The following is a 72,089-nucleotide window of genomic DNA, read 5'->3' on the forward strand; positions in this document are numbered from 1 at the left end:
CCATCACTCAAAACGCCAATATGCGCTACGCAAAAGTAATTGTAGTTATTTTGAAGCCAATATTTTCACTGAAATCGAGCAAAATATTTGTTAGAAAGGTTTTGTGAAACCAAAGTTTTATCTAAATTTGCTGTAAGGCTATTATTCTCAGCACACAATACGTGCTTGGTACACAAAAACCTCGTTCTTACCACTGCAATGTCCCTATCTTGTGTGACAAATTTCGTCCATCATTAAAGTTTCTCAATTAAAAACCACGTGGGCGCAGAAGACAGTTCATTGAAGTGACTGGCCAAAATAATCAGTTTCATCACGGACATTACCCTGTATTTCTCTATCCATCGGATACTATACTCTGTCATACTAAAGTAATACAATTCTACGTTCTAGTTTTTGTAAAAGTTGTCAAACATCATAGATTTCTATGCTCTTCTCGGAGAATCAGAATAGGTGTTGGGACTGTTCTGATGTTACTGCAGTGTTTATATATACAGTCGACACAGAAGCACCACAACGTTTTGTCATTTTATGAACTGCATTATCCTTACTACGAAACAGCCACTTAATCCTTCTATGAAAAAAAGGAGTTAAATTTCGAATGTACAAGTAAACTGAATGCAGTGAGATTATATCCGAACGTAAACACATTCGATGCAGGTTTTTAGGAAAAACTGTTGTTAATTAATGCAGAATTGACAATCTCATTTTAATTGACAGTTAAAGTCGAGTAAACTAATAGCCACCACATGTGATAAATTTATCAGACGTCTACTGTAAGAGCGTAACATTCGCAGTACGTCCTCTACAACTGAACTGAATAAACAAACACTTAAATCAAGTCAGCTTTTTACATAGACGGCACTTACCTAAACTGAAGGATCATCTGGCTCCGTGTCTTCAGATTCACTGTCGCTTGTTTCGACCAGATGTATCATCACAGATTTCACTATGGTGTCTCTTAAATCCTGGCTCAAGAAATGAGTTTCTTGCAATGCTTCTGCGTGTTTTACACACCTCTCCTAGTCCTGCTGAGTAACATTGTCAAGAGCTTCGTGTGTTAGCTTCTCGACATCAGCAAGTTTGAAAGTAGTATTTCTGTTCGCTACTTCTCGCTTTAGTTGGGCCCATATCAATTCAGTGGGATTATACCGGCAGTGATACGGTGGTAGACGTTCCACTTGGTGTCCCATTTCGTTTGCCAGTTGATCTAATTCGTAAGTCTTTTGTGGCACCTATGATCTCTTCCTTAGACAGGAGTTCAGCCTTCGTTTCATCGACTGAAAACGAAATATGCTTTCTCTTTAACCACTCCATAATATCTGCCTTGTGCCAATTTGAACGTGGCAGCTTTTTTTTATCTGGATGGAGTGGTAGTGGTGGCGTTATCCATCACGATAATTGACCCTTCTTCCAGAGCAGACAACAGTCGAATAAACTATTCTTAAAAACTTATCCATTCATTTATGAATGCTAATCCGATTGGCAAGAACTTTTCCCACCAAGAAAAACAAATTTGGCCTCTGGTATGAAGTCTGTGGTTAATGAACCAGCGTGGGCGACGATTAATCAGCCACACCTACCAGTAGGCACATTCAAACCGCCGTTTCCTTTGGAGTCGTGCCATATATACTTGTTGGTTTGGTTCTGTAAAACCCCAGTTTCATCCAAGTACATTACAGGCCTGGTGTCTTCAGCACGCAAGAAGTGCATTGTACGCAAAAACTTTGCTCTTGCTGCTGCAATTTCTCTGCGTTCCATCAAGAATTTCCGTCCATCATTACACTTCTTGAATCGGAAACCAAAGGAGCGGAGAAGACGAAGAACGGAGGTCTCTGAGCCTGAGTAATTAATTTTTTCACGGAGGTCAGCTTGTATTTTTTTAGCCGTTGGATATTCTACTCTGTCATAATGTCCAAGTACAGTTCTACGCACGAGCTCTTGGTTAAAATCGTCAAAGTCGGTTGATTTCCGTTCACGTTCGTATCCCTTTCTTGGAGAATCGAAACACTCATTCATGTCTGGAGATTCTGCCAATGACACAGATTTGCTAATACGGCCTACAGTTGACTTGGAGACACTGCACGCTTTAGCAGTAAGTTTATGAATTTGCATGAAATTTAAGTTATTTCTCGCTTCTTCATTGTCGACCAGATCAGTAAAAAACTTGAGTTCATTCGATATGATAATTTTCGATTGTTTACGAATGTCTTTTCGCCGTTTACGCACAACGACCGGAGGAGTACTACAAGTAGGCCATTGCTCCTGCATGTTGCTCACCACCGAACACACGTCAAAGCACCTTTCTAAAGATAGTAAGACACAGAGGTCAGATGTGAACATTCAATACAGCACGGTAACATTGAGCTTTCAGCTGCTCTGACGCACCGCACTGCTAACGGTACCTACATGGGCAACAAATCTGAGAGGAGGGTGAATCACAGTCTGCAGCCCCTGCTAGCGGCAGGCAGTGGCCGTGACCTTGAGGACTCTGCTTTCGTGCCAGCCACTCTAGCAAACTCCATCCGTAACCCATCAAAATACTAACCCCCAAGACGTTTCCAACACCTCGAATACATTGCTCAGTTCTCGATGGAGGTACATCACGTTAAGAGTGCAGACAACGTCGTCGCCGATTATTTATCACACATTAACGCCATCTCCACACAAATTAATTAGGAGGAGCCCACAGAAGCACAAAAAATCAAAGAACTACTCAATGACACAGAAATGAAATTCAAGATATAAAAATCACTTCATTCCAGGCACAACAACGCACATGTGATGCAATGGCTCACAGTAACTTCCGAAACGTATTTTCGACCAAATGCACAACTTAGCGCACCATGGCAGCCAACCAATGACAAAACTAGTTATCGACTGTTTCATGTGGACACATGTCGAAAAAGACTGCAGAAAATGGAAACAAGCATGCATACTCTGTCAGAGACACAAAGTAGGATGACATTTACAATCACCTCTTGGACAATTTACCGTACCGAAAGTGCAGTTTCAACACATCCACAATGACCTAGTGAGACTCCTCCCAAAATCCGAGGGTTACCAATATATACTATCCATCACAGACTGTATCATGCATAGGACTGAAGCTATTTCTCTTTGCGACATGGCGGCAGAGTCTACAGTCAGGATCTTCATCAACATCCAGATCTCTTGCTATGGATGCCCTGTATCCATTACCAACGACCAGGGTCAACAGTTCGGGTCCACTTTGTTTTCTGCACCACCTCTGTGACACCCACTTTTACCGAACTGCAGTGTACCACCCACAAAACAATGGCATAAAAGAATGGTAGCACCTGTGAGGGTACAAGATTTTCCAGATATTTTTTAGCCAAGGTTCGGAAATAAATAATTTCATTGATTGAAAGTGAAATCTCATACTAATTTTAAATATAAATGAACAAGCCTTATTAGTAGAATTATATGCATTTTGTCATCTAGAATACTTGTTCATAATGTAAATTTTTGATTGTTGTGTAAGGAAATTTATTACAGGACAAGTCCTGTTTTGTGTATTTTATTTTTTACATGAGGTATTGCACCTGGTATCCGTGCTGTTCAAAGAGAGTTGAAGGTGTACTTAGAGTCTTGATGGGCAAAGTAGTCAAAGGCGGCAAAGAGTCTACTGCACCAGTGACGCTGCAATGGATTACCAAAGATCAGAAGTTTATATCAATATCTATGTATGTATGTATTGAAAAAACGCTTGTTATTCGTTCCCCAGGAGGTCTCTTGTTTAAGATACTTACCATCTTATGTGTGTTGTATTTAAAGGCGCAATGAAAGCCTTAGAAGACTGGAGTTTCAAAGTCTTGGTTTTTAGTAAAAATTAAGTTATTCTACAGAAAAGAAAAATATATAAGAATATGGGGGTTCGTAGACTACTCCAAGCTGAAGATCACTAAGAGTTAATTTAAAATATAAACGAAATCTTGCACAACAAACACTAAACACTCCTTTAATGTGGCACAGAGGTTTGTGGACAGAAGTACTGCTATACATGCTTCTAAGGACATGCAGTGCTCACAAGAAAGAACTAAACACATCCATCATCAAGTTCTTATAATGCGAATTACTTGCCATTCCCGCCGATTCCATATTCTAGGTACTGCCAACAGATATCACTGAAGTTCCTGCCCTCGTCATTAGAGTTAAAGAACACACTGCTAGTCTCAAAATCCTGCCTCCATAACCTAGCAGTACTCCCAAGATTTTCGTCCATAAAGTACTCACAGACTGCATCTGCATTACACTCCGTGATGCTACAATTTGACCCAGTCTGCAGCCCTCTTACACCGGCTCACACAAAGTGTTAAAACAGCAGTGCACACATCTTCAACATCCTGCTCAATGGCAAACTCACCACAGTATCAGTAAATCGCTGGAAACCAGCGTGGATGCTTCCACATGATCCATCCAGCGCTGACAGTTCAACCCCTGTTGCTCCCATTGACTATGCGACCATGTGCACAGTGCCCATCGCCGACTTCATAGTCACAATGGCCACCAACGATTTTCAACATGACGACCTGAGTGTCAAACTAATAGACAACTTTCTCATTGTAGAAGGAAACTGTCCCAAACATCACACTGAGAATAGGTCCATCAGCCATCACTTCACCCATTCTTATGTACTACCTGCTGACACAACCATCTCATCAAGCTTATTCTCCAATGACTTCCTCATCGTTATCATCCCTTGAACTGCATTATCCACCACATCAGCAATGACCTCGAATGGACATTATTCATTGCAAGCTGGCCTCAACACAACACTCATCCCACTGATCGCTCCACAACAATCTCCCTCTGGCCACTCGCTGTGCCCACCTGCATATCTGCAGGACATTAAACTCCATGTAGTGTACTGAGAACCTCGTCTCCATCCTTCCAGTGCTCCACACTATGGGAGGGGTGGGCGGGGGCGGGGGGGGGGGGGGGAGGGGCTCTGTGGAACTACATGTAAAGTAACACTGACAAGTAATTTTTCTTCACAGAGCACAATCCTTGACTCTGTTGTGTGGGGAGGCAGTATGGCCTATATTTTCTTGTAACAAACAAGCGTCTTGCTACTTTGTAATAATTGTGAAAATAAGGTGTCATTATTTCACTACACAATGTCATATCTCTATTCTTTTGTACCCTCTGCCTTATGGAACCACACCTATTATTTAGATTTAAACTCAGTCGTTTTAATTTTTTGATTTATTCACTTGCAAAGTAAAATCCACAACCTAGATCTGAGGATGTAAATAATGGCATAAAACGAAGTGTTCTGTACCATAATTGTGCAGAAAATGTGTCTAAGATACAAACTGAAATTATTTCACCCTATACTATATTCCATATTTTGCAGCCTTTATTTACATCACAGATTTTAATTTCAAATTGGTATTGGCACATATTTATCTTCTTATTTACTTTCAATTCTCGGTACTGTGGGTTCACACAAACAACGAAAGTTTGACCACAGCAAGTGGCATACTGCCGCTGCATGTGTTAATTCCCAGTTTTCAGTGGCATAAATTAAGAAACGCAACTTTTGTCACGCTACAAAAAGTCCAATTTGGTTGTACTTTGTTACGCCACATTCCTTCCTCCACTGCTTCTTGGTGGCTGTGTTTCGAAAAATAAGCATTCTGTTATAGTTAATATGGTGGAATTGCTGCTAACTCCATTAGATTTCAGTGTGTTTTCATTTTAGTACCGAAAAAAGTAAAAACTATGGTCGGCAGGTACACTTTTGCAGCTTCTCAAATGACAAGAATAACAATATATGTCTAATATTCTGTAGTAGTAGTAGTAGTAGTAGCGAGTGTGGGTGGGTGTGGGTGCAATATTTGCAAAGCAGTGATGTAGGCCTATCCCACAATCTTGAAAGATTTTTGGATGAATAAATAATTAAACTTAATATCTAACAAAAGAAAGCGAGTCGTCTAACTTTGTATGAAGTGCAGTGCTGGTAGATGCGTGTACACAATAATATATACCAGTACTGAGTAGATAATTCCACACTTTATTAGCGGAGTAGACAGTACACTCTGACACTCAAGTCAGAGGTACAAAGTGAACTGAAATCAGAGTCAAGGACGTTACGCACCCGAAATTGATGCTGGAGACCTCGTAGTCTTGGAGATTGGCATGGGGCCATAAAGCATGATCATGTCAGGTTTGGTGGAGTGTCAGGTGATATGGTGCCATAGTCTGCTGTTGCCGGAATAGACGTGGCGTAGGCGGGAGTGGTGATTATGAGGGAGCCCTCAATAGTTAGATAGGACTTCAACTCCGCTGCATCCACTTTGGAGGGAACGGGAGACACGTGGAGGTAACGATTTGAAATCGCGCTGGCTCCAGATTTTTCGTCCTCACAATGCGCAGATACAATTACATTGTCATCAGCGAGCATCACTAATGTGTCCTCACTCAGGAGGACTGAAAGGTTTATCCACAATGTGAAGGGGGCAGAAGATGGCAGAGCAAGTGTAGAGCCAGAGGGTGGCCAATGAGATGGGCCTGCAATTGTCTGAGCAGTCTTCAGTCTATCGACAGAAAATGTCGATATTTCGCACCCAATCATAAATATCAAATGTGTTTGTGCCACATGCTATCACTTCATAAGGGTCAGTCTATGGCAGATGTAGCACGTGTTTCACTGCATCAACATGTAGCACTATGTGTGAGAGGGACCGATGACCTCATAGTTTGGTCTCTTTCCCCCTCTTTTAAACCAACCAACCAACCTATGTGTGAGCAAGTGGAAAGATTTTTACAGGGCGACAATTATTGAACTATGTGAACAAACCGTAAATTAGTTACAAACTACATTGTGCACACACTTTTTTCAACATGTAAATGTCATTACAGATAATCGGGTTTAGGCGGTGACATGTTCGATATGCCTGCCATCACTGGCGGTGATGTGGTGCAGACAAATAGCGAAATTCTGCATGACTCGCTGAAGTGTCAGAACATCGATGCTGTCGATGACCTCCTGAATGGCTGTTTTCAGCTCAGCATTCGTTTTGGGGTTATTGCAGTACACCTTTTTTTAATATAGCCCCACAAAAAGAGATTGAATGTGTTCTGATCTGGAGAATATGGCAGCCAATCGAGACTCATGCCAGTGGCCTTTGGGTGCCCCAGAGTCAGAATGCGATCCCCAAAGTGCTCCTCCAAGACATCAAACACTCTAATTCTTCGATGGGATCGAGTTCCATGTTGAATGAATCGCATCTTGTCGAAATCAGGGTCACTTTGGATAATGGGGATGAAATCATCTTCCAAAACCTTCACATACTGTTCGGTAATCACTGTGCTATGAAGGAATATCGCACCGATTATTCCGTGACTGGACGTTACACACCACACAGTCATCCGTTGACGGTGAATAGACTTCTCAATCGCCAAATGCAGATTCTTAGTCCCCCAAATGCGCCAATTTTGCTTATTGATGAACCCATCCAAATGAAAGTGTGCTTCATCGCTAAACCAAACCATAATAATTCTCATCATACCCCATGGCCAACCACGCAGTTTGAATGTCCTAACGGAAACTGTTCAGAAGTTACGGCGATTTTATTTCATATGGTTCAATAATTGTCACATTGTATGTATGTAGACCTGCAGTGTTGAATGGTGGGATGGAAGGAGTATGTGCAAGTTTTGTTTGTATTGTCTAACACAGGCGATGAAATCTGGCAAGTCATGATCAGCAGTAGATGTGGCCTGCATAATGGCCAGAAGTGACAGTGTCTCTCCGTAGAGGATTTCTGCTAAGGAGACGTCAAGATCTTCCCTATGGGCAGTGCATACGTCAAGCATAAACCAGGGAAGGGCCTCTGTCCATGATTCCTAATGGCACATTAGTGCTGCTTTTAATGTTTGGTGCCGTTTCTCCACTAGTCCATTCGACTGCAGATGATACCTGGTGATAAGGAAATGGTGGCACCCACAAAGACGGCTCAGCCTGTTGAATAATGAGGATTCAAATGGTCTGCCCCTGTCAGAGGTGAGCAATGCAGGGCACCTGAACGTTAAAACCAGGTATTAACAAAGACTTTGGCAATAGTCTTGGCAGAGACGTAGGCAGTAGGTGTTGCCTCAGCCCACTGCATGACTTGATCAGTCATTCAGTTAATGATATGGGAAGGAGTCCAATTGTGTCGGTATGCACATGCTGGAACACCCCCCCCCCCTCCCCCCCTCTCTTTGAGAATCATAAATTTGCCAAGAGGGGCTGTGCGTTTTGGCCTGCTTTACTCTGTTGGCAGTGGACACGTGCTTTGGCCCATGTGATGCAGTCTTTCCACATGTGGGACCACACAAAGCACCCCATGACTAAACGTACAGATGGTCACACACCAGGGTCTTCAAGATTGTGGAGCCAATCAAAAATCAGTTTGTGGAAAGGTTCCGGTACGACAGGTTGGATCCAGTCATGGGACATGTCACACCAAACTGGTTTGGTGAAAACGGAAAAGGTACGCTGTTCTAGTTTAAGGCCTGTATCCCAGTTATGAAGCAAGTTTTGTAAGACCTGGTCCGAATCTTGGGCGTTGGAGATTTGGTCGTAATTGAGCAGGGCAGGAATAGAGGCGATGCGCGTCAGAGAATCCGCGACAACATTATTTGCACCCTTGCTGTAGTACACATTAGTTTTGAACTACAAAATGAAGTCAAGGTGTCGGAACTGCCTGGGGACAGGGTCCGCAGATGGGTTGTGTACCGTTGTAGCCACAGGTTAGTGGTCCATGTAAACTGCAATAGGTCTGCCTTTTATATCATCTTGGAAGTAATGGAAAGACTCGTAGACACTGAGGAGTTACCAGCTGAAGTTTGACCACTTACGCTGTGTGTCTGAGAGTTCACATGAGAAAAACTGCAGAGGCTACAATACAGCACTGGTGATTGTTAGCATCCTATGTTATGGTAAGGTGTGCATCAGGGGACGGTTGAGTCAGTGTAGTCATGTTCAGAAAATCGTCCTTGATCTTACCGAAGGCAGTGTGAATGGCTTGTGTCCACTCAAAGTGATGTTTATCTCATGTATTCTTCCCACAAATGACTTGTGTCAAAGGAAAGAGGGCCTCAGTTTTGTACAAGATGTGTCTTCTGTAGAAGTTAATTATACCTAAAAACCTGCGTAATTCCTGATAATCTGTGGACGGTGGCAAGAGTCATACCTGACCAGTCTTTTCAGGTGTCAGACGGGTTGCCTGGAGTGTCTACATGGTGGCCGACGAATCTCATGTGAGTTTGTTGCAATGACACTTGTCCACATTAATGACAAACCAATGGGCGGCTAATCTGTCAAGAACTTGTCGTAGATGCGAGTCATGGTCTCCTGCTGAAGGTGGGAATATCGTCTAAATAGGCATAACAAAATGGTAAACTGAACTATCGACTGTCGATAAAAAATTGCCATGTTTGTATGGCGTTTTTTAATCCATAATGCAGGTACTATAACTGAAAGAGTACAAAAGCAGTAATGATCGCTGTCTGTGGTATGTCTTCTTCCACCATGGGAATCTGGAAACAGGCTTTTTTATGGTGTACTATGCTGAAAATTGTATTACCTGCTAGTACGTGTGAGGTTTCCTGTGTTTTGGGAATGGGATAAATGTCTATGATAGGTCGAACATTGAGCGCTTGGTAGTCGCCACAAAGGCGCCACAATCCGTCTTTTTTTAAAACTAGTTTTATAGGTTATGTTCAAGTGCTGCTCAATGTATGAATGAGCTCCGCTTCTAATAATCTGCCCACAGTGGCCTCTGTTGGTGGGTGGGAGTGGGGGTGGGAGGCGTCAAGGGCTGCATCGGATGGGCGGGGCCACTGCAGTAGTGATGTGATGGGCAGTACCACCACTAACGGCATAAAGTGTGTGTTGTCTATCATGGGGAGCACATCAGGGGCTGAGAGCACAGCGCTTTGTAGGGGAATCACTGGGTGGGGCAATTGGTACACTTTCAAAATCACGCACTACAGTAGGGCACAATACTTAATTAACCTCTTCAGAGTCCATGTGGACGGGATCCGGTAGTGTTGACGTCTTCAGAGGTGGCAGACGAACGACAGAGCTGTTGCGGACGGCGGCTGGAGTGGCTGAGCGGTTCTAGGCGCTACAGTCTGGAACCGCGCGACCGCTACGGTCGCAGGTTCGAATCCTGCATCGGGCATGGATGTGTGTGATGTCCTTAGGTTAGTTAGGTTTAAGTAGTTCTAAGTTCTAGGGGACTGATGACCACAGATGTTAAGTCCCATAGTGCTCAGAGCCATTTGAACCATTTGTTGCGGACGTTGTAGAACATCAAGATGTTACTTGGCTGCATGTAGTGTATTGGCAGTGTCTGCGATGCACTGTCGAAGTTCTATGTTGGCCCGTCTCATTTTGGCATTTGCTGTGTGTAGCAAAGAGTAGTCTGACATTTCATTGAAGAGTGCAGAGCACTTAAGGAGAGCGTCTGGTGGTGCATCTCCCAGTGATGACTTGGTGGTTGGCAGTAGAACTTGCTCAGGAACAGCACCACCGATAAATCCACCAATGGGCTGCCAACTGCCTGACATAATAACAGACGACGGTCGAGATCAGGAAGATACTGATAATATCATAGAAAATCCGCTTTCAGGCTTGGCTCGACACTCCCGGCGACGAAGAAGGCCCTAGGCATGTATTTTTCTGCTCCCAAGTGTAAGGTAATGAACGAGGTGCCAGCAACAGCTATGATGGTGTCATTAGCAGCACTTAATCGAAAGGACGATGGCTAGAGAGTAGGTGGTGCTCAAGGTGACGGGAGAGAGCTGACGTCAACTCCTGTATCAATGAAGAAATAGGTTTGTGTGAGACAGTCATAAACAAATAAGTGGGAGCCATTGGAGGACCGACAGGAGGTGGCAATGTTGTGCCAGTGATATTGTTTAAGGCATCTTGTGGTTATAGAGGGACTTGGTGAGCCTACCTCAGGTCACTGTAAGTGTTTGGATAAGCACAAGGCCTCCTGACCAAATTTGCTATGGAACCAACAGTATTGCTCGGCTGGCGAATGAGCAGGGGCCAACGACGCCGTTTTCTGTCATGGCGTTTGTTTGTAAACAGTGACCTACGTTTGGCAGACTAGGGAGGGAACGGGGGGCAAGCGTATTCACCCTAGTATTCAGCGTTTGTTGACTGTCCACACTGCGAAGGTCACACAGGGAGGCAGCAGGTTGGAGCACGGTCCAGTTCAGAAGGCGTTGGCTGTCCTCGGTCGTTTTGCAACTCAACGTAGCAAAGACAGTGATAACTTCCAGTGACGAAGTTTGGAGCTTGGACCAGATCGACAAGAGTCGGTTGTCATTGGTCACAATGTAGCTGAGAGGGGTGATGGCCTTGGTGATGTCATGTTACCTATTAATGAGATGATGATGCTGCACTAGTATGTGGATTTGTGTCATGAGGCAGAGTCTGGTGTCGGTGGGGGTCTCCATTGTGAGCCAGTATGATAGTCTGGATGTATGTGGGAAATTTCAGAAGCCACAGTGTCCAGAGTGTGCAATCAGGCATCAGCAAAGCATCGATCTCCATCCAGAGGCGGCGCCAACGTGAAGAAGGTGAGCTGTCTCTAAGAGTTTCTTCGTATTTAACCAGGTGTAGCTGTTGCTCCAGAGAATGCAAGAGGCGCTGGAGCAATAGCATCTTGGTCATCTTGTACTTATTGTGGGTGGGTGCTGCCAGGAAGAGATCACTGATTATGTCTCCGTCGTCACTGAGATGGCTGAGTAAAAGTACAAATCTCACGTCGTCATCGACAATGCTGTGGACAGATTTCGAGCACTCACATAAAGTAAACCATTCTGCCAGGAAATCGGTATGGGCTAGGGCAGTTTAAAACGAGGCAAGGTGGCGTTATAGCTGTTCGTGGACTGTGCACACGGTACCAGCCAGAGTGCAGTTGGGGCAGGAGCAGTGGAGGATGCAGTATGCAGTTGCTGCATCTTGTGGAAGTGTGTGTCAGTGGGAACACAAAGGCACGAGACGTCGTATGGAGTAGAGACCTCGAGCGATGAACATGCTATTGAGATAGTCACAAAAGTGCAGTGGAGTGTGGCTCAAAAAGCGATGTGGCAGCCACGGAAGGGATGGTGCACAGTTGTTCCGATGTGTGTGTCCCAGTTGCATAGGCAGCGTATTAGGGGTCAAAAACCTCTGGGGTAGCTGTTGTGTATGTGACATCAGACATGGGTTGGCCCTGCGGAGGCGAATGCTGTGAGCATGGCGGTAGTGAGGTTGCAATTAGTGTGTGGCGTGGGAGACGCAGCTGGAAAGGGGGTTCATTGCATCAGAAACACTTTTGAGCGGAATAGATGATGCAAAAATAGGTGTAACATGAGACACATGGAGGGATGAAACATCGGAATTTACTGCCCATAAACTGAAGAGATAGATGAGAGAATGGCAGGATTGTTTGACACAGTCCAGTGTTGTGTTTGGAGCGTCCGTACAGCGCTGTGGTTGGAGATTTTCCGTCGAAAAGTCAGTGGAATGTTCCAAAGTCCATGAACAGGTATGGGAGTCGATCCAGTGAAAAATCTTGGTGCACACGTGGTAGCATTTGCTGGATAAACAGGGTACCATTGTTCGTGATTCCCCTTAGCATTGTTCCTGTCCAAATCGCTGCACTGATTTCACTTGGTCCAGGTCGGAGGTTGTTTTGCAAAATGTCACATGGAATGTTCATAACACATCGTGACGCCATATGTAAAATATCCCTGACGCCTTCGTGGGAACAAAACGGCAGACAATGGCAATATTGTTGTGTATGCAACCAGCGTGGTAATTTTGCACCAAATCACAATGCAGCACAGTAGATTGGGTTACCAATGTAGGAAGTGCAATACTGGAATGTGGATGTATGAAATAACATACGTCGGTACTGAGTAGATAATTCCATACTTTATTAGAGGAGTGGGCAAGACACTGTGACACTCAAGTCAGAGGCACAGAGCGATATCGATATTTACAGCGAGACGATATACTCACCACAATTTCATGGTTTGTTAGACCAAGCATTGTATAAATTGTGAATTACATGCAGGAAAAAGTGGCCGAGTGTGATGTGGCAGCAGTTAAATTAAAAATTATTCGTAATGCCTACATCAAGGAATACAACAAGATTCTAAAATCCTGGAAGAGTGGCATGTCTGCCATAAAGTATTTTGTGTAATGCTCAACAAAGACTTAACGTAACTGGGACTGACAAACCAGGGGCGCCTTTACCTGACATTATAAAAAAAATCTTGTGAAAGCTCCTTACAATCTGAAAGCAAGTCTGATGTGTTAGGAGGTGCAAACGCACCTTTATGTGTTCACACCACTTTAATTGAGAATCAATATTCATTCCCAGAAATTTTTCATTTGTTACACAGTCTATAGATGAGCCATCTACATTTAATTTAACATTGTCATTTTTCCTCCTCAAACTGAAATTCATGGCATTACTTTTCTTTATGTTCAATGTCACTTTATTGCTTATTGACCAATCATAAGCTTCCTTGCGAGTTTCATTTGCTTTCTCGGCAAGGAATTCTCTTGTTTTCTCGGTGACTATAATATTGCTGTCATCAGAAAAGAGGATTTTTTCACCATGACTAACGCTACTGGGAAAGTATTGGTCCCAATATGCCACCTTGCAGAACCCCTATATTAATGTATTTTGGTTCTGATAAGTGTTTTACTGAATGTTTAGATCTATTTGATGTATGTGTTATCTCTACTCTTTGTACCCTATCTGCTAGGTATGCTCGAAACCAGTCATTAATTACCCCTCTTATTCCTAATGCTTCTAATTTATTTAATAGAATCGTGTGGTCGACTGTATCAAACGCCTTAGAAAGATCCAAAAATATACCTGTGACACACTCATCTTTATCAACAGCATCAAGTAGAACTTCTGTGAATTCTACTATGGCTGACTCCATTTTTTTGCCTCTTTGGAAACCAAACTGTGATTCGCTTAAAAGATTGTATTTATTCAGGTAATTCATTAATCTCTCTTTCATAATTGCTTCTATTATTTTTGAGAATGCTGACGGCAGGGATATGGGCTGGTAATTTTCCATGTCTTCTGCATTACTTTTCTTAAGCAAAGGTACAACTTGTGCCTGTTTTAACTGCTCTGGGAATGTCCCTGATGTGAAGGATTCATTTATTATATTTGTTAAGGGGCCTTGTATGATCACTATGCATTGTTTCAGACATTAGTACTTCATCCAATCCTACTGACTTTTTATTTTTTAGTTTTTGAATTGCTTTACTGACTTCATTCTCTGTGGTTGGAAGTAACATCATTGTATTTAGTGCAACATTATTTACAGGTGTTACATTTGTTTTGGGGAATTTTTGCTGTACCTTCTCTGCAATACTTGAAAAACGCTCGTTTACATAGTTTGCTAAGTGTTATGGATCATTTATTACCTTATCCCCCTTCCTTCTTAATACCTGTTGTTATCCATCTGTTTTTGTGAGATGATACAGACATGCAATTTTTTGGAAATGCCTTTTCAAAGTTCAGTTTAAACATTGTGGAGAATTTAGAGAATTTCATATTCACATTGGTTTCCTTATACATTTCATACCAAGCTTTCTTTTTCTAATTCTTTTGAAAAATCTTTTATTTTGATTTCTGATAGATGTCGTTCGTAGACTTGTAGTTTGGGGAATGATTCGATGCTTGATTTTACTGTTCTTGTTTGACAGAGATGGTCTGATAGTCCAAGATCTTTTACAGCTACATCACATTTTTCCCTGTCCATATTTGTGGCCACATGGTGAATTACTGATGCAGTCGTTGTAGAAACCCTTGTTACGCTATTGACCAATAGGGACATGCCAAAACTTTGAACGATGTTTATGAATGGGCTGCTGGATTCATTTATGGTATTAGTGTTGATTTTAATGTCCCCACACAGAATTATTTTGACCTTTGTACTTGAGACTTTACTTACAAGGGAACCTCCCCATCGCACCCCCCTCAGATTTAGTTATAAGTTGGCACAGTGGATAGGCCTTGAAAAACTGAACACAGATCAATCAAGAAAACAGGAAGAAGTTGTGTGGAACTATGAAAAAAATAAGCAAAATATACAAACTGAGTAGTCTATGTGCAACATGTGCAACATCAAGGACAGTGTGAGATCAGGAGCGCTGTGGTCCCGTGGTTAGCGTGAGCAGCAGTGGAACGAGAGATCCTTAGTTCAAGTCCTCCCTTGAGTGAAGAATTTAATTTCTTTATTTTCGCAGTTATGATCTGTCTGTTCGTTCATTGACGTCTTTGTTCACTGTAATAAGTTTAGTGTCTGTGTTTTGCGACCGCACCGCAAAACCGTGCGATTAGTAGACGAAAGGACGTGCCTCTCCAATGGGAACCGAAAATATTTGATCGCAAGGTCATAAGTCAACCGATTCCTCCACAGGAAAACACGTCTGATATATTCTATACGACACTGGTGACGGCATGTGCGTCACATGACAGGAATATGTTGTCGACCCACCTAACTTGGACACTTGGCGAATAGGTAAAAAGATTCTTGTACCTTGCCCGATTTAGGTTTTCTTGTGGATGTGATAATTACTCCCAAAAAAATGATGAAAACATAAGAGTTTGACATATAAACTGCAACAAATGACTGCAACAGTCGCACAGTTTTCCCTGTGCTCTGTCAAAACATATGTTTTTAACGTTTTCAAATTTTTCCGTGTGTAGACCGTCAAATCCTGCATATGTCCAAGCAAATCTGAACATGTCCTGGAATTTTGGAGAACGAAGTTGATTGTGTGTGTGTGTATCTGAACTTTGATAATTGTCTGAAAATAAAAAATTAAAATTTTTTTCGGGGGAGGAAGATACGAACCCAGGACCTCTAACTCTGCAGCCGCTCAGGCTAACCACAGGACCACAGCGCTACAAAGGTCGTTCTACCCTTAATGTTATATATCTTAAACATGGACTACTCAGTTTGTACATTTTGCTTATTTTTTTCATAGTTCCACACAACTTCTTCCTGTTTTCTCGATTGATCTGTGTTCAGTTTTTCAAGGCCTATTCACTGTGGCAACTTATAACTAAATCTGAGGGGGGTGCGATGAGGAGGTTCCCTTGTTAGAACTTCTGTTAACTTATTGAAAAAAGTGACCACACCACCACTAGGAGATCTATACACACACAAAATGATTAATTTCTCGGTGCTGTCAAGCCCTGTTAATGCAATAGCTGATATTTCAAAGTGTTTGTCTTCACTTACTGTCGGCCGGTGTGGCCGTGCGGTTCTAGGCGCTACAGTCTGGAACCACGTGACTGCTACGGTCGCAGGTTCGAATCCTGCCTCGGGCATGGATGAGTGTGATGTCCTTAGGTTAGTTAGGTTTAAGTAGTTCTAAGTTCTAGAGGATTGATAACCACAGATGTTAAGTCCCATAGTGCTCAGAGCCATTTGAACCATCTTCACTTACTGTACTGAGGTCATGTTTGAACTGTATTCCTTTTCTGATATACGAGGGGAGACCCAAAAGTAACTGGAATCGTAATGCTGCACATCGTGTACTTGTAGTAGCAGGTTGCGCCGTCAGAGTGTTGTAGTTAGTAGAAGGAGCTCTGCTGAGTCATTCTGCCACGCGGCGTCACCCAACAGTGAGAAGTGTGGTTTCTTTGGTAGTTCCTTGAGTGTATGTACAGTGCAGGCGTGACACAAGGAAACGCCTAGATCTTACGAACAACGTGCGGCAGTGAAGTTTTGTTTCTTGCTCGGGAAGAACGCAGCGGAAGTTGCGATGATTCAGACAGCCTACAAAGACCATGCTCTTAGTAAAACGCAAGTGTACGAATGGTTTTCTCGGTTTAAAAAGGAAGGAATAGTGGTTGAAGATCAGTCCCATTCCGGTCAACCTTCCGCTGCTCAAAGCGAAGACAACATCGACAAAATCCGTGATCTCATCAGTGAAGATCGACGCAGGACAATCGACCAACTCGAGAACTTGTCTGGGTTGTCCTGGAGCTCATCTTGACCATCGATTTGGGGATGCAAAGAGTGGCAGAAAAATTCGTTCCGAAGCTTCTTACAAGAGATCAAAGAGATCGTTGCGTTCAAGCCTGCCTCGAAATAAAGGACGCGTTCAAAGCTGATCCACATTTTTTCAACAAAATCATTACAGATGATGAGCCATGGTGCCATGGATACGATCCAGAAAGTAAACAACAGTCATCACAATGGAAGTCACCTGGCTCACCTCGACCAAAAACAGCTCGACAAGTGAAATCGAATGTGAAAACGATGTTGATCTGTTTTTTTGACTTCAAAGAGATCGTGCACTCTGAATTTGTTCCTGAAAACCAGTCAGTAAACCAACAATTCTATTTGGAGGTTGTGAAATGGCTTCGCAGAAGTTTGTCGCGAAAATGTCCGGCTTTGTGGGATTCTGGCGCGTGGTTCCTGCATCACGACAAACACTCCCGCGCACACGGCTCTCAGTGTTTGCCAGTTTTTGGCCTCAACGAAGACGACTGCCTTGACCCACGCGCCCTATTCGCCGGATTTAGCACCCTCGGACTTCTTCCTGTTCCCGAGGATGAAAAGAGACTTGGGAGGGGAGCATTTTGCGCATGTGGAAGACGTAAAACGCAGTTCCATGAAAGTGCTAGCAGGTATCAAAGAGGACGAATTTAAAAGGTGCTTCGAACACTGGAATGAACGTTTGGACAAGTGTATCAATGTTAATGGAGAGTACTTCGAAGGAGATTAAGGTTGTATTTGAAAACAATAAAGTATATGCTTTCTAGAAAGAAATACCGGTTATTTTTGGTTGTTGTTGTTGTTCTTTTGGGGAAGGAGACCAGACAGCGAGGTCATCGGTCTCATTGGATTAGGGAAGGACGACGAAGGAAGTCAGCTGTGCCCTTTGAAAGGATCATCCCGGCATTTCCTTGGAGCGATTTAGGGAAATCACGGAAAACCTAAATCAGGATGGCTGGATGTGGGATTGAACCGTCATCCTCTCGAATGCAAGTCCAGTGTCTAACCACTGTGCCACCTCGCTCGGTGGTTATTTTTGGGTCCCCCCTCGTATGCATGATCCTCCATCCCTTGAAGCAGTTCTGCAGTAAGAGGTTGCCTTTTCATACAATGATAATACTACATGTTGGATTTCTGTGTCTCTGCACCAGTGCTCAGTAATACAAACTACTGTGCAATTCAAAGATTGGAGCTCAACTTCCAATAGTTGTATTTTATTTTTTATTGATTGCATGTTCTGATGGAGGATTGTTAAGTCTGTGAAATGCCCCATGTCACTCTTTCCAATGGTTTGTTTTTCTTTGTGACATCTGGTATATGTGATATTTGAAGAGTTAAAATCTGTTTTGTGAGTGATTGTTTTAGTATTTTTTGAACTGCTGGAGATACTCTTTAGGCAGAGGAACCTGTTGTCTGGATTTATCCTAAAAAAGACCTACTTTTCCTACCCATGACAATAGGTATTTGACCATGTGTGGCCCGAGATCCACCCCTTATACTTTCATGAATCAGCTGTACCAATCTTCCCTTCCCAGTCCTGTTTAGGTGTAGGCCATGTCTAGTGAAACCCCATCTGTTGATGGTCCTGACAGGCACCACAGAAACATGAACAAAGTTGGCTGTCCTCAGATCCATCCCTAACCCCACATTGATTCGCCTCACAGCTCCATCAAGGTGTGGTCGATCATGACGCCAGAGCAGCTGCCCCTAAACTTTCCTGTAACTGATGGGCTACACCTCACCCATGGCTACTACCTAGCAGCAGCATTTTCTTCTTCCTAAGAGTTTGTACATTCCTAGGCTTCTTGGCCTCATTTGAATTGTGCTGCACATTTCCTGCTCCCTGTTCTACCTGAGGCTCTTCTCCCAATTTCCTTGCCAACAGTGGCAAGTTTAGAAGACCCAACCATACCTGTGCAAACAGTGGAAGAACCAACAGGATCACTTTCACAAACTTCAGGTGCAGAAACAGTGATCTTGGAATCTCAAAATGTAGCAATAAAAACAACAGTTACTTTCCCCTGCTGTCATCAACAGCACTGGACCTCCAATCAATTGCTGCTTATTAAACTGCCCAGCCAAGTCAATATCAATCGCCTTCAAACTGCGATACGCAGGTACACTGCGCCTCCAGGGACGACGGTAACCACGTCGCAGAGGCATTGCTGTGGCACGTTAATATGTCTGGGTGTCTCGCTGGGCGTTGGCTTGCTACGTTTACTTGTGTTAACGTGCCACAGCAATGCCTCTGTGACGTGGTTACCGTTGTCGCTGGCGGTGCAGCGTACCTGTGTATCACAGTTTGAAGGCGATTGATATTGGCTTGGCTGGGCAGTTTAATAAGCAGCAGTTGATTGGAGGTCAAAATGTTTTTCGTGGACTCCATCCGAACTTCACCTGTGATGTACAAGCAGTGTTTGGGGGTAGTACCTGGTTGACACTTGTTGTTGTATGGAGCCATCAAGCAGGTTATGGTGGCCTTGAAGCATTTCCAGATGCTAACATTTTGGCTTGGAAGACATGGAGTATAGCCGAGACTACAGGACTCTTGGCTAAACAGGCAAACAATGTTTGTCGTTTGGAACAAACCAGAGACATCAGAACAAAGAGTTTAGAATATGACATACTTTGTTAAAGAGCCTAAGAAACAAACTGGACCAGTTGTCTGTTTGCGTTAATGAAAGCAAGACAATAAACACGGCCCATGTATTATATTTTACTTAATGTCATTTGAAGGAAGTGGAGAAAATGATACAACCATATAAGTACAAGTTAGCAGCTTATTACATTAGGAATGGATACAGCTGGAGTAATAATGTATGTTAAAAATAATGTAGTGTACAAGTCTATAAATGTAAGAAATTATTGTGTTGATCAACATTTTGAGGCTTGTTGAATTGAACTCCATGTTAATACTCTGCCTGTTTATGTGGTTACTGTTTACAGAGCTCCCTCAGGAAAGCTTCATATACTCCTCAAGCAAGAAGAATCAATTCTAACTAGCCTATTCTCAAAAATCAAAGACGTTATCATGCTTGATGACTTTAATGTAAATTTTCGACAGGTGATAATGATAGAAAAGGCTTTGAGAATGTAATGGGCTCTTTCAACCTGAGGGCATTTATTGACTTTCCCACAAGAATGACATAGGACTACACAAGTCTGATTGACAATATCTTTATATACAGTAACAGAACTGATAACATATGTGTAATACAAATCTTAAATCGCCTTTCTGACTATGATGGACAGCTATTAAAAATGCATGATGTAAACCCTGTTAACAAGAGCAGTTTTGTCAACAGATATTTTAGACTCATCAACAGTGAGAATCTGGAAACCTTCAGCTGAAATTTGTAGCAATTACAATTGAACACAATATATAAGGATAAAAATGTCACTGATAAATTTAACCCACTTGTGAAAGAAGTTGTTAGTCCTTTTGAAGAGTCAAAAGAGGCAAAAATTAAGGACAATGTCAAATATAGTATGAACTCATCCAATAAAACTAAGTCCATGTGGAAAGATGTGCAGGATCTTATGGGGAAGAAGACAACTCACAAAAATATTGTGAAATCACATGATGGCAAGAATGTCACTGACCCTAAGGCAGTTGCAAACAGTTTCAATTCTTATTATGCAACTGTTGCTGGAAAACTAGTGAAGGAAAAATTTGAAAATTCACCAAATACAACATGCAAAGAACTTTCATCTATTGAAATAAATAATATATCCATGTTCCTCAGTCCAGTAAACCCAACAGAGCTCCTAAATACCATTAATTCACTGAAGAGAAAGTATTCAACTGGTACTGATGATATTCCAGATTATATTATAAAAATAACAGCAAGACAAATACTTTCGCCTCTATTGGACATATCCTTGTCATGTGGTGTCTTCCCTCAGCAACTGACAATGGCAAAAGTAATACCCCTATATAAAAAAGGTGATCATCAATGTATGGGTAACTATAGGCCTGTGTCTCCATTGTCAGGGTTTTCGAAAATTATTGAAAAAGTGTTCCTTTCTAAACTAATTACATTCTTTGGCAAGAATAATATTATTTCTGGATGTCCACATAGCTTCAGACCACAGCGATCAATTGAAACTGCCACTTTCAATCTGATAAACCATGTCTGAAATATCTCAGGTTTATTTTTGGACCTAACAAAAGCTTTTGACGTGATTGATCATTCTATACTCCTGAGGAAGCTTGAATGGTATGGTGTAAGGGGTGTCCCAAACCAGTGGATTAAATCATATTTGGAATATCACTCTCAGGTAACTGAAATTAAATACATGGAAGGAAACGAACTCCAGGTACACCTTTCAAAACCATGTGGACTAAGTCAAGGTGTTCCACAGGGCTCCATTTTAGGTCCCTTTTTTTACCTACATTAATGATTTCCCAACACACATTAGGGATTCTGAACCAGTACTGTTTGCAGATGACACCAGTCTATTGATTGAAGGAAATAAAGAAGAAAACCTTACTGCATCTGCAAAAGGTATTACAATAGGAGTATCTGAATGGTTGACCAAAAACAGGCTAATTGTTAATCCCCAAAACACGGTACTCATGGATTTCCACACTGATCAAAATAAAAATCCGACACAACCTGTAACATGTATATATAACCAAAACATTAGTGCTGTCAATGAAACTAAATTTCATAGGCTTCATATCCAGGAAAATCTTAAATGGAGCACTCATATCACAGCCCTAAATTCAAAACTAGCAAAAATGAGCTACGTAGTAAGAATTCTCTGCAAAGTACTAGGGCAGAAACAGTTGGGGCTGTATACTTTGCTCGTGTACATTCATTACTGAAGTACAATATCATTTTCTGGGAAATGTACACCAGGCCATAACAGTTTTCGGGAAACAAAAGGCAATTATAAGAATAATGAAACAAGTGAACAGCAGAAAACCATGCAAATCTTTATTTGAAGATCTAAAGATCCTACCCCTTCCTGCATTTATATACTGGAAGTAGTCACACATGTCAAAAAAAAGCATACTGAGAAAATAAAACCTTTTTCCTCAAAACTAGTGTCCATGATTACAGTACCAGATCAGACAGTGACATACATTTTAACCATTGTAACAACTTATTATGCCAAAAAGGTGTGTATCATGCAGGATCAAAACTTTACAACAGATTACCAAGATATATAAAATCTCTTCCTGAACTACAAACCTTTAAAAAGTCTGTGACATCCTACCTTCTGAGAAACTGCTACTATTCAATCTCACAGTTCTTATGCAAGAAAAAATGTAATTTGTATCTTAAATTGTAGAAATAAGTTATAAATATACAGTATTTCAAAAAGTTGTAATTATTAACTGTATAGATCCAATTTGTCATAAAAATTTAAATAATGTATGTTTGACATTTGAAAAACTAATAGCTAAAACGGTTTTCTCTCCAATATCCTGCAAAATACTAACGCGAATTCTTTACAGATGAATGGAAAAACCAGTGGAAGCCGACATCTGGGAAGATCAGTTTGGATTCCGTAGAAATATTGGAACACATGAGGCAATACTGCCCCTATGACTTATCTTAGAAGCTAGTTTAAGGAAAGGCAAACCTATGTTTCTAGCATTTGTAGACTTAGAGAAAGCTTTTGACAATGTTGACTGGAATACTCACTTTCAAATTCTGAAGTTGGCAGGGGTAAAATACAGGGAGCGAAAGCCTATTTACAATTTGTACAGAAACCAGATGGCAGTTATAAGACTCGAGGGACACAAAAGGGAAGCAGTGGTTGGGAAGGGAGTGAGACAGGGTTGTAGCCTGTCCCCGATGTTATCCAATCTGTATATTGAGCAAGCAGTGAAGGAAACAAAAGAAAAATTCGGAGTAGGTATTAAAATCCATGGAGAAGAAATAAAGACGTTGAGGTTCGCCGATGACATTGTAATTCTGTCACAGACAGCAAAGGACTTGGAAGAGCAGTTGAATGGAATGGATAGTGTCTTGAAAGGAGGGTATAACATGAACATCAGCAAAAGCAAAACGGGGATAATGGAATGTAGTCGAATTAAATCGGGTGGTGCTGAGGGAATTAGATTAGGAAATGAGACACTTAAAGTAGTAAAGGAGTTTTGCTATTTGGGGAGCAAAATAACTGATGATGGTTGAAGTAGAGAGGATATACAATGTAGACTGGCGATGGCAAGGAAAGCGTTTCTGAAGAAGAGAAATTTGTTAACATCGAGTATAGATTTAAGTATCAGGCAGTCCTTTCTGAAAGTATTTGTATGGAGTGTAGCCGTGTATGGAAGTGAAACATGGACGATAAATAATTTGGACAAGAAGAGAATAGAAGCTTCGAAATGTGGTGCTACAGAAGAATGCTGAAGATTGGATGGGTAGATCACATAACTAATGAGGAGATATTGAATAGAATTGGGGAGAAGAGGAGTCTGTGGCACAACTTGACAAGAAGACGGGACCGGTTGGTAGGACATGTTCTGAGGCATCAAGGGATCACAAATTTAGCATTGGAGGGCAGCATGGAGGGTAAAAATCGTAGAGGGAGACCAAGAGATGAATACACTAAGCAGATTCAGAAGGATGTAGGTCGCAGTAAGTACTGGGAGATGAAGAAGCTTGCAAACGATAGGGTAGCATGGAGAACTGCATCAAACCAGTCTCAGGACTGAAGACCACAACAACAACATCCTGTGTACAACGTATGTACTGAAAAAGAGATTTATATGGACAAATAAATAAATAAATAATTTCAACAAGTACCAACCTGAGTAATCACAGGAAACAATGGCTCCCAAAGGTAATCAAAACATCCTGCAAAACAAAGTGAATGCCTTACGTTTCACTCAGAAATTCTAATAAACATTAAGATAGGGAGCACTACAAATTACACTGTAGCATACCAAAAGTGGCATGGCTACCATAGGGCTAAACTGGGCAGCACCCTAGGGCCCCCAGTCTCAAGGTTCCCCTCGGCGTCCATGAACGACGTTTGAGATAGTTATATAATATCTTATCTGAATTAGAGTTTTCGACTTTTAACTTTTTGGGCCCTGACCAACAGACCTCGAATGGCACGATCTGAAATCACGAAAATTTCTTTCACCTCCATAACATAAACATGACAGGGTGTATTGCTTGTCCGCTAAGACGTGGACCCTTCCGCTGTTCGAGTGTTGTCGGTTGAAGTAGGAGTTACCGTGGCTGCCAACTGCAGTGAACTAACAGTGAGTGGAACTGGATTACTAGCAGTATGTTTGACAATACAGTGTATGACCACATTCGAATGCGACAGAACGTTGTTGCTGCCACACGTCATTTCTAACAACGAAAACGATAGGTCTTGCGCGCGAAATTGCATGTCTTGGAAAACACCGATTTTTTTCTCCCCAAGTCTACCAAGGCTTTGCTCTGCATGGTCCCAGAATCCTCAACGGCAGCGAGGGGCCACATCGTAGAGGACAAGCAATAATACAGCAGTATGCATTTGTAACATCACGAGTCAAAGTAAATGTAACGGAACTTGAATAGCGTATTTGCCTCTATTGGTTACGGCAGAGGGGTCGATTTTTCGGTCCTGTCTGTATATTTATTGTATAATATTGCCTGAATAAAGGCTGGGCGAGTGTAAAGCTATCGTTGAAAACACACGCCGCGCGATTTGTTACGATTTGGTCGGCCATAATAATAATAACATGCTTTTGAATACAATTAAAATATAATGGCGATACCTGTTTAGTGTTATTGGAAATAATATGTAATAAATTAATGAGTAAGATAGCCGATCCTATGAGAAGAGGTAAAATTGGGCATATTAAGGTGTTTTGCTTTATATCGATGAAGCCGATGATATGGCGTCCTTTTTTTCCGTTTACTCTTAGAAATAAACAAGTAAAGAAGTGCTAATTGTGCGTTGTGAAAAAATATAGGGGCGAGTTTTAAATTCTGGGATAAGTCTATTCGCATCTCAGGAGGGACGCGGTATTGAGACCGGTTTTTTTTTTATTATATCGCGGAGAGTGGACTTCAATTTATGAAAAGGAGAAAAGCTGTATCATTATCATTGACTGTTGGTGTCAAGCAACCTAAACTGTTCATCAAAGGGTTTCGGTGAATGAGTGGTGAATGCGAAATAAAACTGTGAACGAAGTTATGTTAAATAAAACAGAAGAGACAAGACTGTTTGGTCGTATCTGTTATTATTCTATAAACTAACATTTCTTATCGTTGTACGAAGCCTTTATATACGATCGTTATGACAATTTGCTTCGAAGGGATCTCGTTACGAGTTAAGTTTTGGGAACCTGGCAAGAGGGGGTAGTTCGTATATCCTAACTACTGCAGCTGTTCTGGAATCAGGTGCTACCGTGACCGTTATGTGTTGTCAATGACTTAAGGTTACCACATCTCATGCTCTAAGATCGACGCGGCTTTCCACTTGGTATAACGGTGCCTCACGGCAACAACGACAACGCCGACGACGAAGGAAGATACGGTAGACATTGTAACTCAACTGCTTGAGTAGGGCTTCCGGCTTAAACATTTGTGTTGTCTGTCAGTCAGATAATGTGGTATCCATTGAGAAGCCTATTGAAGACGATAATTGCAGTTAAAAATGCTGTCGGCCATGACGACATCGGTTATGTCGACGACATCTGCATGGCATATGAAACAGGGAAAGAACCGTCGATCCATACACTCTACAAAAAGGTAAATATAATTTCCTATGACTTTTGAAACTCCACTAGCAAGACATTGACTGATAAAGAAAAACATCTAATTCTTGATATGAGACCGTTAAAGCCTTCAGGACCATTTCCTTAAGATTCCCACCAGAACAACAGGTGTTTTTCAACACTGTACTAGGGTTCAGTTTCTAAGTATGGACCAGTTAATCAGTTTTGGCTGTGTTACTCCAAAATTCTACATGCTGCCTATTGTCAACCTTGCTGTTTGTTTCCTTCACAAAGGAATAATGTATGGTGTATGAATAGTTAGGACTGGAAGCACTTATTGGAAAGAGCCAAAGATTACAGTTTCTCACGTAGCCATACAGAAGCTTGTGCTGTGTACAAACTTTGGGACAAGAATGATACTATCGACAAGGTAGACGAAAATGAAATTCGTAAAGATAAATCATTTTGGAAAATGGTTCTTACAAAGTTATTCGATATCACACTTACCCTAGCAAAACGTAATTTGCTTTCAGAGTACATTGAGAGAACTTAAGTCAGGAGGAAGGATACCACAGCAATTTTCTGTACATTGCGTAGCTTGTCACCCAGTATGATCACATTTACAGCAAGTTCTGGATATGCCCAAAGGTAATCATTTTCATTCCTAAGAATTCTTTTGTTTATTTTTCTCAATTGCTTGCATTTTAAACCATTTTTAAAATCATACCTTTTTGTTTTTAGGGTGTACAAGGTATCTGTGTCCAACAATCCAAAATGAGGTGATTGAATGCTTAGGGAACAAACTTGAAAATGAGCTGCTACAACAAATTAGAACATCACCATTTTTCGCCATCATAGTGGACACTACGCAAGACATATTGAGGATAGAACAGCTAAGCAGTGTTCTCAAGTATGCAGTAACAACCAGATCGGAAAATGGACAACAAATCGATATAGAAGTAAAAGAATTTTTTCTAGACTTTTATGCAGTCATCAAACATTATGCAGCAGATTTCGCCATGAAGGGACTAAATTATTTTTTGTTCACAAAAATATTGATTTTAAAAAGTGTGTTGCTCAAAGTTATGATGCTGCAGGTGTAATGAGTGATCTTTATCATGGTGTACAAGAAGAGATTACGAACATTCGGCCAGATGCGGAGCATGTACATTGCGCCAGTCAAAATTTGAATTTAGTGATATATGATGCAATCAGCAGTCATGTAGGAGTAGAGATTTTTTTCACAACAAAACAATACTTGTATAATTCTTTTGGGAATAGCATTAAGCGCTGTGATCTGCTGTCGAATCAGAAACCTTTTTAAAAATTAAATCCAAACAGATGGTCTTGTCATATGATATCTGCAATAAAGCTTAGTTTTGATTTCTTCTTCTTCTGATTCATGAGGACCCTTCAGGATCACGTGTGGCTTGTTTTGCACGTCTTCTTTCTTCCCAATACATCTTCATTCTTTCACTTCTTCTGTTTCTTTCTTCTTCTATTTAGAGAACTTTGATTTTGGTGTCCGAGCACCTGTGACCATCCAGCAACCCTTTATACTCCTTCCTGTCCTGTACTATTGCCTGCAGATTCCTTTCTTTTATTCCTACAGCCTTCCAGTCGTCTCTGATTTCCTTCACCTAGTTGTTTACCGTATGTTATGTTGCATTCAAAATCTTAGTCAACCTCTCCTCGTCCATCCTCATGATGTGCCCAACAAATCGTAACCTCCTCTTCCGTATCTCGCTCGATATGGGTTCAATATTTTCGTACAGTTCCTGTCGTGTTCTGTGTATCCAGATATACCCATGTTTTTTGGTGCCCCACATGTCTCTCAGAATTTTCCGCTCCTCATTCCCTTGCCGAGTGTGATCGTTTCTGATGCATGCAGAGCAGCATTTCTTACAACTGCTGTGTAATGTCGCTATTTGGCCTTCTGTGACAGATTTTTCTTGCCATATGTTGTTTTCACCACATACCAAAGCTTCTGCAAAAGCTATGCCCTGTCTGCTGTGCTACTGTTGCTCTGTATGCCACCAGTTATCTTCTTCCCCAAATAGCGAAAACTGTTGACTTTCTCAACCACTTGGCCATCTATCTTCCAGTCAGACTCAGTGTTCAATATGTTGGTCTTCTTATATGCAGTCTTCAGTCTGACCGTTTCTGCTGTTTCAGCTAGATTTTTAGTGCTGTTTTTGCCTGTTCTTCTGTTTCATTTAAGAGTGCCATGTCATCTGCGAATGCCAGGCAGCACACTGTTGCATTATGTTTGGCCTTGTACCCTATTTGCACACCTTTGGTCATCAAGATGCTACAGGGTGGTAAAAAAATGTATGAAATGCTTGTAGGGATGTTACAGGGCATGTTGTACTGAGGCATAAATGTTAAGAAAAAAATTCGGTACCTTGCGCCGTTTCCGAGTTATTTAGCATTGCAGTTAGCCAATCAGATCGTCGCGTGTACATTCAAGTTTCAGCTAACGAGACAAAGCACTCGTTGGGCAACACTGCCCCTGGCAGGCCGCCTGAGTGTGAGCACACGACGCCCCGATTGGCTAAATTCTATGCTAAATAATTCGGATATGGAACAATATATATATATATATATATATATATAGGACGGTCAGAAAATGTGTGAAATGCTTGTAGGGATGTTGCAGGGCAGGTTGTACTGAGGCATAAATCTGAGGAAAAAAATTCGATACGTCGTTCCGTTTCCGAATTATATATATATATAATCGAGGTGTTGACAAACTGCCTATTGGCTTCTGTCTCGGGTTCTTCGGCCGACGTTCATCTAATGATTTTTCTGACGTTTCGCCAGCACGAGTGGCTGGCATTGTCAAAGCTTCACTCTCCATTGCCGGTGGTGAACTGGAGCCGAGCTCGCGGGCGCAGACTATATGTACCTGGCGTGCCAACGTCCGAGGGCTTCTCCGCGGTCATTTCCAGTGCGGTTCTCCTCTTGCTACCTGCGACGGTCGTTCGCTGCAGTACGGGAAGCCAGGATCCGTTGACCTTCTGGCTTTCCTCTTTCTTGTTCAAACTGTTCGCGTATTTTTGTATTTCTACAGCTTCTCTGAACAAGCGCGTGTGATAATGCTTCTCTACAGCCAGAACTTCCGTGTCGGCGAATTTTATTACGTGGTCGGTCTCATTCAGTGCGTGCTCTGCCACGTAATAAAATTCGACGACACGGAAGTTCTGGCTGTAGAGAAGCATTATCACACACGCTTTTTCAGAGAAGCTGTAGAAATACAAAAACACGCGAACAGTTTGAACAAGAAAGAGGAAAGCCTGAAGGTCAACGGATCCTGGCTTCTCCTATTGCAGCGAACGACCGTCGCAGGTAGCAAGAGGAGAACTGCACTGGAAATGACCGCGGAGAAGCCCTCGGACGTTGGCGCGCCAGGTACATATAGTCTGCGCCCGCGAGCTCGGCTCCAGTTCACCACCGGCAATGGAGGGTGAAGCTTTGACAATGCCAGCCACTCGTGCTGGCGAAACGTCAGAAAAATCATTAGATGAACGTCGGCCGAAGAACCCGAGACTGAAGCCAATAGGCAGTTTGTCAACAAGTGGCCACGAAAGCCCTAACAATTTTGAATCAAGGTGTTATTAAGAAATAGTACTGAAGAGTTCCAGTAAAGATGAAAATTGTGAAGCAGAATGTATTGAAACAAAAATGCTAAATTGCAAGTTTGTGTTCCTTTGTGAATTGGTGCACCAAATATTGAATGACATCAATTATGTATCCAAAATTTGGAAAAGGCAAGTAGAGCCTTAGCAGATATTAAAATAAAATTATGATTTTATGGAAATAATTTCGAATCAATGAAGTGTGAATCCAGTGAAACTGCAAGAAAATATTATGTAGATCCCAATTTCCATGCAAAATGGCAAAATAAAGTTAGAAAACACTTGGTGAACTATCTTCCGACCACCAATTTCGAAACAAGGAAGAAATATTTAAATTTACTAGTTTTAAAAATGCGCAATAATAGTTCAGTTAAATGCACGTTTTCCTAACACCATCAGTCTTGCTCACTGTAGATGAGGCAACTTTATTACAAAAACATGATCAGTTCCAAAATAAATATTTTGACATAATAGGGCCTAATTTTACACTTCAATTTGTTAATACCTATCGCCTTGCGTAAACTGACTATGACATAGACTGTCCACCAGTTGTGTAAAGAAATTATAGCTAAATATGCAGTGCTATAAAGCAACATTACAAAAGTGTTTACCATGACTTTATTATTTTGTACAATACCTGCCACTTATGCAACAGCTGAAAGACCATTCAGCAAATTAAAAATAATCAAAACTTATTTAAGGAATAGTATGTGTCAAACTCGACTCTGATATTTGGCACTCACTGCAGTCGAAAACAAGGCCGCATCAGGTCTAGATTTAACGGTACTTATTGATGATTTTGCAAAAAATAAAGCCAGAAAAAGATTGTAAAATACATTGTTAAAAAGAAATTGACTACTTGGTTTTACTGTTTGCCTGTATTATTAACTGTAATGTACTATACTACAGCCAAGGAAACATGGCCCCTGCCTTCGACGCTTACCGACAATTACCGCTCGGAATTCTTAGCTCTAAACGAAATCAGGTTCATCGTTGCGGCGCACTGAGCTCACAGCGCACTAGTTAAGCGAGAGTGAGTTGTCAGCACTGCACTAGCCCGCCTCCCCTCACCTGTGTGTTACCGCAGACGCGCAAGTCCTGACTTCACCGTTACCAGAGTGCTTCTCGGCAAGGGGCCATGTTTTCGTAACTGAGAAATTATTTATTTCTTACTATCTTTCTTACTACCTTCTGCCCATGGGATCTTTTTATCGGTATGAAGGTATGCTATGTTCTATCCAGGTCGAAATCTATGTGTGTACAAATTGTGTACAAACCCAGCCAGTAGTTTTTGTGCAAAAGCATAACAAACAAACAAATTTCCACCTTTGCAGTATTATTAAATATTATCTGCTGCATTACACATAATAATTCACTTAGTAGTAAATAGATATACTATATTATGCAGTGCAGTGGGCGGTAAGCATCTGATGACAAAGTAGTTTTGCATCTATAATGTGTTTAGTTTAGCTTCAACAGAGCTCCAGTTTCATTTTTGCGCCGGGGTCCATGGCTACGTAGCTACGCCACTGCATCCTAAACAATGCAATTAAAAAAGTGTTTAATTTTAACGATTCCGGTAAGAAATGGCTATGTAGCACTGATATATCAATTGTTGACAATGTTTTTTTTATAAATGAGAGTGTTGGGCTTATAATTTATTGGTGTAATCATCATTAGTACTATAATATATGTTATTATTTGAACACTTGAACTTCATGTTTTTGTTTATACATGATTTAGATTGTAAGCCTCGTGAACATTTACATATTGTTATTATTGTAATAGTCTGATACGTTATTCATCGTAGCGATACACTCGTATCGAAGACCCTTGAAACTCGAAAATAAAGAAAAGGAGAAAGAAAGAAAGTGTCTATGTGTTTGCAGGTGATATTTACGTATCACCTGTTGGTTAGTTTGCCATAGTAGAGAGGATTTCCGTCTTTATGTGTTATTTCTTTTGTAAATACGTTTCCGGTCTCTGATTTATCTATGTGTGAAATCTATTTTCAGATCTAACATTTGTGTTTCGTCTTCCTTGTATTTAACTTTCGTCACACCTTTAATGCCATAACCTGAATTATAACATTAATACCCGCCATATGATTTCAGTTGACCCTAACAGAAAGCTGTGCAACTACGTAGAATTTGTGACGCCCTGTATGAACGCTACTGAAAGCTACAACTTCTGAGTCATATTAGTTGCGTGTGTAAACCCGCCTTAAAGAGTTGAATGTAACTCTTCGACCATGGCTTCGACCGTAGATTAGTGTCTATGGTCGAAGATGGTATGCTACTTTTAGTTGTTATCTGTGACTTTTAGTTTAGTTGTTATCTGTGACTTTTAGTTGTGACGGAAATCACTGCCAAATACCTTAGTAAATAGAGTATAAATATACTCAAAACTGATGTCTTGTAATTTAGAAAACTGTGACTTCTCAATTATTTATACTATATGACAGCTACGTGATTCCTTACTTACTTGTATTACAAGCAGATAGGAAGTTGGGGCACAGTTTTTACTTTCGGTAACCTTAGAGCGTTGAGTGGGAAGTCGTTACAGTTCACTATACTATCAGTATCACTGTTAAAATGTGGAAGCAGTGACTGGTGTACGGTTCCGAGTTTGTTGTGCGTTTTTCGCTGCATTCGTACACTCTTGGTTTGCGAAAATATGATATGGCGTAGGAAATAGAAGTATAGAAAGTTTACATTCAATTTTGTATTTTCGAGTGCATCTCAATGATTAGAAGAAAGAGGTCGTATTTATGGGAATATTTTTCTATAACAGACCCCAGTAACAGAATTGCACAGTGCGATATATGTGATCGCAGATTACGTTTCCAATCGACTGCGACTAACTTGAGAAAACATTTGGAGCGAAAGCATCCAACAATTTTGTCAGTGCACAGCGTCAGTGCGGCAGCTGTGTCATCTGCGTCAGGTGGTGTTGGTGACGATGTTGATGAACAGAATAATCAACAGGCTATGTACGCTACTACAGATATTGTTGATTACGAATCACATGAGCCTGTGGCATATACCGTGGAGATTCAAAATGCAAAGGTAATCCGAAAATCTGGAAAACAAGTTTAAATGACTTCAGCTATCAGAAATAAATCGCCCAAACACAGGGAAAAAATCTAAGGTGGTTTCTTTTAAAGGCATTCACAACAGATTTCCAGCCCTTCCCATTCGTCGAAAATGGTTGCATCGCTTTGGTCAAGGCAACTAGTAGTTAGTTTCATTTCACGGGGAGCTTTGGTGCAATCGATCATAATGAACTTTAACATTATAAATCAACGTAAATGTGCCTACAGGCTGAACATTTGTAAGTTTTTTTAAATATAGAGATGTTACTGATTCCTACCCATCAACTTTTAAATTTTCACTTTATTTTCAAATTTTGTTGTGCTGTCAGATATTTTATGTCTTGGTCAGTGGTCAAAAATTTTAGTTGCAGCATTGTCCACACCTTTTTAACTAAAGGCAACCATAATGTGGAGTAATGATTGTCATTTTTCTACTGATTTGATTATTCTTACAGTGTATATAACCTGAGCTAGCTTACATATGCAGAAGTAGTTACATTCTACCACAACTTTCCTACAACACTTGTCTATTTAAAATTCAGAATGAGACCATTCGCAAACAAAAATTCAATGGCACATACATGAACATTGCTTACCATATCTTCTGTTGCTGTATGTTTACTTGTATTAATTACAGTATTAGTGTCAGCCACCCAAATAACGAATTCTGCTTCTTGTATATGGAGTGTGAGGTTGTTTACATATATGAGGAATGATGGCGGCCCCAACATTGAGCATTGGGGAACCCCATATGTGATATCTCCGCAGTCAAAAACCTCTCTCCTGATTACATTGATTGAATTGAGAAGTAAAACTTTCTGCATTTGTTTGGATATGACAGTATCCTGGTTGGCTATACAATCCGTTCCATAAAGCCTCACTTTATCTAGAATATTGTAATTCAGCAGGTGCTATTTTGTTATTTGATGTTGGTAAAATTTTGTTAGTGAATGTGAAAATCAAATTCTCAATAGAGCAGTTCTTCTATAATCCAAACTGTGTTTTATTGAGGATATTAATGTTGCTTGGGTGGTTTACTGTTACAGAATACATCATTTCTCAAACATTTTTGAAAATGGTGTCAGTAGCCAAACAGTCTGTTGATACTGGCATTTCTATTGTGTGTCTTATAGAGGGTTTAACAACATTGGTGTTTTCCAGTCTGTCTGTAATAATGCCTTGGATTAGTGATGCATTACATATTTCAGATAAGACAGGACTTATATTATAGGAACAAAGTTTTAGTACTCTTTAGGAAACACCATCGAATCCAAATGAGCTTTTCTGTTTTAGAGAATTCATAATTTTATTAGTTTTACACGGAGAAGTCCGTGGTGCATTCATATGAATGAATTTTAGGAGAGTTGCTTTTTCATTGCACTGCCGTGATTTTTATCTTGAGCTGTTCGTCCCTATATTTTCTACTATATTTAATGAATGAGTATTGAATATATTAGCTACCTGTGACATTTCATTTAAAGCCCTTCCATCTAACTCAGTAGTGATAGTATCCTGTTTTTTGGCCAGTGGTCCTGTCTTTAGTTTCACTACATTCCGTATAGCCCGAAGTCAGTCGTCAGAATTACAGACTTCTGACATTTGAATACCTCAAGTCATCCATGATTTTTTATGGATGACCTTTTTTTATGTGTTTAATTCCTTTCTGATTAGCTTATCTGAAAATGTAATTACAAATAGCATGAATTTATCATGTAGTAGAGTAAATTTCATTTCGGCATTTAGTTCATTATAAATTTCATCCCAAGTCATCTCTTGTAAACTAGGTTTAAAAACATTTATTCTGGATTAATGAATTATACTGATTTCGATTGAGCAGTACATATACTGTAAGACACTATCTCTTTTATCCTAACTAATTGTGCATTATGATCAGAGAGTGCGTTTGTTATTGGATATACAGTTATTTTTTTGCTTTGAGCTTCATAAAAAACCTTAACAGTTCAAAATTTTCCATTGGGTATATGTATACAGTCAGAATTAAAAGGAAACTGTTTTTCAGTATTGATTCACAAGCACCCACTCAGGGTGGTGATTCTTCTGGAAAACTTGGAATTCTCAGGTAATTAAATTGTACCAGAAAAGTCAGGGCAATCTCAGGAATGTCATACATTCTCAGCGAATTTAATAGGTCAAGATATAAAACACACAGCATAAATTAAATGCTTTGAGAATAGGATACTTAGCCAATGAGAACGGGACAGTTGATTGGCCTCGGCCTTCATTTACCCATTGACTAACTAACATTTTTCGCATAGTCGACCATTTATTTGCTATTTACATTTATGAAAATCAGCATATTTTGTCTTACACATTTTTCTCAAATTTATAATCCTTTTTTGGTATGAATTCCTTAAAAAATTTAGAAATTTTTGTTTACGTGAAATCTACCTGAAAAAATACAGCATGTACAAAACCACTAAACACTGCTCACATTCGTATCATGAATCACATTTCTTCTTCCTTGCTTTGCACACTACTGGTACATGATTTCTGGAGCATGTTTTTGTGATGGGCTGTGGGGGGGGGGGGGGGTTGAGAAGAAACCTGTGAAAAACTAAAAGCAGTGCTTATAACTCACAAAATATCAAAGAAATAGTGTTACACGCCACTGAATAGATAGATGTCTCGGCTTTCCAATGGTATATAACATGTCATGCCATCTATTAATAGAGAAGAAGAGACACTAAGAAGTAGTTATTGCTCAGTCTGTCTTACAGCAGCAGACAATGTAATTACGGACTTGAAACCTGCGACGAGCTGTGAGCCGGCTGTATAAGCCAATGTGTTGAGGAACCAGCCCTTGATTTGCCTAAGTGATTTTGGAAAACATAAATCAGGATGGCCGAATAGAGAAACTACATCCTCCAGAATATGAGATCAGTGTCTTCACAGATGCACTGTCTCATTCAGTTATTCCCTATTGTATTATGCTCATTGATTTACAAACAGTTTGTTTCGGGTAACTGCCTATAGGAAACAGTTTCGTTCATCATTGCCGCACACAGTGCAGACACCCACTGATGACTCTAGGGTGTTTCCATTAATTTGTAATGATACTTTATTCAGATATGCTCCTCAGTCCACCTGAAAGACTCAGTCAGCAGATATGCTATCATGCATTTTGCATCGTGACAATTTTTCCACGTGAAAGCGGCAAACCACTATCTCGTATTGCAATGTGACTATGTTGTAGTAGCAGGTGTATTTTAGTTACAGTATTTTTCATTTCCATTGTCAATTTATTTTACAGTTTTATCTCATGATATAAACTGCTGTTTTGAGGTTTTTGTGTGTGGATATATTTAAGTTCAAACTGGCTCTTGTTCCATGATTTTGTGTAGAACTATTAGTGAAGTATTTAGTAATGTTTTCCCTGATATGCACCACAGATTAGTAGAGTACTCACTTGGTGAAGTAAGGATGCTCATTTTTTTTAAAAAAATAGCTATTTACAATGGGCCTGACAGCTACTTCCAGTTATTATTCTTGTGGCCCTTTTGTGCAGTTTAAAAACTGTATCCGTGTTTTGTGCATTCAATCTCCAGAAAAGAATCGCATAGCTAAGAACTAAGAGTACGTAGGCATAGTATGTCACCACTAAACATTGGGTGTTACAAACGGATGCTAACAACCTAAGAGCATAACATGATGATAGCGACATTATTTTTGCCAGTATTGTTGGATGTTCATTAAGTGGTAGCTGACTGTTAATGATCCTCTGCAAAAAGTCTTGTGTTTCTTGCACACTCTATAGATCTATCATCTGTGCTTAATTTTACAAAGTTGTTTCTCATCTTTATGGTGAAGGATTGTATTTGAATACTGGATATGTCTCTCCTGGTTTCTTCTTGTGTTATGAGAGTAATACGCTGGTTTTAACTACAGGTTGCTTATTATCATGTAAAATTTTCCTAATGAAAATTGTTACTTGTGAAGTATACAAACAAGGCAGTGGAAGGACTTGGAAGTTAAGGCCTGCTTCCTCTTATAATTATCTTTTGCTCTGTACAAAAACTTCTGCTAGTACTAGAGATTCCCCATCTGGGTTAATCTTCTGGAAGATTGGCCAGATCACAGTATAATTCTGCTGTGGCAAAGTACACATTTTTTATTGATCATTGATGGGTAACATCAAAGAATTTTTATGCAGTAACAGACAGTATTTCATGTATTGCTTGTTTGTTGGCCGGCTGCTGTGGCTGAGTGGTTCTAGGCGCTTCAGTGTGGAACCGCGCTGCTGCTACGGTCGCAGGTTCGAATCCCACCTCGGGCATGGATGTGTGTGATGTCCTCAGGTTATTTGGTTTAAGTAGTTCTAAGTCTTGGGAATTGATGACATCAGTTGTTAAGTCCCAAAGTGCTTGGAGCCATGTGAAGCTTGTTTGTTATGTATGTTGAACCCATCTCAGTTCCCTGTAGGATGCATGCTCAAAGAAACTCTGTAGCATTTGTATTTTCCAGGTTTCTGACAAATGGCTCTATAGATAGGGTTAAAGGGTACTTATTCCTCACTTGTGTAGATTCATAGGAACTGTTTTTTTCTAGATATTTATTACAAGTTTTTGTAGACAGTTTAATGCATTTTGATATGGGCTGGTTGGTTATGTCACTTATGAAGAGAGAAAACAAAATCTTGGATCCTTGTGCTACACCATACTTAACATAATATTTATTTTATTTTATTTACTTTTTTTTTTTTTTGCATAGAAGGATTTTCATGTTATTCCTGTCTTGGAAAACAAGCACAATTATTTGCTCCCTTTTTTATGTAAGATTTCAACCACTCATGGGCTGGTCCCCAAGCGCATATACACTCCAGTTTTGTAAGCACAATGTTATGGCCTCAGATGCCTTTCTAGAGTCTAGAAACTGCAGAAATATGCTTTTTTAATGTCAGTCATGTTTAAAGCTTCATTCAGAAATTAAAGATGACAGACTTGGTAGTTGGATTTACAAAAACCATGCTGTGAATCCGAGAATATTTATTTTTCTATAAAGTTTATTAATAATTTATAGTTAATTTTTCTCCATTATTTTGGAAAAATCAGACTTGGATGATATGGGCCTGTTGTTAGATACATCTTTTTCATCCCATTCTTGTAGAGGTTCTTTACTTTGGCTGTTATGTTTTTGAGAATGCACCCTCTGACAGCGAACAGTTACAGATGTTGACTAGAGGCTTGCCTATGTAGTAAGCAGATAGTAATTTGTATTCTCATCACTATGGAACCTACTGGTGTTTAGTAAGCAGTTCTTTGAACTTGGTTGATTTTCTGTGCTACATGGTTCCCAGTGCCTGTGTCCAAATCATTTGCACATTAATGAATATCTCGTGAAATATTGGCACTGATGTTTCTGTGATAGCTTGTGAGTTTAACTTTGATTGGAGGCTCATTAAATCTTGTTTTTGTTTTGACTGTATTTGTAAGGAATTCACTCCCAACTTTCTACATATATGTTACATGATAAATTTTCTGTAGTTATTTCAGTATTGATATATTTGACATTATAATTAAATTTTCTCTCATTTCACAGGATACCACAAATGAAGCTGGTGCGACTATGTTTGTAGTCACAGATAATAGTACGATGCCTTCAGTGTCTCATTCACCTGATGCATTATCTTCAATGGGTACCAAGAGAGAGTGGCAAGAAACAAAGAATGCGGAGCCTCCAATGGCACAACGCAATGTGTGTGTAGTAGCAGATAATGGTACAATGCCTTCAGCTTCTCCTTCAACTACCTCATTATCTTCAGTAAGTACCAAGAAACATTGGCAAGAAACAAGGAATGATGAGCCTCCAGTGGCACCAGGCAATGTGTTTGTAGTCACAGATAATGGTAGGATGTCTTCAGTATCTCCTTCATCTGCCACATTATCTTCAATACGTACTAAGAGAGAATGGCGAGAAAGGAAGAATGACGAGCCTCCAGTGGCACCGTGCAAGCAACTTCCATCGTCATCGAAGGAAAATGATGAATTTGACCTCTTTGGGATGAGTATTGCTGCTAAAATGCGTAAAATGTCTAGAACAGACAATGTGCAGTGCATCATTGCTGAGAAACTTATCTCAGAAGTATTATATCGTGGACAACTGCAGTTTCTTACTTTCGATACTGTTGTTAAAGTTTCTGAGAAACATTAAAGTAATGTGGGTAGGCTGTAGTGTGACTGAATTGACATGTGTGTACACCATAGTGTAAACTTAGAAACAAGTTTGTACTGCTAAAACTATGTTATAAATAAAGCTTTTGTAACAATGTATTTCATATTCTTACCTTTATATGGTCAGCATTAAACATTGAGTAAATTGCTTGACACATCTTGCATAGAATCCATTTGAAAGATGGTGTCAAAATTCCATAAAAAATATTTGAAGTGTTTGAAAGTTTTGATGTTGCATTTGGTTATTTGTAAGTATTTGATTTTTTGGGCTCTGTATCTTATCTTCTCATAAAGAGGTTCTAAATTTTCTGGGTGTCGCATACAGCAATTTTGCTCCAAAAAGTATGTAATCTGAGAAGACCCTTCTATTGCTTGCAAATCGTGCACTGTGGTAGGTTGGATGATTCAAGGAAAATCGCGAGTAAACTTTCCAACCAAGAAAGAGAACATTTAGAGATGTGGAATGAGTCAATGTGTATTTAGCAAAGAACAAGCAAGTAGCAGAAACTTAATCTGTGACCTTTGTTAGAAATAAAGAGCCACGATGATGCTTAAAACAATTACGACTAAGCCAGCTGAATATAGACTACTAAACTACACAGGAAGCCGCTACACTGAAACAAGCTGCAGCTTCCTCAGTTGTATGGAGCAGTTGCCGTTTAATGAATTGTAGTGTAATATTGATTCAGTCACATTTGTCAAAGATGATGGTTACCGACATGTGTAAATACTTAGTCCTGTTTGCAGCTCATCATTGCTCCCCCCCCCCTCCCCCCCTCCCACACACACACACACACACACACACACACACACACACACACACACACACACACTCACTCTCTGAATGCCTCAGCCACACTGCCACTGTCTGCAATGTATTCCAGTGGACAGACACAGTAATGAATTTGAAAGCTCAAAACAAATTTGCTGAGTCCAGTCTCATTTAAACGCTGCCAGGACACTGATGTCTCCTTTCTAGAGCAATGTCTGCACCTGCAACCTACAGTATGGTGAGTCCAGAAAATTTGTTATTAAATGTATGGAAGAGCGCTTTGTGTACTGTGGTTTTTGTAAGGTGAATTTTGTTACAAATAAAAACTAGGTAGATTTGTTACACTTCAGAGGTAATGGGAGTCAAGATTTCCTAGTACATTTTACATGTTCGCAGTGTAACTTAGAACATCATTCAGTTTGTGTACAGCATCAGTGCCAGTGGTATGTTTCATATATAAACACTACATGTTTACAGCTAGGCAGTGTCAAGAATCAAAATGGTTATTGCCTAGATGTAAGAACTAAGTTAATGTGTTTTATTTTGTCTGTCTTGTGAGTATTGGTGTTTCAAAATGAGTGTCAGGAAGGACAATGCTTCGGCGGAGTCAGAGACACAAGGTGTGTCATAACCAGAGGCAGTTTGTGTATTATCAGAGAGGTTAGCACAGGTGGCAGCAATTAATATGAAGTTAAGTGGTCTAGTGAAGTTGCAGTCGCCACAGCGAGGTATAGATTTGTCAGCCGCAAGCATGTGTCGGAGGCCTAAATAATTTGGCAGAGGTGGAAGAATGGTCTGATGCAGAACTTTTGAGGATAGCAAAATAGAGATTAGCAGAAAAAGCAAAAATTTATGCAGGGTATATGGAGGCTCTCAAGGGAACTCAAACGTGTGAGGAATTTAAGACAAGGTTAGTCCAGAGGTATACAAAGCGGAATAGTGCCAAACATATTAGAGAACAGTTGGGATGGTAATAATAAAACATACAGATTTGATGGTAGAATCTGCTTATGAGTTGGGACAAAATACTGTGGTAAATAAGGTGATCATACAAGACTCTGAGCACAAGGTGCTTGACAGATTTTTAAGAGAATTGCCTTCAGAGATGTCAAGACGAATACAGACAAGAGATCTGACTGTGCACAGCTATCAGATTAGCAATAGAATATGAAGAAACTGACACGTCATCCAGAGTGCAGGTTAAACAGGGTTTCCACCAATATAAGATGTTATTGGTGCGGGCAAATGGGGTATGTGAGGAGGCAATGTCACCAGCCTTGGGACAATGGGAGTACAGGCAGAGGCCACAGTAGTTTCAATGGTAGAGGACTAGGTAAGAACGAGACACTAAACACCAAAGGGAACCCAAGGTCGACCTACAGTCATTCCCAGTAAGGTTAGGTGTCATGAAGTCATATGCAGAGGTGGGCTGAGTAATCAGAGGAGTAGTAGGAAAGAAGAACTGCAGGATATTGTTGGACACAGTGGTGCATGTGTCGGTTGCCAGTGGTGATCTGGTGACAGTGCAGCTGACATGGAATGAGGGATAAAGATGTCACACCATTGCAGTCGGTGGACGTAGATTATTGCCTGGGTACAGTTCAGCTCAAACAATGTGTAGAGATTATGCTACAGATGAGTGAGGGCTGTGAAAGGATTCTGGGGTGGGATTCTTATATCAGCATTGTGCTAAAATCAGTCTTCGGCACCATATGATGGAACTTGAAGGGAAAACGTTTCAGTAGGGGAAACTGTTGCCAGTTTAGCAATGTCACAAGGTGAGTCTGTCACGAATGGCAAATCATTTAAACCATCATCAATCACACTAAGCTTCTGTTCACATGATTGTGTGCCTAAGGGTAACGGGGAATTCCTTTGGCTTAATGTTGAGCCTAGCTTACTCAGTAGGCAATTTGTGTGTGGTGCAAGCACTGGAAGTAAATGAAGTATTGGATCAGGTGGGTTGATTACTAAAGAGAAGTGTTGTGTGTGTATGGGACGTAAATGGTACCTGTATTTGTGAATAATTTTAGCGTTGTGGGCTAATGGTTAACAAAGCAGTCATTGGTCAGTGATGTGGTTATCCTGAACGAGGAAGAGCTCAGACACAAGTGGTGCCGACCGTGGACAAACTCCAAACACCATTGAAACTGAATTACAAGGAAAGGCAAAGCACCTAAAGGAAAGTAATGCAGAATGACTGGGAAAGTTACTTTTGGAGTGTAGGGATTTGCTCTCTCTGACAGAATTACGATGTCATTGGCGAACCTCAAAGTTTTTATTTCTCCTCCATGGATTTTAATTCCTACTCCAAATTTTTCTTTTGTTTCCTTTACCACCTGCTCAATATACAGATTGAATAACATCGGGGACAGGCTACAACCCTGTCTCACTCCCTTCCCAACCGCTGCTTCCCTTTCATGCCCCTCGACTCTTATAATTGCCATCTGCTTTCTGTACAAATTGTAAATAGCCTTTCACTCCCTGTATTTTACCCCTACCACCTTTAGAATTTGAAAGAGAGTATTCCAGTCAACATTGTCAAAAGCTTTCTCTAAGTCCGCAAATGCTAGAAATGTAGGTTTGCCTTTCCTTAATCTATTTTCTAAGATACGTCGTAGGGTCAGTAAGACATGCAACACTGCATGAAATAACCGCAGAAGTCGATGTGGTATGTACAATAAGCTAATGGCACATCACCTCTATCAATCCTGGGCTCATGACCATATTGGTTGGGCCCCATATAACTGGAAAACTGTGATCTGGTCAGACTACTAAATGGCTATGTTCAGCTACTTGGAGACCATTTGCAGCTATTCGAGGATTTCATGTTCCCAGGATTTCATGTTCCCAGGATTTCATGTTCCCAGGATTTCATGTTCCCATGTTACAATGACCATGTCATTGAGCCACAGTTATTCACGATTGGTTTGAAGAACAGTCTAGACAGTTTGAGTGAATGATTTGGCCACCCAGATTGCCCATCATGAATCCCATCATTTATGGGACATAATTGAGAGGTCAATTTGTGCACAAAATCTTACATCTGCAACACTTTTGTGATTATGGATGGCAACAGAAGCAACATGGTTCAATACTTCTGCAGGGGACTTCCATTGACTTGTTGAGTTCTTGCCACATTGAGTTGATGCACTATGCCGGGCAAAGGTGGTCTGACATGACATGAAGAGGTAACCGATGACTTTTGTCACTTCAGTGTATTTGGGCATGTGCAAATATTATGGACCTAAGGAGTGGCTACCATAAACTAGAAGTTGCTCCAGAAGATCGACCAAAAACAACATTTTCTGCACTGTGGGGTCATTATCAGTTTAGGACGCTGCCTTTCGGATTAAAGAATGCACCTGTGATGTTTCAGAGATCATTAGATGGAGTTCTCAGAGAACTGGAACCATGACAGTGCTTGGTGCATTCTGACAATATAGTTGTCTCTGTGCCCCTAAGCAAAGTGTTCCTGAGATTTGAGAGCAGTAAATTTAACGTTTGAGTATGGTAAAGTGAGCCTGCTTGGTTAGCCATGCAGTCTAACACACTGCTTTCTAGGCGGGAAGGTGTGCCGGTCTCCGGCACAAGTCCTCCCGGCAGATTAGTGTCGAGGTTCGATGTGCCAGCCAGTCTGTGGATGGTTTTTAAGGCGGTTTTCCATCTGCCTCAGCGAATGCGGGGGTTGGTTCCCCCTATTCTGCCTCAATTACTCTATGTCGGTGATTGCTGCGCAAACACTTTCTCCACCTACATATACACCATAATTACTCTACCACGCAAACATTTGGGTTACACTGGTCTGGTGTGAGAAGTTTCCGGGGGGTTCCACTGGGGGCCGAACCGCAAAGTAACCCTGGGTTCGGTGTGCAGTGGTGGACCATTGAGGGCTACTGCGGGATGAAACCTCTCCGTCGTTTCTAGGACCCCAGTTTAATAGACGATATATATGCACAATGGTAAAGTGTAATTTTTTGTTGGAAGAGGTGGCATACTTCAGTCACATAACAAGTAAAGATGGGGTTACAATAAACCCTGAGGTTGATTAAAGCTACAGGTGAATTTTCTGTGCCTGAGTCAGTGAACGAACTAGTCATTCATTGGAGTCGCAAATTACTACCTAAGATTCATAAAGTAATTTGCAGATGTTGCCAGATCTTTGACACAACTACTGAAGGAAAGTTCAAAATTTGATTGGTCAGAGGACTGTCAACATGCCTACGAGAGGCTGAAAGAAGCTTTACTATCAAGTCCGACATTAGTGTTCCCAGATTTCAGTAAGGAATTTATTCTGTCATGTCATGCATCCAACCATGCACATGGCTGTGTGTTGTCTCAAGAAATAGTGCATGGTGCACTCGTAGCCTACGCATCAAGGCAGGTTAACTCAGCAGAGAGGAATTACTCCATGCTGGAAAAAGAGATATTGAGCCTTTTCTACAGAATCATCCACGTGTTACCTCTACAGGAAAATTTTTCGAGTGATAACATACTGTTCAGTGTTGAAATAATTGCTGGGAGTGAAGGACCCATCTAGTAGGTTGACATGGGTGGTAAGACTGGGTGAGTTTGATTCTGAGACCGTACATAAGCCTGGAAGGAAACATGGGAATGCCTTAAGTAGGGAAGCAGCAGTGTTGCAAATTGGTGGTAATGAGCTTAAGGAATGGTAGACACTGCAGAAAGCGGGTGACGAGTGTAGTAAACAATCAGTTTTCTATGCACAATGTGTTGCTGTACAGAGAAACCAAATTGGGGTCGCGAGTAATAGTGCCAGCAAAGCTGCAGAATAGAGTGCTACAAGTAACACATGAACATGCCCTAGGAAGTCATGGATTATGTAGGTCTCCCAACAGGAGAGTAGTGGAGAGGAATTGGTTGAAGGATAGGAAGGAGGACATGAACCAGTATGTGGGGAATTGCATACCATGTGCGCAGAGAGCAGATTTGTGTTGAATGAGAGTACCATTTGAATTTCTTGGGATTGAGGTTTCGGTCCTTTCAACAGAACACCTTTACTGAATAAATATGAACTCACAATTATAGAGCATTTTTTGAGATATTTGGAAACGATCACAGTATCAAACCAGCAGGCAGCAACCATGGCACAAGTGCTAGTAATCAATTGGATACTGAAGTTCAGGGCATCTGAAGTGATGATAATGGTTCAGGGAAGCAACTTCGTCAGATCTGTTCAAGGAATTATGTAAGCAGTTACGTGTCAAGAAACTGAGGACAAATCCACTACATCCTAAGATAATGGAGAACCGAAAGGGTCCATAGAACTGTAGAAATGATGCTAGGACGCTATGTGGATGCATACCATGCCAATTGAGATGTCTGTTTAAGGTATGTGGTCTCCGTGTACAACTCAAAACGGCACACAAAAATCTGGATTGTTGTCATATGAGGCAGTAGTGCTGTTAGACATGTTGAAAAGTAAGAAGGGGAAGACAGGAGAATCTGTTAATGAGTTTTCAAGGGTGATAAGAGAAATTTGTAACAGGGTGTGCAGTGCGAATACATGGGCACTGGAAAAGCAAGAGGAAGCAGTCAGCCAGAAGCAAGAACACTGCGATACAGGGTGTCAGTGAGTGGTGCTATTGTCTTCATACACTCTGCAGGGGAAGACAAAGGAATATTTTACGAAGTATCAACAACTATATCAAATTGTGGGAACTACAGCACCAGTGAACGGCAAGATCCAGTTGCTGGTGAGAATAACAATTGTGGGATGTTTGAAACCTTTTCGAGGTAGTCTGTAGATTTTCCCAGGAACTGGAGGGGCAGACTGGAAAGGGAAACTGAAAAAGAAGGTGCAGAGCAGCAAACAAGAGATTGTAGGCAAAGCAATGGTTAGAAGCCTGTGTGGGTTAAGACCTCGGAGATCAGAATAAGTCAATGTTTCTATCTATTAGATGTAGGTTTAGTATAAGCAAAGAGAGCGGCAGTGGATTTTAGGGGGAGAAAAGGGTAATACGAGGTGAGATTGGGATACACTACAGCTTACTGGTATGGCGGGCAGGTACACAGGGGGTGGCGAGTGAGTCATTTCCTTATCCTTGGATGCCCTCTGACTGGAAACTGCGTTTCCTTTATTCAGTTCATTGAGGCAGCTGGTTGAATGCGGGTCTGTTAGGGCTTTTTGCTGGATTCTGTCTGCGTGAAAATGGACATAAAAACGGAGCAATGAGTTTGTGTGAAATTTTGTTTTAAAACTGGGAAATCATCTTCTGAGACTTACAAACTATTAAAAACAGCTTTTGGAGATAATTGTATAAGCCAGTCAAATGTTTTTGTCTGGTTCAACAGATTTAAAAATGGCCGCAAATCATTTGAAGATGAGTCATGGTCCAGCTGTCCTTCCACCTCATAAATGAATGAAAATGTTGTGAAAGTTAACAACTTAGTGTGTTCTGATTGTAGACTTACAATTAGGGAGATGGCTGATGACCTTGATTTAAGTTTCTGTGCAGTTTAGTTAATTTTAAGTGAAGATCTGAACATGCTTCTAGTGTCCGCAGAATTCATTCCAAAAGTGTTGTCAAGTGACCAGAGACAATACCGACTTGCCAAGAACTGACTAATCGGGCTGACAATGACCCAGATTTGTTAAATAGGGTAATTACAAGTGACGAATTGTTGGTATATGGATATGATCCTGAAACCAAAGTGCAGTGGAAGACTCCGGGTTCACCTCGACCAAAAAAAGCACACAAAGTTGCTCGAAGGTGAAGACAATGTTGGTGATTTCCCCCCCCCCCCCCCCCCTACCAGTATTGTGCATCATGAATTTACCCCTGGAGGACAGGCAATTAATCAGAAATACTACAAATGTGTCCTTGAGCATTTGTGCGAAAAGGTGTGGAAGAAAAGGCCTGTACTGTGGAAAGACAGGAGTTGGGTGCTACACCATGACAATGCTCCGGCTCATCGTGCCTTTCCATTGTTGAATGTTTGGCCAAATCCAAAATTCCTGTGCTACAGCTGCCATATTCCCCTGATTTGGGTCCTGTGGACTTCTACCTGTTTCCTAGACTGAAATTTTCACTGAAAGGGAAGCGATTTGACTCGATTGAAGACATCCAGGCAAATACAGAGTGTGTCCTTAACACACTTCAGAAAAAAATTTCCAGGAATGTTTCCAAAAGTGAAAATTCCATTGTAGTCAGTGTGTTCAGTCAGAAGGGGTCTATTTTGAAGGAGATGCATCACAGTAGCATGTAAGTACCACCATTGTACAATTACAAGCCCATTCTTAAAACTTTCCAATCACCCCTCTTAGGTATCCCTTTCCTCAGGTGAGGTATGCCAGAAGAAAAGTTGATGCGGGTAGTAACCAGACTTCTGGTCATCATTGTTGTGGAAGCATTGCAGAACTGGTGTCTGGAAGGAGAGGTGCTGTTTGCAAAGCAAGAAAATGTGGTGATCACCCATCATTTCTGGTTGATAAAGGTGGTATTTAATGCACGAGACATACGGAATGAGGCGAGATGGCTAGAAGCAGCCTCTAATAATTTTTAACAGGGGGCAGAGAACCACAGAATGCTTAAACGAGTTGCCAAATTATGTAGGAGAATAAATGGGACTTACGAAAAGTTGAGGTATGAGACTGCAGGTTCTGAGGATTATGCCACATACAAGGAGAGCCTGGATCAACGCTGCGAACCAACATATGTAAATTGTGTTTGGGATATATAATGAGAAGGACATTAGAAGAATGAATGACACAATAGAAATAATAAAACAATGGGTGAAGGGAAACAATGTAGCAAGTGATTGCCACACCATGTAAATTGAGAGTTTGGATAAAGTTGTGTTGAACAATACATGGTTATTGCGCCAGCTGACTGGTGTATTGGGACATTTCCTCCAGCATTACTTTTCCTCAACAGTAGCTGTCGATACCATTATTATTTTTCGAATTTTGGACAGGTCAATATTATCTCAGTTGCTTTTCTGAAAACTTCCACATAATTTTATACACAGTATGTTATATTTCAAACTAAAATTTATGAACATTAATTACTTTATAAAATATTTTAGTTTTGATGTTATAATCACTAAGCACTGTTTCTGAATGTACAGTTAAAATTATTTTTCTTAGAAACATTTGAAATTACGAATTATTTGCACACTTAAAATTTCTATTATTAATTACGCCATCCTGTACTGTTTACTATGTTTATTTCTGGATTCATTTATGAAATAATAATTGAAATTAATAATGTAACAAAGACTAGTAGGAATTCATGTGTTAAGAAAAATTGTAAACCTGTTGGAATATTATTTCCACAGAGTGTGAGAGTCGTAAGCTTGCCTCTGATGTGATCGGACATATTTTTGTGTAAAAAGTGTGAACAATGTAATTCCAGCTGTATTAATGTGAAAAATCAAAATACTGTATGATATACTAAAATGTGAGAAAATCAGTGGAAAATATATTTACGTAAAAAAATTCTGCAACAACAATCTTCCAATTTATTTAGTTCAAACCAACCGTGAAGAACTGATGTTAGATTTTCAGCTTTAAGAATCAGATCCCAAGACAAGAAGAACTGGAGCCATCTCATCATGACAAGCGAAGCAAACTTGAAAGTTTATTGTAATCTTTGCTGCTCTCAAATCTTCATAAAACACTTTGCTTATTAATTACTTGGACTGGGCATTGTTTAATGTGGACAATAGATGGAAGAAGGAAGGTGGGTGGAGATTACACTGGGGAACTGATGAGTTACCCCACAACTGTGTAAGAATTAGTGAATCGGAACACTGAGTGGTTGCAAACTAAAGTAGAAATATTGGACAGAGAAGTAGTGGTAACAAAATAGTTACAGTTCTTTGAGGAAGCATGAAGAGAGGTGGCTGAGTTATGGAAAGCTCTGCAAGACTAGCTAGGAGCGAAGTAGCCTGTATGTATCCAGTGCAGTAGCTGAAGGGGCTACAGAAAGTGCAAAAAGATCTACTGCCAGAGCCAGGGTTGGTGTTGGAATCTAATCATGGAAAATTTACCTTTTATTTTAACTTAACCACAGTAGAAGCAAGAACAAATGGGGCAAAGGTATACAATTCGTTTTACTTTCCAGTAACAGTGAAGCAGGCACAGTACCTTTGTTACGTAGTCCATGTATCTCCTGTTAAGTGGGGGATGCTGCTGACATTTGTCAGAGTTAAGATACAGTGGTTGTTATTGGTTGCAAAAGTTGGGAGTAAAAATGTGGACATGAAAGAGATGGAGTTACAGAAGCATTACTGGGGCATGATTCAGTTTGTCCAGAGTAGCGAGGGAGCCAGAATTCCTGTGCAATGAAGTTACTGATGGGTCAGAAGGAATGCAAGAAGGTGTGATTAGCCCTTAGCTGTACTTCCAGCAGGCTGAGGCACATTGGTTGTACTCTACCTTCAATACTGTAGTAGTAGCAACCATTTGTTTCAAGTGGGGGAAACTCACGACACCAAAAAGCTTAGAGTAAGATGGGAGTGGATTATTAATAAATGGGACATTGTGATGAAATCTTACCCTCCGACACATCACCATTAAATTTTTATTAGTGACTTCATTAGTTTCAAAAGCTTTGAGAGGTGTAAGATATACAAAAGAAAAACATTATCTCATTGTTGGCTCCAGTTCTTGTGTTTAAGGATACATTCTTGCAGCTGAAATTTTGATTTATAACATTGTGGGTTCCTGATGACTCAATAACTGATGAAGATTTGCCTCATTATTCTTGAATTTTATTCTGTCACATTTTTCAATATAACACTGTCTTTACAGTTTCCACTTCTATCACACCACAAATTACATTATTAGTGACCCAATCAAAGACTTCTCTGATTCCACCAGTGTCATGCCCACTACTACTTACATTCTGCAGTACTCAAACGTGCCAAAGAGTTTACAAAGCAAAAGAGTTTACATACTTTCTTGTCAAAAGAAGAATCATCATCAAGTTATAACATTATTTTATAAATTAATCCAGAAATAAATTTAATAATTAGTGTTAGATTGTGCAATTAATGATATGAAATTTAAATATGCCAGATATTTTGTAATTTCAAATATTTTTAAAAGAAGAATAATTTTAACCATACATACAGAGCGTAACAAATTAATTTCTTTAGTCTGGAATATATGACAACATATACATAATCACATGAAATTCTTTTAGTTAACACGTTCGCTGCGGCTGACGCTTATAAGCGTTTCCGCGATCAACACGCCAGAGCGGCTGACGCTCATAAGCGTTTCCGCGATCAACACGCCAGAGCGGCTGACGCTCATAAGCGTTGCCGCGATCAGCAAGCCAGTGCGGGTAACACTTATAAGCGGTGCGCTCGCTAGCTGAGTTCTCACTAGGGGAGGTCGCCAACTGGGACACGCTGATTTCGTCCGAATTGTTTCTAGAAAGAGGTGGGACTCCACATAACGTGCCCGAAATATTTCGCCTGAGTTGGCCATAGGAAAGGAGAACATGCTCTCGAAAGTTGTTCCGATAGCACTATAGGAGGCTATACCCTATTTAGCGCTCTGTTCGTCGTTATTGGCGTAGAGTAATGGTCAAGCGCATTGCTCACGAAACAGGCGACTTGGGATCAATCCCAGGTCCGTCCTGATTTTTTTTTCTCATTTTTATTTTACTTCGTATCTTCAGAGTGTTCGGTTATTTACGGTAGATGTATATTTCTATCGTCAAGTCAAAAATCTAATTAAAAGATTACAAAGTGCCCCTGAATAACTCCAACAACAGCGAGAGGTATCATCAAGAGAAGATGCAATTAAAATACATTCGACCGTGCTGCATCAATTCAGTGCTCTTGTGGACACCCCTATGATCTAGTACGCTTGGTTTGCATCCAAACTATTAGAGGAAACACCTTAGTTTTAAAACTTGAATTAAGTGTGCTTTCCAATGAAGCATGTTGCAGAGAAATGTAACTGCTCAAACAATGCCTTCATAAAATGTGCCTAGAGTGAAACATATATGTTTCACATGTTTCTATGATATGTCACCATAAAAATGGCAAAACTTCTACTGTCGTAATGAATAAAAAGTAGCGCACGTAATCACAAGAATCTTTAAAATCTTTATTTTCATTAAAACTTTCGCCTAGTTATATAAATATACTACTTGAATGTATTTAAATTCTACGGTAAATAGTTGAAAAATCTGACGAAACCAAGGAAAATAAGAATGAAAACAATTGAAAAAAATTAGGAAGCACCTGGGATTGATTCCAGGTCGACTGTTTCGTGAGCAATGCGCTTGACCATTACGCTACGCCGTCAACATGTTCGCTGCGGCTGACGCATATAAGCGGCGCGTTCACTAGCAGAGTTCTCAGTTTAGTTTGTTCGGCTGTGCACTCGTGTTAGTTCAAGTAACCAACGACATATCACGTAACGTGTTCCTGTCTGCAGTTGTGTGTTTTCATTTTTTGTCGTCTGTGTTGTGCATTGTTTGCAATGGCGGCGAATGAACCGACACCGGGGCCTTCGAACGCGAAAAAGTGTAGGAAGAGTGACCAATATACTGACCATGAGTTACTACGTGTGTTAGAAGATAGTGATGTAGAGTTCAGAGAGGACGAACCAGATGAGGGTGACTGGCATTTGGAGACTGCAGAAACAGACCACAGTGATGACAGTGTGGAAGCAGAACTGTCCAGTATGTTTCGTGACAGTTCGGAATCGGACGATACGGGCGACGATGATGAGGAAATCGCCGACGATAAAGAACCAGCGCTCGCAGAGGTAAGCAAACCAGGTGTTACGTGGCATGAAGAACCACATGGGATGCAGTATCACCCGTTTACGAAAGCAGAATGTTTGCTGATGAAGCCTGCTGGCAATACGCCAATGGATTTCTTTAGGCTACTGGTTACAGATGACATACTGCAGCTCATAGTTGACGAAACAAATGATAACGCACGGAATATATTTGCGAGCGCAAATACACAAGAGGGCTCTAGAATTAGTAATTGGAAACCCGTAAGTATAGAAGAAATACTTGTCTTCCTGGGGATTTCATTACATATGGGTAATGTCAAATGTGCCCGACTATAAGACTACTGGAAGAGGGATCCGCTGTTCGAAAATAAAGGAATAACGATGAGTATGAGCAGAGACAGATATTTGCTTATCTTACGCGCATTGCATTTTGCAAAAAATCCAGAGTCAGGCGAACCGAAACCAAATGATCGACTGTATAAGATACGCCCTATATTGAATTATTTCAACAACAAAATGTGTAATGTGTATTATCCAGGTAGGGATCTCTCTTTAGATGAATCAATGATTCTTTGGAGGGGACGATTGTCATTTAGACAATACATAAAAAACAAAAGAAATAAGTATGGCATCAAATTGTACATGCTAAATAACCCAGACGGCTTCATCAATAAATGCGCTGTGTACACGGGGATGCGTGGTGATATGGGGGGAAAAGGGCATGCTGAAAAGATAGTATTGCATTTGTTAGAAGAGAAGGTGAATGTTGGCCATCACATTTACATGGACAATTTTTACAACAGCTTTGCCTTAGCTAAAACCCTGTTGAATGCAAAAACACATTGCACCGGGACACTAAGGGTAAATAGGAAAAATACCCCTAAAGACGTGGTATGCGCCAAGCTGGGGAAAGGGGACACCATAGCACGATATTCGGACGGGGTAATGATCGGCAAATGGAAGGATAGACGAGAGGTCTCCTATATTTCCACAGAATACCCCAATACAATGGAACGTGTGCAGAATGCATGCCAGCAAATAGTCGCGAAACCACTGCCAATTATCAGATATAATAGTTGTATGTCTGGGACCGATAGGCAGGACCAGATGTTGTCTTATTATTTATGTGAACGAAAGACAATCCGCTGGCCAAAGAAACTATTCTTCCATGTAGTTGACATGCTAATGTTCAATGCACATTACCTATATAATAAATACTCAGGGCATAATATGACTTTGTATGATTATAGAATACAAATAATAAAGGGACTACTTCCACCAATGGACGTTACAAAAGGTGTGCGTAACAAATGTAAAGACACACATGTTGTGCAAAAGCGGGACGCAACGGAAGGGACGAAGCAAGTTATGCGGAAGCGATGTAAAACGTGCGCGGCACGGGGCAAGCGTACGGATACACCATACGTGTGTATAACGTGTCCAAACCAACCTGGATTCTGTTTGAACTGCTGCACAATTACACATCCATAATGTAATGGGACGTCGTATCTACAGAGGAAGATCTGTTTGTGTTTGATTTGTAAAGTGTTTGTTTTATTTGATAGCCATGTAAATATAGTTACATTGGTTGCTCAGAATATGATGTTTCTGTACAGTACCGTATGTGGACTTATTTGTGGTTTGCTATAAAAACATCACCTCTACACCTTGAAAACTTATTTGTTACTAGCTGCAGTGCCCGGCGTTGCCCGGGTGTGTATTCATTCCTGTCTTATTTTAGTCCATCTGCTTCTTCTCTCTCTGTCCATCGCCTCCTGTTCTATCGCTATCTATTTTCCATTCATCTCAGTTCCGTTTTCACACAGGTCAATCTTCATGACATAATATTTCCTGTACTATGTGTCCCACAAGAATATAATTTTCCATGTTCCCCGGGAAGAATATTAGGAAACTGCAAAATGAGGTGCGAATGGAGTTGGTATTACAGACGTAATACATTACAACCACATGCATAGTGGGACGGATTTTCGTGCGTTTCATAGTTTTGACGTCATATCTCCTGTACTACGTGTCATACTATGATATAATTTCAAAGCTACATTTAGTGGTATATATGCATATCCTCTGCAAAATTCTTCGCGAATAGCTTTAGTAGTAATGACATAATAAATAGAAATCACAAACCTGATGTTGCGGTTATTCAAGAACAGAATTGTTTATGACGTCATATCTCCTGAACTATATATCGTAAGTAGTTTTTGCTACCATAGCAAATGATTCATTACCTTAGAGAAGATTTGTACCAAATTTGATTGAAATCGGTGTACTAGTTTAGGAGCAGATGTGGAATATCGTCACATGATGCGGCCGTTTTTGACGAATTACATTGTTCATGACGTCATATCTCCTGACGTATGTGTCGTATGTGGTTCTTACCCCTACAGTGATAGTTTTCCGATAATAGGAATATGTGTACCACGTTTCGTTGAAATCGGTCCAGTAGGAGGAGATGTGGAACATACATACATACACATACAGTCATTTTTATAATATATATATATTTGTGATTGGGTTTCCATAGCACCACATTGCAGACGAGTCCTGTTTCTTTTTCTTCGTTTTATAAATCTTTTGGTGTTTTCCGACTAATTCTTTTTCAATGGAGTGGATTTGTCACTTGTGTGAATTGCATTTTCTGTCCAGTTAGCAATACAATAAATAAATAAGGGGCTTTGTTAGAATTGTTTGCAATAAATGCATGTAACGCCTATAAGCGACAGACAGCAGGCAGCATTTATCACATGATCGGCATGCAGCTAAAGTGTACTTGTATTTCTATATCTAGCACCTCTTCCGCAGACGTTATATTCGTTGCCAATATTACGTTCGTGCACAACATGAATTTGTCGCAAAACTAGACATTAGTCTTGCGATCAAAATTTAGGCGTGTTCATAATTTGTATTCAGCCAGGTATGGATTACGAAATATAAATTCCAGCAGTATCTTATTATAACTTGACACTGCTGACTTCCCTTGCAGAACAAAGTTTTATTCATCCATAAGAATTATGAAAAGATACAGTGGCGAGCTAAGTCGGTAACTATGTAAAGTTATTTCCTCGAAATAAAAATCATAGAAGGCCGTGCGGCTGCAAAGAGAAGTGATTGCAGCGCTCCTGGCAGCTAGCCTCGAACTGTTTTGACTGAGTGGAACGCTGCGCCTCTGGTAGCCAGCGTACGAACTCCAAACGAATCAGCTGGCGGCATCTAGTTTATTCGCCACAAACTTACAGGTTTCGCAGGGCTATGATTTCAGCTCTCAGCGCACGTGCGCTTACAAGCGTCCGCCTCGCGCGTTAGCGGCTCGCACTGGCGACCGCAGCGAACGTGTTAAACAGCTGAGACAACGTACTCAACTGTCACGAGTTGCGAAGCAAGCCGGCTAGTCAAGGTGTGAAAATAGTTGACACAACAGCACTTAAGTGGAAGAAGGCAGAAGCCTTTCCACATCAGCAGCTGTGGAAGTGTTTGGTATACATGCCACAAGGCATCGCAAAGCCCAAGCAAGTGCCCATGAGTGTATAAATGCCTAGCCACTATTGTACTGAAATATTCTTTTTAGTATCGCAAAACTACCGCCATGGGGCTGTGACACTTGGGGTGTCCTCTGGTATGCTGTACGGCAGAGGTGTCTAACCTGCAGGCTGCATGCAGCCCAAGGCATCAGTGCAAACCAAGAAGTGTATATCACACAAACGATAAAAAATATCCATAAAATTCTGTTTATGTAAAGTTATGAAAGCAATTAAATCTCATATAAAGTGTCGAAATAATTCCATTTTGCTCTCTTAGAATAAAGTAGGTAAATTACGTAGTTTACTTGCCCCAGGAAACCCAGAAAAAATCTGAGAATTTTTTCATCCAGGAGAAAAATGAGAAAGCCCGGGAATCATTTAGAATTCTGGGAATTTTTCATTGTTTTAGTTTTTATTTTAATTTTTGTAATTTTGACTGGTAAGAACTGATACTCTAACAAAACGTCACAATTGTTTAAAGTAGGTTCGTTTGAATAGTTGCTACCAGGGATCAAGTGAATGTGCAGAGCTGATGTTGTGTATGAGCAGCACCTTCCCCCACTTACCACTGCTTGGAGTGTGGCTGTTAGATGTATAAGCAGTAGCTGCAAGCAGCCAGATCCTACCCAGGAAAATTTTTCTGGCGCACCCAACCTGCTAGATTCGTGCATGTGCAGAGCACTCAAAATTGAAGTGTGGGATGTAATATCCACGTGACTCGCATTTACATTTTGTGATTTTGCTGTTCTCTCCTCATTTATAGTTCTCGTGTCAAATGAGAGGAACTTACATAACTACGGAAGACTAAAATATGCTATTAGTTTCAGTTTTCTGATTTTATTTTATTTTCATGTTATTGGCAATCTAGCATTAATCACTTTGCAATACAATGAAGTTTTTTTGCTAGTTTGCTAAAGGAGTTTTGCTTTTATTACTCTTTCCACAGAGGCAGTCAATTTATTTGAAAGTAAGTGTTTTATTCAACACATTTAGCTGGTCTCAACTTTTCACTGAACTTAAAGTGCATGATTTCATCATCTGGCACATATGGCATTATTCCATAGAAAAGAACCAAACATGAGATAGTACAGTAATGATACTTCAATAAAATTGGCTTCCCGAAAACCACACTGAAAAGCTTTAGCAGAATCTTACATATCTGCCTTCTGTCAAACACAATGTTTTATGACTGTATTGTATTGTATTTTTATTGGTCCCATTGTCTACAAAGCAGCTTATGCATGACATTGGACAAGTCAAGTCATAAATGTACAGCTGAAAGTCATTTCTAGGCATATGTATTTAAGGCTACAATAATACACTTAATACATATGTATTTATATAACACACATCATAAATTTAAATTTTAATCAATGGAGTAAAAGCAATGAGGCTGTAAATATGACTTAGAGATTTTCCAAAGATATTGACCTCAGTAATAGATTTTATGTTTTCAGAAAGTTTTTTATAAAGCTTAACTCCTATGTACAAAGTACCTTTTTGGCACAGAGCTGTGCTGCTGTGAGTTATATGTAAGTTTCTGTTTTGTCTGGTAAAGTGATAATATATATAACAGTCTGCAGTCATTACCTATTACATTCAATTTAAAGAACAAAAGAGTTTCCATAATGTATACATATAGTAATGGAGGAATACTAGATTTCTTAAACAGAGGTTTACAACAGTCTCTAGGCTTGCACCCAGACAAGATTCTAATGGTCCTTTTTTGTAGTTTATACGTGCTATGAACTGTTTCCTCAGAAGGTGACCCCATATCTAAGCTGAGAATGAAAGTAGGCATGATATGCATTCATTACTGTTTTCTCACTACAGCATGATTTTAATGAGCAAAGACAGTTACGCGCTTTGCTCAGTTATGCATTGAGATAATCAGTATGCTTATTCCATCTGATGCTGCTCTGCAACCAAAGTCCTAAGAATTGGTTTCAGTATTATTACCAACTGCTTCATCATTGATGGGATAAACATGTCCTTGTTAGGCACATTGTGGAACTTAAGACCAATGGTTTTTTTTACTGTTTATTACGAGCTGATTACTCTGTGCCCAGCTGCTAAGTTGTTTCATGACCATGTTTACTGTTTGCTGTAACTGTTCATTGTTGTCTTGTTTTAGTAAAATCGTGGTGTCATCTGCAAATATGATTGTTTTATGTGCATCAACATAAATAAATAAATAAGAACTACTTAAACCTAACTAAACTAAGGGCATCACACACATCCATTCCCGAGGCAGGATTCGAACCTGCGATGTAGCAGTCGCGCAGTTCTGGACTGGAGCGCCTAGAGCCGCTCGGCCACCACGGCCGGCAAAGTAACGGTAAGGTTTAAATTGATAGTCAGAAAAAAATCTCCTCTGCTGCTTCATCATTGCAGTCTTCCTTTTCTAATTTGTGTTCTTTCCTAGAAAGAGAAGAAAGGAAATACACTCTAAGGAGGGTAAAAAAAAAAAAAAAGAAAAAGCACCACGAAGGAATTATCCGAATGGGATGCAAATCGGTAGATTTGCTGTACAGTCTTACACATAAAAACTGACCGCCAGCCGGCCACCACAGAGACTAAGTTGGGTTGGGTTGTTTGGAGAAGGAGACCAGACAGCGAGGTCATCGGTCTCACCAGACTAGGGAAGGCAGTCAGCCGTGCCCTTTCAAAGGAATTACCCCGGCATTTGCCAGGAGCGATTTAGGGAAATCACGGAAAACCTAAATCAGGATGGCCGGACGTGGGATTCAACCGTCATAGTCCCGAATGCGAGTCAGAGAAGTCCGAGTCGTTCACTTAAGGTGGCCAATAAAAATGACTGCCCCGGCACAATCTGGCAACACTGTAAGATGCGGAAGTGTTAGGAGGAAGTGTTGTCTACTTCCGAGATGTTCTCGGGTTGTGTCAGCCCGTCGTCTCGTGGTAATCGTCGTGCATTCTAAACTTATAGACGCGTGTTCGCGTCCAACTGTATTTTTTTACCACATTTCGGTCTAAAGTTATGAGTCTGATTGAACATCGAAGATAATTCGCTTAACATTCTACCCACCAGCACTAAACAAGTATTTCAGAAACAATTACGCAGGACAGCTCGTGGCTGTGTCGCGATCATAACAGCTTACGCTCGAGCTTTTCCTCGCGCTGGCGCGGCTACCGGCCACCGACCAGACGCCACCTGCCGCCTGAAATCCGGCGCCGCAAATGTGAACGCGGCGCCAAGCTGTTAGTGTATGTATCAACTGTCATTTTCGAATTGGAAGTTCTAGTTATCATCTTGCAGTTAAGCATTGCATTTTGCATACTTGAAAATCATGAACCGCAGTTAAGCATCGTAAAATTGAGCCGCAAGAGGAAAAAGGTGTAACATCTGCAACACAACGTTTACTTTTGGTATAACAGAGGGGTGAACGCAGAGGAAACAGCTAGAAAGATTTGAACTGTGTTTGGAGCGAGTGCTTTTGGGAAAAATACGCCAGAAAAAGATATCCTTGTTTCATCAAAGACCGTTCTCGCATGAATGATTATCCACATTAAGGAAGTCTCGACTACTGATGTATGTGATAGATTACCATTTTACCATCATGCGACATTTGCATTCAACAGGCAAAGTTCAGAAGTCTGGTGTGGGAGTACTGCATGCTCTAATTCGAAACAACAAAAATCAACGGAGTGACTATTATTGAAAGTCATCAGGTCGCTCATTGAGCATTCCTATGCAGTACTGTTACTGGTGACGTGTTATGATGCCTTTATCGTTAACTTCCTAAGAAGAAATGAAAGGCTGAGCCCCACCAAAAAAAGTAAACTCGAGCAAAGAGTAGTATGAACATAATATTTTACAACTGATAGCTCAAAAAGTGTGTTTTGGGCTAGAATTCTGCCCCAAGGGTTGTGTGCAACACAACTGGAATTTGTTGCTAACAACTGAGACACCTTTCGGTGGCAGTGTAAGAAAATCGAGTAACAAAACTACATCACCTATGCTACTGCATGATAACGCACAATGTTGATTTCAGAAACAAAACTATCCAGGAGATTGATAGGAAAGTCGCCTCTCAGGCACTTGTATTGATAGGGAAGTCGTCTCTCAAGCACTTGTCCTTCTCGTCATATATTCGTAAAATTTTACCTTTCCCGCTCTTGATCGATCAACCGTCAAGGCAATTCATTTCTAGACGAGAATACTCTTAAAACTACACTGGTTTAACGACATCGTAAGAACCAGTGGGTTTCTATGGGCGTGGAATTTGAAAACAACTTTAGCATTGTCAGATTGTTTTAGATATCGTGAAAGAAAATTCTGCTGCTGATTAATTAATCTTTGATGATTACTGTTGCGCTTAGTAAACTAATGGAAAATACAATTAAAATATTCACTGTACTAATACAAATTAAATTAAGCTTACTACGGAAATATCACGAAGGCAGTATATCTTAATAAAGCATTAAGTGTCTGTAAGACGATTGAGCCTATTTTAACACGAATTAGTAGGATATTACCGACTTTTGACTTCGAAAAGATCTGTATGTACTTCATTTCCTGTATCATTCACATGTATTATGAAAATGTGGCATCTCATAGATAAAATTATGTATTCACAACAACAAAAAATACGTCGGCAGAAAACAAAAGTAGCATTGTGAATTTGGAAGTACCGTAAGGTTTTCGCTCTGACACTAAGGGTTACTGAAAGTTAGAAGACGAATTTTGCTAGAGCGTTGTCTTACGATTCCCTTATTGAGTTTGAATCTGCCTGCTTGTAGCTCTGCTACAAAAGAATCAAAAATCTGGCTTTCAGCGAGTCTCGAAAGGCGAACGAAAGCAGCTTGCTCCTGTAGCCAAGCACGTTACCTGGGAACTGGTTTCTTCATAAAGTGGGAAGACATCCTTTTGTGGTTCAATTGTTGGCAAATGTCAGTCAGACGTGTGCCGTTGGTCTAAGCGTTTCGGTGTGTTGAATTTTACGAATGGTTTTTCTACAGGTTTTTTCTGTCCCAAATAGAGAGTCGAAGTCTCCCATTAGTATTTTCACGTCATCCTGGTAAATTTTGCTCTTAGTATTTTCGAGTGTGCTCCAGAATTTTTCGACATTTTCGGTGTTTTTCTTATTTTCGATGTTGGTGGAGGCATGTGCATTCCTAAGCGTATATTTTTTACTAGGGCTCTGAATGAGCATAGTCATAAGTCGATTGTTGACGTGTGTGATTCCTTTGACAGAGTTGATGATAGATATGTGTTCGAGAAATGCCATGCCTAAGATTGGTACGCGTTTCGCTACCTTTTGTTGTAGTTTGCTCCGTAATGTAAGGTTTCAATGTCAGTTAGTCGTGGTTCTTGAAGAGCAAGGTTGAGATTTTTTGTCAGTCGATTTCTTTTGTGAGGTTATTTAGTTTTTGTATTTGCATGAATGTATCGATGTTTAGTTTTCAAACGCATGTTTTCTGCTTGTAGGGAAATTTACCAGAGATCTTCGATATTTTCTGCTGTGCTAACCTGGACTCCCCAGAATCCGAAAATCCAACCGCTGCTTATCGACAGGCGGGTTGTGTACCACCTGGGGTAGAATTGACTTTGCTTGCACAGTTCATGATTGCTTGTGTTTCATTGGTTTGGCCTCTAGGACTGGACAGGACCAGAGGATGTCGAAGCCTTTGGAAGCAAATATTTTCAGCCGAGCTCATTGAGCTAACAGATGGTGACCAGAGTACAGGTGATTTTCACTCAGACGTGTCTGTATTTTGGGTTCAACAGGTTGAGCAGCCGTTCAGGATTGTGTTAATATTTGGTTCACGCCAAGTATTTGATTTCCTCGTTACCACCCATATGGGTGAGGGTTTCCCCTTTCCGCCACACGGGATTATTATTATTATTATTATTGTTATTACTGTCATTATGTCATCAGTAAATCCGATATGGTGTATCTTCCCACTACTGAAATAGATGTGTATTGTTCGATTCAGTATTTCCATCACATAAATATGGGTTATAATTACGTTACATTGCTGCTAGTAGACATATTTCTCACTTATTCTTAGACAGTTGTTACCTGTTCCTCCATCACAGGAATTTATGTGCGCAGCATTGTTGCAATACAGACGTTCAAATTATCCGATTTCTGTAATTTCATTTCGACACCAGATCGTTCTAGTCGGATTCAGCCAGTCAGTCTTAATGTGGATATCCAACTATGGCTCTCATCATATGATAGACTGGGTGAACCACATTCTTAATCGGACTGTTGAATCTAGATCACTTATCTATGACAGGGCCTGAATTCTTAAACACTGTGGAAAATAATAATCCAATGTGCTTACTACAAACATGTTATTTAAATATAAATATATGAACTAACGAGGTAACAGTTTATTTACAGGAGCAGAGCCCCATCCATCGCAGCAGAGCAGTGCGAGTTTGGTTTCAGGGCCAACAGACGATAAAGCTGTTGCCGTTTGTTCCAGGATCATCGAACATCAACCAGATAGAGAATATGTGGGCAGAGGTAACAAGGTCATTACCATGTGGAGCTACAAATGCAAGCGACCTTTGGACGAATATAGAAAACGTATGGTGGGAAGTAAACCATCACGCTACACTGTCGACGACTTAATGAAATGAATGCCCCTACGCCTTCGAGAAATCTTACGTAATGATCGTGGGTGGGTTGGTTACTAAAAGTATACTCGTCCACAAATCCCCTGTGGAAAATTTTCTGATAATCGGTCAATCTTTGCTTTGTCGCAGCTCTTTAGCATACAAGTGCATTTACTTTCAGTCTCCTCCTTATAATTCTCGCAATGCAAGGTAATTGAAAAATCTCATCCACTCGACGCCAACTGAGGAACTGACTTGTGGTTGGTTGGTTGGTTTGGGTGATTAAAGGAACCACACTGCTACGGTTATCGGTCCCTACTGTCTTGTGCATGTGTTGTTCAATACACAGTACTTGTCACCCACGCTGGAATCAATAACTATTTGTGTGTGTGAGCGTGTGTGTGTGTGTGTGTGTGTGTGTGTGTGTGTGTGTTTTCGTGTTCACGCACATTCTGAATCAATACTATTAACATTAGACATCCAACAATAAATATTGCATCAAATATGACTGTAAAGTATTTTAATGCGATGGGAAGTTAGAAACTGAATTTTTACCCAACCCACGTCCTGCACATTACGTTAAGTAAGATGTATTAACTCCATAGTATCGTTAGCAGAGACAGTGCGCTCTTGTTGTCGAGGCTCGCGACAAGTGCCGCCATTAGCAGTGCCCAATGCCACCGCGATTTGCTTATGTTGGCTGAGCGTGGACACTGCAGCAGACGCTTCGCCATAAACAGAAAGAAATCACCTTGGCTCTCACTGCAGTGAGCGGATATTACTGCCTGCGTGTTCTTATAGTAACCAACGTGAGACTCTACTTACAGGTACCACGGACCAATTGCAACGGGTATCATGTCATTAGTCATCAGAATATTAACCAGTGATGAAATGTCAACTCTATTTGAATCCCAAGAAATATGGAACCCTCTCACAAAGGAATGTGAGGTGATATCAAAATTTATACAACATACAAAAGTTAACTACAGGGCTTTCATGTATGCAATAGTAGCACACAAGGAAATATTATGTCTTGAAGCGTATATTTCATTTCCTCTACTCATATTAAGGCCCTTGTTTTAGTATGAAGTGAGAAAATAAACACGAAAAACTAAAGTTCCTGAGAGGTATATAAGTCATTTCCTCTTCTCATATCACAACTTTTGTTTTAGTATGAAGTAAAAAAATAAACAGTTTAGGGTTGAGAAACATAATATGACACCAGATTCTTATCGTAGGCGCTATCGGGAACGCAAAAAGCAGGGAGCTGTCCATTCTTTTGTCCAACAGCCTGTTTGCTTTTATGCATTACTCCCGCTAGGAGATTCTTATTTAAGGACATCAAGTTCTTCAGCAGAACAAGCCTTATGTTATTGTGCTAATTACGGTACGGAAAAAATGCAACAAAGACGAGTTCCCCTAGAGCAGTGAGGATATTTGCACATGTCTCTATTCAGCAATGACTGCCAGCTGCCACAACACTTCACAGAATCCATGCGGCAGGCAACACAACTGTGCGTGTACTTCAGACTTCGTTCAGTAAGACGTCAGGAGATGGATGGAAACGTCAAATTAACGTCGCTTTCCGAGTCGTATTCAATCCAGAATGAGGTGTTATTAAGGTAGTTGTGCGTTCTAGCAATTACACTTTTATAATACCCATATGAGTATTCCGATAGCCAAAAGAACCCGTTAGTGTGAAACCATCGGGAACTGCATTAATACCGAACTGCAAGAACTTGAGACAATACGTGGACTCTTCTCTTCGCTGGGTGACCTATTACTGTTATTTAGGATTCTCTCCGTCCTAGGCGTAATGCAAATGGAACTTCAGAGGCGTTTTTGCGCTATTCTTGAGAAACACCAGCAACTTATAATCACTGCGAGTCACAACTGCGTGGTTGTCAGTAGTTGTGGTGGTGTTATGCTGTCAAACTGCTTACAGTAACGTTAATGGTGGCGCACATAATTTAGCGCTGACTACCTACTTAGGTAAAGATAGTGCTGTGGCGTCGTCGCTTCTCTTTACTTGGCCTCTGCTTGAGTAATCCGATTTAACGAACATAGTACTCCATTCGCGGGCTGCTAGTGATACTGTATGACTACAGAGATCATCGTGCGGGTATTACATTAATTCTGCAATGAATTGCTTAACAAATATTACCCTCAGCTATGCAGCTGGAATGACTCGTTACACAGGTACGCTATGTTGCACTTGGTTAAGTGACCAGTTCGCTGCAATCCTGCTTCTACTGTTTGTAAATACTTGTATACTTCAAAAATGGTTCAAATGGCTCTGAGCACTTTGGGGCTTAACTTCTGAGGTCATCAGTCCGCTAGAACTTAGAACTACTTAAACCTAACTAACCTAAGGACATCAGACACATCCATGCCGGAGACAGGATTCGAACCTGCGACTGTAGCGGTCGCGCGGTTCCAGACTGTAGCGCCTAGAACCGCTCTGCCACCCCGGCCGGCATGCTTGTATACTGACCATCCGTTATTTGACTAAATATGAACTATAATCTGATTCGCATATATATGACATGGGTTAGCGCCGGCACGAAACAATTGCTAAGGGTTGGTTTCTACAAGCCGACATTTGTCGCAGTATGGAGATGGTCTCAATTTGATTTTCCATAATCGTTCTGCTGTGGGTATGGTTTCGTTTACAACGTCGCACCAAACGGCACTGACTCTAGTTGGTAGAATTTTATTGTTGATATTTTTCCAGACGTTCCTCTAGTTTTTTGTAGGTTCATTTACCGGATTTGATTTGTGAAGACGTTGCGTGGTAATACAATCATAGACGGTTCTAGTGTTGGTTTGTGCTGGTGGAAGTCTTATCCAGCTCCAATCGCCATAGTACTTTCGGACGTAATCTAGGCTTGCGTGCTACATTAACCGGAGCTTTCCTATCCCCAGGATCTAACGAGAGGAACAGAAGTTTCGTGATGCCTGTCTTAGTGGCATGTATTAGTTTAAAAGCATGTCTTTAATTCTAAGTCCTCCGTTTTGTCTCTGCAAAGTTGCCGTGTGGAAGGATACTTTGAAGATATTTTGTTTCCACGCATACCAAGAGGCTACAGCTAATATTTTATGTGCAGTGACCTGCAGTATCGCTAAGACTGCTGCAACGTGATATATTTTGCTAAGTATGAATGTATTTATAAACTGAACTTTCTGCAGTCGGTCTAACGATCGCATGTCATGGTCCTTCTACAAGGTACCGATGACATTAAGTTTCCGCTCCCAATTGTTCGTGGCCATGCGCTTGGGATTCGCCCTTAACCACAATCCGAGTTGGAGCCTCTCTTCAGTTACGTCTAACCAGTGCGCTCCTATTGCACTATTGTAAGAACCGAGATGCGGTATTTTGGATTTAAAATTTTGTAAATTTGTAGTAAGAACTTATGAGACAAAGCTGCATAGAACATCGGTCCCTAAGCTTACACACTACTTAACCTAACTTTAACTTACTCTGTGGACAACACACACACCCATGCCGGAGGGAGGACTCGAACCTCCGACGGTGGGCACTGTCGGGACACAGCAGCCAAACTTTCTGCCGATCCTGTCTACACACGCTCCTCGTCAGACACGAATTCCCATCTTTGCCGCATACCACATGCGCGATACCCCTCCCCCTCCGACCTCTATCCACTCGCTCACGACCACACCGTGTTCCCGCGAGGGTTCGGACGATGTAGTGCGTTTAGCACTGAAAACTTTCGATGACCCATCGAGACCCAAATAATTATACAGGATGTTTCAGGAGGAATAATAAATATTGTAGGAGGTGGTAGTATAGACAAATTGTAGAAAAAATGCCATATAACACTCTGTATATGGATATATGTGTGGTGTCTGTTCTTTCGGAAACGTCCGAAAGAAAAGACACTACGAATCCGGGTTCGAACCTGGTCAGGCACAAATTTTCATCTGACGCCGTTGTTCTATTTTAATGCCCATGACAGCCTGGACATCTGTCCTTCAATTTTTAACTGATTAACAAGGCTGTCTATTTCGATTCGTAGTGTCTGTTATTTCGGATATGTCCGAAAGAACAGACACACACACACACACACACACACACACACACACACACACACACATTTTTATCTTAAGTGCTATTCGGAAAATGTTTGGCAACTCAGTGATAGTGCCGGACTGGAGCTGCATCAACCTACTCATTTCACTAGATATAGTTGTAATTTTCTGAACAATTCCAGTTTAATAAGTGACAGCGACAGTGTCTCTCATCGTTTACTTTCTGCCCTAGCCTATACTATAGCAATGAGTGATTGCCCACATTCTTGGACGTGTTACTGCAACTGTAGCCAAAGTTTCAAATCCCGCTGGAAAAGTATGTTTCAAGTCAGATGGTTTTGCTCCTCCCCTACTGTCATTGAAAACGATCACAACGAAGCTAAGTATAGGTATCCTATGAAACCCCTGAGGTCATACTGCGGTGCTGTGAAGATGAAAAAAGTAGTTCTTCACAGTTATCAGATGACAGATGGAAATTGTCAAATTCCACTTATTATTATTGCATTATTAGCTTTTGGTTCACAGGCGCTTTTCTGCCGCTTATTGTAACTGTTATTTGAATGTTAGAGCTGGAAGAATAGAAACATTGAATTTTCGCCCTATGGAATGTGCGAATTCACCTTAAGTCTTTACATTTCGAGCACAGGCAGAATATCCGCCAGGAAAGCTGACAACAATAAGGCAGGCCATGCCTGTCTTCTGGCGGATGTGCCATTGACAGTGATCTCAACAACAACATTCTACAGCAAAGATGCATTGCCAACTCAACCACTGGAGAAGCTCCAAAATTGTGAATCGCGTCTGGTGAATACGCTTTCAAGGTTTCGGTCCGATTAAGACAGTAAAGCACAAATAATTGTCGCAGTTATTAATTTATGACATTTAGTTTGCATTCAGTGCATCGATGTATTACAAGTAATTGCACTCTAGCCCCTAAACCTAGTTACAGAAATGCGAATAAGACTCATTGACATATAATGGGGATCTTGCGGCTCTTGCCACCCGCAACTTTGAGACGAAGCTGTAGTCACTTCCGTAGTCACTCACAGAACACATCAGCTGGTATCCTTCCTGGTAGTATAACTGAATCTTGGCAACAGCGCAGAATATGTTTGGAAACTATGTGACCGACGAGTTACTTCCTTGATAGCACAGAACTATCCTGCTAAATTCACTTGATATTATCGTGTCATTTCAATTGAATACTGTGAGTGATTTTCTCTTGAGATGTGACATAAGGATATCAGATAATGCTTTTCAGTCAACAAAAGTGGTTCCACACAGGAAATACAACTACTCTCGTCACTTATGTTGCGGTTTATCTGCCATAGCGGCTACTGAGCCAGTAAGTACTTCAAAGACCCGCACTTGTTCGCTAGCTCCTAGGTAACGTGCTTGTCTGTCAGGTGCACGCTGGCTTTGTTCGCCTTTCGAGACTCGCTGAAAGCCAGGTTTTTAATTCTTTTGTAGAAGAACTACAAGCAGGCAGATAACAATTCAATTAGGGAATCGTAAGACAACGCTCTAGCAAAATTCGTCTTGCTACTTCTAGTAACCCTTAGTGTCAAAGCGAAAACCTTAGGGTACTGCCAAATTCATAATGCCACTTTTGTTTTCTGCCGACATATTTTTTGTTGTTGTGAATACGTAATTTTATCTATGAACTGTCACATTTTCATAATACTTGCGAAGCAAATCATGTGAAGTAACACTTCACCAATTTCTTGGGAAGGTGGAAAAAGCACTACCCATTGTGGATGCTCTCTGTATCTTCCTGGATGTCGAGGGGGTTCTAGTAATACGACCTTCGAGTAAATGGTTAGAGATGAAGAACCTAGAGGTGAATGAACTCATAGATGAGCTGAATGCGAGAGACTACTCTTGAAAAGAATAAGTAGACGATTTATTCACAGTAAGAAAATTTGCTAGTACTGTTAAACCTATATGCACTGAACATTGTGAAAAAGTATTTAAAGATGAGCCCCACGAAAACTGGTGTAGTATTATTTATGGGGAAGCATGTCCAGCACACATACTGAAAAATTATGTTTCTCGATGAAACTTTAGAGAGGGTTGTAGTGTATCTAGAGGTAGCCTTGGATGGAAAACTATTATGAACACCTCCCATAAAGAATATGTTCCACTGCGAAAGATAATCTTATAAGCACTTGAAGCTGCTGTAGGGTAAACTGGGGTCTAAACCCAGTACATACTGGATATACACCTCTGCAAAAAGACCAGTGGTAATTTAGTGGCCCATAATATGAACAAAGTCGAACAGAAGGTGGCTGCTAGGGAGTCTGGCAAAGTACAGAAACTGGCCCGCTTTCACAAATAGACGGAGTTAGCAAGACATCCACTCTTGGAAAGGATATTATGCTACAAATGCCCGCCTTACACCTGTGGCTTAGACTGCAGGCAGCGGCAGGGACATAAAGGCTAAAAATTGGAAATAACTGGATATAGTTAGAATATACGGAATCCCAAATCAGTATGGCGATGGCTGGGGAAATGCTGACTAACTATACAATAACTTCTAGCTGTTTCAATAAACCTTGCCATGTAACAGTTGCAAGCAGGGAGCAGTGGAAGAACGAACCACTACACCGTGCAGGAGACATAATATAGTGGTTGCGACGTTGTAAACGAAAGCATACCCATAGCGGAACGATTACGGAAAATCAAGTTGAGACCATCTCCATGCTGCGACAAATGTCGGTTTGTAGAAACGGTAGCGCACATCTTATGTGAAAATAGAATCAGAATTTGGAACTGGACTAGGAAGAAATTAGCACTATCAACAGAACCGCAGAAAGTCATATACCGATAACTGAAGCTTTACAACCCGACTGCAGATGTTACCCGTCCGCAAAGAATAACAGTTATTTCGTGGCTTCTGGGACAGTTTGTGTTTTACGTCGTAACAAACAAAACTTAGAACTTAGAAGAGCACATGTTTTATACTGCAGAAGAACATTTTAAGCTGAAGAATAATAACAAATATAAGGAATGGTTTCAAATTTTTTATCTATTGCTTTATGTGGGCTACAAAGAGGTGGACAGTTTTTTTATTAGGAGCAGAATACTATTCTTTCACTTTTTTTTATTCCTGGAATATTCTTGAACTGTTCTAATTTGGCAAAACCCCTCCATCTCCGAAATTTTTTTCATTCGTTGAAAAATATATGGCTTTCTTACAGAACTCATACGCATCCAGTGCATAATCACTTAAATTGTGAATATATTTCTGAATGAATGTTTGTTATGTATTTTTCCGTCACCCGTTTCACTGTTATAAGTTACGTTCTACAAGGAACGCACGCCAATGGGGGCGGCAATCTGTAATTTATTTTATATTAATTACTACTTCAGTTTTGTTCTACAATTTAAAGGAATATATTGGTGCAAACATGGAATACATGGGAATAATGCAGCTGCTCAGTGACAGGTATGGGTGATGCATTGTGGCCAGGCCTCGTATCTTCGCCCCTCCCCTGTTTGCCCCGCCTACCTGGTGCTGAAAGCCTTCTCAACCTTAAAAAAAAAAAATAATAGTGCAGTGATCAGCATGTCTGTCTAGTAAGCATGAGGTCCAGGTTCGAAGCCCAATCGGTCACAAATTTCATCTGCCATCGTTGCTGTATTTCAACGCGCTGTGACAGTGTGGACGTCGGTCCTTCGATATTTAAGATGCAATTGTTTTTTGAGGCAATAGAGGAGATTTGCGAACATTTGTCTTGCCATCAATGTGATTGGACTTCAACGGCATCGAACCCTTAGTCACTGCTTTGTGCCGGCGCTAACCCATGTCATATATATGCGAATCAGATTGTAGTTCATATTTAGTCAAATAACGCATGGTCAGTATACAAGCAAGCCAGCCGGGGTGGCAGATCGGTTCTAGGCGCTACAGTCTGGAACCGCGCGACCGCTACGGTCGCAGATTCGAATCCTGTCTCAGGCGTGGACGTGTCTGATGTCCTTAGGTCAGTTAGGTTTAAGTAGTTCTAAGTTCTAGCGGACTGATGACCTCAGAAGTTAAGCCACAAAGTGCTCAGAGCCATTGGAACCATTTTTGAAGTATACAAGTATTTACAAACAGTAGAAGCAGGATTGCAGCGAACTGATCACGTAACCAAGTGCCTGTGTAATGAGTCATTTCAGCTGCATAGCTGAGGGTAATATTTGTTAAGCGATTCATTGCAGAATTAATGTAATACCCGCACGATGATCTCTGTAGTCATACTGTATCACTAGCAGCCCGTGAATGGAGTACTATGTTCGTTAAATCGGATTACTCAAGCAGAGGCCAAGTAAAGAGAAGCGACGACGCCATAACACTATCTTTACTTAAGTAGGTAGTCAGTGCTAAATTATGTGCGCCACCATTAACGTTACTTTAAGCAGTTTGACAGCATAACACCACCACAACTACTGACAATCTGAACCATTATCATCACGCAGTTGTGACTGGCAGTGATTATAAGTTGCTGGTGTTTCTCAAGAATAGCGTAAAACGCCTCTGAAGTTCCATTTGTATTACGACTAGTACAGAGAAAATCCTAAATAACAGTAATAGGTCACCCAGCGAAGAGAAGAGTCCACGTATTGTCTCAAGTTCTTGCAGTTTGATATTAATGCAGTTCCCTATGGTTTCACACTACCGGGTTCTTTTGCCTATCGGAATACTCATATGGGTATTATAAAAGTGTAATTGCTAGAACGCGTAACTACCTTAATAACACCACATTCTGGATTGAGTACGACGCGGAAAGCAACGTTAATTTGACGTTTCCATCCATCTCCTGACGTCTTACTGAATGAAGTCTGAAGTGCACGCACAGTTGTGTTGCCTGGTGCATGGATTCTGTGAAGTGTTGTGGCAGCTGGCAGTCATTGCTGATTACAGACGTGTGCAAATATCCTCACTGCTCTAGGGGAACTCGTCTTTGTTGCATTTTTTCCGTACCGTAATTAGCACAATAACATAAGGCTTGTTCTGCTGAAGAACTTGATGTCCTTAAATAAGAATCTCCTAGCGAGAGTAATGCATAAAAGGAAACAGACTGTTGGACAAAAGAATGGACAGCTCCCTGCTTTTTGCGTTCCCGATAGCGCCTACGATAAGAATCTGGTGTCATATTATGTTTCACAACCCTAAACTGTTTATTTTTTTACTTCATACTAAAACAAAAGTTGTGATATGAGAAGAGGAAATGACTTATATACCTCTCAGGAACTTTAGTTTTTCGTGTTTATTTTCTCACTTCATACTAAAACAAGGGCCTTAATATGAGTAGAGGAAATGAAATATACGCTTCAAGACATAATATTTCCTTTTGTGCTACTACTGCATACATGAAAGCCCTGTAGTTAATTTTTGTATGTTGTATAAATTTTGATATCACCTCACATTCCTTTGTGAGAGGGTTCCTATTTTCTTGGGATTCAAATAGAGTTGACATTTCATCACTGGTTAATATTCTGATGACTAATGACATGATACCCATTGCAATTGGTCCATGGTACCTGTAAGTAGAGTCTCACGTTGGTTACTATAAGAACACGCAGGCTGTGGTATCCGCTCACTGCAGTCAGAGCCAAGGTGATTTCTTTCTGTTTATGGCGAAGCGTCTGCTGCAGTGTCCACGCTCAACCAACATAAGCAAATCGCGGTGGCATTGAGCACTGCTAATCGCGGCACTTGTCGCGAGCCTCGACAACAAGAGCGCACTGTGTCTGCTGACGATACTATGGAGCTAATACATCTTACTTAACGTAATACGCAGGACGTGTGTTGGGTAAAAATTCCCATCCCATTAAAATACTTTACAGTCATATTTGATGCAATATTTATTGTTGGATGTCTAATGTTAATAGTATTGATTCAGAATGTGCGTGAACACAAAAACACACACACACACACACACACACACACACACACACACACGAATGGTCATTGATTCTAGTGTGGGTGACAAGTACTGAGTGTTGAACAACACATGCACAAGTCAGTAGGGACCGATAACCGAAGTAGTCTGATTCCTTTAATCACCCAAACCAACCAATCAACCACTAGTCAGTTCCTCAGTTGGCGTCGAGTGGATGAGATTTTTCAATTACCTTGCATTGCAAGAATTGTAAGGAGGAGACTGAAAGTAAATGCACTTGTATGCTAAAGAGCTGCGACAAAGCAAAGATTGACCGATTATCAGAAAATTTTCCACAGGGGATTTGTGGACGAGTATACTTTTAGTAACCAACCCACCCACGATCATTACGTAAGATTTCTCGAAGGCGTAGGGGCATTCATTTCATTAAGTCGTCGACAGTGTAGCGTGATGGTTTACTTCCCACCATACGTTTTCTATATTCGTCCAAGGGTCGCTTGCATTTGTAGCTCCACATGGCAATCACCTTGTTACCTCTGCCCACATATTCTCTATCTGGTTGATGTTCGATGATCCTGGAACAAACGGCAACAGCTTTATCGTCTGTTGGCCCTGAAACCAATCTCGCACTGCTCTGCTGTGATGGATGGGGCTCTGCTCCTGTAAATAAATTGTTATCCCGTTAGTTCATATATTTATATTTAAATAACGTGTTTGTAGTAAGCACATTGGATTATTATTTTCCACAGTGTTTAAGAATTCAGGCCCTGTCATAGATAAGTGATCTAGATTCAACAGTCCGATTAAGAATGTGGTTTACGCAGTCTATCGTATGATGAGAGCCATAGTCGGATATCCA

At 40.7% G+C, this 72,089-nt stretch overlaps 1 protein-coding gene across 1 annotated transcript; it reads left to right on the plus strand.

The window, feature by feature from the left end:
- Positions 1 to 31,720: 31,720 nt before the first annotated feature.
- Positions 31,721 to 38,757, plus strand: LOC124802679. The gene is made up of 2 exons (XM_047263608.1): positions 31,721 to 32,444; positions 38,027 to 38,757. The coding sequence occupies exons 1-2, from the start codon at positions 32,121 to 32,123 to the stop codon at positions 38,636 to 38,638; spliced, it is 936 nt and encodes a 311-aa protein (XP_047119564.1). The 5' UTR covers positions 31,721 to 32,120; the 3' UTR covers positions 38,639 to 38,757.
- The last annotated feature ends 33,332 nt before the right edge of the window (positions 38,758 to 72,089 follow it).

This window comes from Schistocerca piceifrons, chromosome 6 (assembly GCF_021461385.2).
Source record: "Schistocerca piceifrons isolate TAMUIC-IGC-003096 chromosome 6, iqSchPice1.1, whole genome shotgun sequence".
NCBI lineage: Eukaryota > Metazoa > Arthropoda > Insecta > Orthoptera > Acrididae > Schistocerca > Schistocerca piceifrons.

What these genes read in the sequence shown, in the direction of transcription:
- LOC124802679 (XM_047263608.1), top strand. Translation starts at nt 32,121, where the DNA reads ATGATTAGAAGAAAGAGGTCGTATTTATGGGAATATTTTTCTATAACA. An exon ending in TGGAGATTCAAAATGCAAAG is followed by an intron (nt 32,445 to 38,026) that starts GTAATCCGAAAA and finishes CTCATTTCACAG; the next exon opens with GATACCACAAATGAAGCTGG.